We start from the raw sequence: 72,089 nt of genomic DNA on the forward strand, positions 1-72,089 counted from the left end.
AGTAAAATGCAATAATAATACTTCAGAGGTACCAGAGAATCATAAAAATCAGGGACATGTTCTATTACATGAAATTCCCTCTGAAGTTACCTCAAGAGTTTTGTCTGTTCAGGTTTTACATAACACTACCGTTTTAGCAGAGTACTACAACCAGTTGAAGGTCACTGTCATATTAGAGGAAGTTTTGTGCTGACATGGAGCTTTACACATACAATGAATTTCCTTTCTTGTGAAACTACCGTGGCACATTATGGGTAATCAATACTGAATTTAACATGTTCAGTAAAATATCCTGTATATCTCTTTCTTTGTGATGTCTTCTTTCTTTTTCATAATGCCACCTTTTGGTTTCTTTTTCACTGGAGAGAAAAATATTCAACCTTTCTTTCAGCTCCAGAGTTTTCCATTTATCCAGAACAGATCTATGCAAATACCCTTGCAGAATCTATGCAAAAATGATATTGACATTTACCGTGTGAGGCCTGCTCATTAAGCTATGAAAGAAGTGCAACAGGTGATATATTCTCTGGCATATAATTTTCTGCTGAAACACACTTGTACCTTCGGATAGGTCAAGCTATTAACAGTCACTGCTACTCAAACTGTGAAGTAGTAAGATTGGAAAGACAACGAGTAAGGATAGTAACCTACAAGATGCTGTTGGTAGAAGGAGTTTGTAGGGACCTAGTCATTGCATTACCTTGTCTGCCAGATTTGGTTCATCTTCTGGCAAGCTGAACAATTAAAACATACAGACTTTTCCTGTGAAGAGAAATGTAAATATACAATTACAATGGAAGGCATGTTATTTCTTTAAAAGTGTTGCTAGCCATCAATAAATAATGAAATGTGACATTGTACATACCTTCTCAAATAATTTCCTGATTATCGTAAGGGCACTCTACTGGATGAACCTTGGCAAGCTTCTAAGTTATGTATCGGGCACTGTCATACAAATTAGCCTTTGCATGCTTCTTGCTTTTGGGGGGCTGGAGAGATCACAGAAAACTTTGTTAGATTTAAGATGGTATATTATACTGCAGTTCACTCTAGGAGTACTTCTAACAGAGACAGTTCTAAGTAGCTGTAAAGATATATTTCAGCGCAGGATATAATGCTTATTAGCAAGAATTTCAAATGCCACTGTCAGCTGTTGCTACTAAATTTCCCGTTAGAAGGAAGAGATCATAAAAAGCCCTCTGGTGCTTTTCACTTTAGTGGAATTCAAAAGTCTAATGCTTATCTAGGCATTTCATCTTCCAAAACAAGTGCTTATCTTTCAATAGACCAGTTACTTAGTAAATATCCATACAGTTCTGTTCTTCACGACTTTATCACATTGTATAGTGTCCGCATTGACTTCAGTGATGTCCCCTGAAGAGTTCAGTAATATTCACCATGAGTGACAAATGTCAGTCTTAATCAGCTGTTTATTTGGGAAGTAATTATTATGCAATGGTTACCAGTGCATGCTACTAGGAATACCTTAAAGGAGAATCAGTCCACAGATGCCTATTTACTCCTTTTTTGATTGAATATGGCAGCTACATTAGGATCAATAAATCCTGTAATCTGAAGTATTCTTGGCATTCATGCCTCTAGGTAGATAGAAAGCGGCTGAGAATAATACTCACTGTATACATTTTCTACATGGATATCAGCTCAGATATTTATATAGCGTATTTTGCACATGAAAACCTGTGCCAGTGAATTACAACTTTAAACACATTCTAAACAGAAGTGTATGAATACGTGGCAAAGATCTATCAGCAACTTTATTGTAAGAAAAAAATTAAAGGTCAGTGCAAGGTCTCCTCCAGTGCCGGTACCCTGGTCAAAGGCTGTGAGGAGCTGTCGACTGGGCACTTGGATAAGTTGGGTTGTGAAGAGCTGCCACGCCAAGCCAGCATCGGCACAGCCTGCAGCCAGTTAATATGGTGTGGCCACCAGCTCTGTGTGAAGCTAATCACACTGGCCCTAGGACTTGTCAGGCTTTGCGTGGACTTTGCCTTGCCTGCCTGCAGCTTTGTTTTATTTCCTTCAGCTGTTGCAGAAATTATCTAACAATCAGGTGCCTACTATCTGAATTGTTTTAGCTTTTGCTTAACTTTGTACAACTGTGTCATGTAATGTTTAGTGTTTTATGTATTCTTGTGCGATGTAATGCTTATTGTTGTATATCCTTGATCACAAAAAAATCTGTGGCACAGGCCCAGGTGAATACCCTGAGGTATGCCTGTGAGGGGCCGGGAGGGGAATGATGACTGCATTTACTGCACACACAGACCAGGAAAGCTTAAGAGGAAGGTGCAGCCCCTTGTCTAGGTCAAATGTGGGCCGAGAGGTAGTAGGGAGTTAGTGGAGGAAAGTGATGGATATCAGGAAAAAAGAGCATGACCGCCTTGTACTTACACAATCATTTATGCTCCTGGAGTGAAAGCAATGCAGAAGTTTAGCAGGCCATTGTACATGGTCACTTCTGTTGCAAGGCAGTGGCAAATTAACTCTGAGATGGTGCTATTTGACCTTCATCTCTACTACTGCCTTGATTTCCATTCCTCAGTCCCGAGCACTTGGTGTTTTGCTATAAGCTTCTTATAGCACACTCAGGCCATTTCACTCAAGCCACTGTTGCAACAAAAAAGGTGCTCCTTTAGTGAAGTTTAACCCAGCAAAGGGACGTCACACAAAATCCTCTATAGCATACAGGACTTAAATAAAGTCCTATATCTGTTCAAAAAGAAATTATATGGATATGTTTAAAGTATCCAACTTATTTTAAAGCCTCAGAAGTTATATCACTTATCTATCTGCAGGTTAAACAAAATCATTAGTTACAAAATAGCAGCCTTCTTCAAGTATAATTTGAAGCGTTTACTATGGACAAACCTGCAAAATATATCTTATTAAGAGGGATTGTAACTCACCTTCAGGCTCTTCACAGAATTAGCATGTACCACCCAAAATCTGTATATTTAACTGCATTCTTTTTTGGCCACAGAAATGCAGTTGATCTTTACATCTTTTAAAAAAATGTATACAAAACACTTTTGACAGATACAGTTCTAAAATATTTGTGGTGAACTTTATTTTACTGCTATGTAAAGCCACTCAGTCTCCTCAGTTTTCCTTCATTCCACAAAAATAGTAGGAACTCTTATATAAGCCCAAGACAACTTCACTGATTTTCCAGTTCACCTGTTCAAAACCAGCAAACATACAATACTCAAACCATTTTAAAAAGGAAGGAGGAAGAAAAGACTTGACGCCAGGAGAGGAAATGACTGTCAAGAACTGTTGAAAAGTTAAGCTCTATGAATGAGAAGATATACAATGAAAACACTCAAATATTTGCTGAGTGAATTACTGCTGTGAGCACTTAAAATTATATAAATTTGATGCTACTTTTGTGGAAGCAGAAGCATTTTACCTTAAAAAGAGCTATGTTCTCATCTATAAAACTCTTCCGATGTAACTGCTCAGCACTGTGGAGCAATAAGACAGCAGTCCTTGATTTCTTGCAGAAGAGAGAAGACGATGTAAAAGGGGAGCTGCAAGGGGCTGGGAGTAACTTTTGCTCCTGATAATAAGGTAGAGGTGGTCTTCTCCACACCAGCTGATCTTGCAGCAACACCTTTTGCTTTGTTTAGGGCTGCTTGGAGAAGATGTTCTTTGGGAGGAAGAATTCAAGCACAGCCAAGAAATACAGCCTAAAATGTGAATCAGCTCTTGCAGTAGGCAGTTTCATTCAAGGCTGAATGCTTGCATGTGTTATGAGTATGGCGTGATCACCCTTTTTTTCACTCAATTATCGTACATAAGCTTCTACCAAGCACAGGTGTTTTCATCTTTCTCTGCAGTACTGAGTATTACTGTCCAGACTGTAAGCAGACCTGAGATACATAAACTCAGCTGAAAGATGTTGAGAAAACGTGGGACATGGCAAATCCTCCAAACCCTGCCCAAACCATGCCCAAGTGCAATCACACCATGATACTGGGGACACCTTCTAAAACCCACATACCTCAGGCAGAGTAGAAAGATCAAGGGAGACACTGATCATTGCACACCATGATACAAAGATCTTCATGTCAATGCTAAAAGAGTTCATGTGAGTATCAGAAGCAGTCCTGTTCTCAACCTACTATCAAAGCCTCATCATTCTCGCAGCCTACCTCTGGTGTCTCTGATCTACTGCTCAGTGGTGCTCTCCTTGATGAAGTCTTGCTTTCCCGAATAGTAGAAGATCTGAAACACTCCCAGAGTCAAGCATTAAGATTACCTGCCAATGCTTATTTCTAAGAAAAACATGTGTAGGTTGCTGGTTTTTTGCAAGACAGAAAATTTATGAAGATTTCAGCATCTTCTTCCAAAGTCGTCAAACAATTTGGGCAAGCACAAATGGAACAGCTGCTCCCACTGGACCAATGTGACTTCTCCTAAGGCAGATTATTACAAATAGAAATTAACTAACAAACTGCACCCTGGAAAGTTTAAGGAATACTCAGAGTCACTCACAATACTTATAAAAGGCCCTAATGACTGCTCAGGAACTCACGTCAAGGTTAAGTTTAGTAATGAACACCTGACTTGCCTATTTTCAGGTATTGTTCTAAAGTATGTAAAATGCCTTTGCGACAGATGACTGACTTATAATTAATGACTGTTAAAACACCAGTTTGGCTAGAAGTCACGAATGTAGTAAAAGCTAAGGAAAAAAAATGCATATATATATATATTTATTGTACTTTAAGTTGCTATAGTTTTTATTTTAGTTATAAACCGTAACTATGCTATCATCAGAGATTTGGTTGTCATGATCAAGAATTCAATGACTGATGTCATGAGAAGCAAAGCCAAAGTACATATACTAGACTTCGGCATTAGGTGGATATTTTTATACTTATGGAGACATAATAGACCAAAGGGTAAGGAAGGTTAGCAGGAGATTTGAGTGTATACACCACTGCATATCCACTTGAGCGAAAATAAAGTAGGGAAAAATGCAGCGGAATATTGTTTTGAAAGTGGTATCCACTGGGTTCCCAAAGAGCTACAGCTGATTATCCTCCTGAAAAAAATAGGCATGTACAATATTTTTACAAATAGATTGAAGACCCAGGTATTGGCTCTAAGACTTAGCAAACCTGTAATCCAGGAGCTCTTTCCTTGTGACTTTAAAAAAAGAATTCAAAGCAGTCACAGAATAACTATATTGTCAAATATCTCTAATTCTTCAAGATGGGTATATATTTTTTATTTATGTTTATACGTATTTATGTATCCATAGGTAGACATACCTACACCTAGTACCTGAGACGAACAGCTGAGGATAATTTTTATATGGGATTGATATAATTTATAGTCATTTACACAGCCTACTTTCTTAATGGGAAGATCAAGAAAAATAAATAAAGGAAATAAGAAGGCATATTTTATGACGGATAAAAATACTGAGCTTTGAAGCGTATATACATATGTCACAGAAATAAGTAATAATGCATCAACACATGAGATGTTAAATTTCTGGCTTTAGGCTCTTTCCTCCCCAGAACATCCTGTAGCTTTAGATACCCACAAGGGGTGTAGTGTGAGTATGTATATATGCACATATGCTGCCCATCCCTTACTGCATCATATAAATGAATTATGTGGCTCTTACGTTATGCAAGAGCTTGTTCTGCCAAGAGCTCTATATGCATATTTTGTATGTGCAATGAATTACACAGACTATTTTGCCATTGTTGAACTGCTGAGGGGGAAAAATGATGAATGCTAATGAAAAATTCAATAACAGACACTACTGAACTCAATGGGAATTCTGTCATACTCTTCACTGGGACCAGGATTTCAGCTCTGCTCTTTATCATGAGCAGAGATGTTTCATTATTCCCTAATATACCCCAATTCTTCTTTTCCTTCTATACTGTAGGTATACTGGTACCAAGACTTTAAAGAAACTAATGCTTATAACTTGCAAATACTTCCCTCCTACTGAACTCGACTGCAAAGCTCTGAGCTGAGTTGAAAAAAAAAAAAACAAAACACTAGGAAAGTGACCCAACTGAGAAATAGATTACAAGAAGAAAGGGGAGGCATTTTCTCATAAAAAGGACAGTATGTGCATTAGAGCGCACATCACATTATTTTCTTTGTGTACATCCTGTGTTTTAATAAGTTGAGGAGTGGTTATTCCCAGAGGAACTGTAGAATGATATATTAGTTCCTCGAAGGAATTTAGAGTAGCTGTGCATCTCTTAAGCTGCCTTCTTTTTAAACTGCATACATCTAGCTCTTTCAGGTTCCACGCATACCTTTATCCTTTAATCCTTTCATCATTCTTGTTGTCTGTCTTTAGAGCTTTCAAGAGCAGTGAAAAACAGCATGCAAAATTCTGGTTTTGCCAGAGATTGGTAAAGTCCTTGGTTGTTTCCCTAGCTTTACATAAAACCTCCTGATCCAGTTAAGACCTGATCCAAAGCTGTTCAATTCGGTTTGGATCAGGCCTGTTTGGTACCATGGGTTACACACCAAACTCTCCATGGAGACATCAGAATGCAGATTATACTGGATTTCTTTTTTTCCTCTGACAGTATCTAACTGCAGCCTCCCCTCTGAAAGCCACATGCCTGACATTCCTAAAATAAATACCTCATTTATTGACTGGTACTAATTCCTTAGTTTGTTACCTTTGGCAACCAATTACACTGCTTAAATTTAAAGTCTTTATCCTCTGCTTAGAGTGTTGACATACTGGAAAGAGTTCAGAAAAAAAGTCACAAGTATTATCTAAGATCTGGAACACTCATTTTAGACTGAGTGATTATTTCGGTTAACACAGAGAAGGGTACCAGATGAATTGCTCCTGATCTACAGGAACCTAAATGGGGATAACGTTTTTAATAGTAGCATGCTCCATAGTATAAGAAAATCTAATGACTGGAAAACACTTGGGTGTTTTTACCAAAAGAGGCAAGAAACCCTCAGAATTATTTGCTTAAGAGAGTGCACATTCTTAATTTAGAAAAGCTTAAATCAAAAGATAGCCCATAGCCTGTGCAGAGCTGTTGTCCTGTTGCAGGACTGATTTGATGAAATTCTGTGACCTATATAAGAAGGAAATCCAACTAGGTTTCCTTGCCCTTATTTTTTTTTTAAGCGTGTCAAACTGTGTAACCTATCTGCACCTTTTCCTACAATTTTCATGCATAAATATGTCAAAATCAGTAAACATTTTATTTAGGTTTCACTTTTATCAATTTTGCACTTTAATAACAGACCGTGTATGTGAAGTCTTTCTCTATTCGGGAAATCAGCTTAGGATCAGTCCCAAATCTTGGGCAGAAAGTGCATCCTCTTATGTGAGACACAGAAATTGAGTCAGTTTTATGACTGGTCAATAACAGCGTTATTCACAGTGTGACCTCTTTTTTGAAACATAATATAGAGAAAGCAATTTGTTACATGTCCCCTCTTAACTAAATAGGTTATAGAGACCACTATTATTGATTTATTCCAGATTGATATTAATTTCTTGCTGCACATTTACTCACTCTAGGATCCTCCTAATATGTAATATTTAATACCTATGCCGAATTGCCATGCTTCGTATGTGCATGAATCTGTTTAGTTGTGGTAGATATGCTTGCATGACTCTTACTCACAGCTAAGGGAACATTCAATCTACAGTGTAAAATGGCAGACTATAAACAAATTTTGCTTTAAACGTTTGAATTTATTATGGATACATGCAAATCGATATAAATAAAAAATAAAAGCAAAACTGTAGCAAAAAATCTTTGACTAGTCCTCCTTTCTCCCACATTTCCCATGCAGAGTGTAGATGACACTGTGGCATGAATTGGAGCTCTTTAGCCCATCGGCCTTTGAGGGGACACAAACAGCTGCTCCTGCAATCAAGAGAAAGCAAAAACTGAGCAAATCCTACATGATACTATCTTATACCGTCACCTTTGGAAGTCCCTGTAGATCTGGACTTGGAGTCCAAGAAATGGTCAAAAGATCTCCCAAGCATTTTTTACTTTGTGGCTGACCAATAAACCCCAACAACAGAAGGTGGCTCAGAGGAGATGGGCAAGGGCGTTGTGCCTGGGAAGATCTGGGAACAATGCTGGGTGTGACTGATCACAGCAGGGCAAAGAAAACTGATTTAATCTCAATACAAAGGGGAGCAGAAGGTGGTCTTTATTTTAGGTAAACAGCTATCAGTGATGGAGTGGATCAGAGTTCATCAAGAGTGTGAATTCCTCCCGGAGTTAGCCAGACCAGCCTGGGAGGAGTGTTTAGGTGCCTCAGTCCCACTCGGGCTATAAATCTGAACACTTTAACACTAGAATTTCCAAAGAGAGCAATGGGCTTGAGCTGCTTCAACCCATGTCTTCCTTCCTGGTGACTGGGGACACCCAGCACTGTGACAGTGAGCACGTTGTAGAGACCAGTAACGGGGACCAATTTGGTATTGCAATTGAACTGTCTATTGCAATTACTGTGTTTTGCTAAGTGTAACTTACATTTGTATTGTGATTTCAGTATGTTCTGTATCATTCTGACAAATCAGAAATCCCATGTAATACCAAACGTCTTCAAACAAGTAAATCTGATACTAAAAGTTACACTCCATGTGTGGAATATTTTAAAGAACCCAGTCAGAGAGTATTGGACTCTAGCAGACTTACAGGAATAGCATACATACATCTGTCTACCCATCTGTGTCTGCTTGCGCATGCACTTGTAGGAGTAGTAGTAAATTTTTTTCCTAAACTTGTGCAAAGAGAGATCTCATCTCATAATATTTTAAAGCTCCTCAACCAACTGAAGAAGCAAGGAGACTACAAAAACAGAGCCAAAGGAATCTTATTCTACAGATTTTTGTATTGTTTTCTTTAACTGAGCAGTGTCATTTTAACCAATGCTGAGTAGAGTCAGCTTCATTGTTCTTTATATTCATTTACTTACTCAATAGCCTCAGACACATACTAACACAACAGCAGAGTTTTATACTGACTCAGGTTTTTATTTCATGAGAAAGCACATGGATTTTCTTTTCCCATTACAAACCTAACTGAAAACCCAAAATGTACAAATCTTCCATGAAATTATATTAGAAGAATACTGTTTCAGGTCAATCAAACATTCTTTTTAGATAAAACTGAAACATTTTGTTTGAAATTTCAGTTTTGTACACTTTTTACTTGGATTTGAATTATTTTCATTTTCAGAAGTAATTATAAAATGAAAAATCCCATTGATCCAAAAATACCAAAAAGGAGTGTTGCCATGCTGTCAAAACACTTTGTATTTTAGGCAGATTTTACATTCTTCATTATGTGTGTCTGTTAGAATCTTTTACTAAAAAAGTTTCAATGGGAAATGCCATTACTCTCTAACTGGATATCCCCAGGGTAGGTCATTCAGCTCCGCATAATACACTTAGAGTTTCCCCCTGTAACATCATTTTTGTTCCATCCAGATAAACTCCAATCAATACACAAGACCTCATGAAGCATTTTTTTTTTTTTTTTAAAAGGTGGGGAGCAGATTCTACAGAACCAAAAGTATCAGAGTGAAGATGTATGCATCCACATCACTGTTGTAAGGTATTCTTTTGCAATATATTTACTCTTTTAAATAAAAATCCTTTTAAAGTATATTCTGAGTAGGATCTAAAGGAACGCATGGCCTGTGCCTCATTTGTCTCTCATTAATATCCTCAAGCATGCCCTCCATGTCTTTTTTGACAGTGCTTGAGTGTTAGTATGCACCGTGAAAGACATCATGCACTATAACAGTGGTCTTCTGTTTCAAACACAATGGATTTGAACTAAGGGAAAACAAATTATTTTCCATCAATACTAATTTCAGATAACGTTTTTCATATCTCCGTAGAAGAATGCTTTAGTGAGAGGTTCAGTAGGATGCTCTCAGAGCAGCATGCTTGCATTACATTTTGTAACTCCACTTGTCATTCTTATACTATGTGGCACTTCCTTTTTTCCATTTTGTTGAGTAGCCGGGGGGCTACTTGCAATATAAGCATTATTCAGCGTGAGAAAGAATGCAGAAAATAGGGCCCTTGTGGCAAGTTTAGCACAACTCTGGCCCATTGCTTATAATATTCTCCACTTTCATCTTTTTCCTTTATATTGAAAACTAAGGAAAAGTAGTTTTGAACATTTTTCATCCATCTTGGAGTCCCTTTGTTACTTTTCAGTGGTCTCTTTCTATTCTCTCTGGATATTTCTAGAACCCTTTTGTATTTCTTTTACTCACCTAGGTAGCATTGTTACATTTGATTTTGCTTTCTTTGCTTCCCTTGCTTTACCTCTGCTTTGTTTGCCAGCTAGATTCCATTCCATCCTTTCAATCTATTCATGTGTTGGTTTGGAGGGGTTTGGTGTGGTTTTTTTTTTCCTTTTTCCCCAGGGTGAAATGAATAATGCAAATTACTGCTACCTAACAAAAAGAACTATGTAGCTTTAGGTTTAGTTCTTTATTGCTTTACTTGCCTCCCTGCAGCGAGTAGTGTCTTTTGATTGACTTTCATCAGTCTTTGCTTTAGCTCAACAGCTGAATTTAATTGATTGCAGTATTTTATTAAAAGATATCTTGATTTCATAGCTTAAACAACACAAATAGAAAACTACAGTTTCTAGTTTCTGTTTTCTCAAGCAAATGACTTATTTATTTTAGAGTAAGAAAAGGAATTGCTTGTTAATGCAGACATAGATAAAAGCTATTCAAATTCTTATATAGTCTGTACTTCCATTTTCATTCAAATACCAGAGCTTTAGCTAAGGAAACATATACAAAAACAGAGACAACGTTATAAATAAGGTACAGTAAATGCTAAATTGCTGTACATCCATTATACAGCACATCTGGCATGAATGCCAGATCTGTAAGTGATACTTCTTGTGATTAAAACATCTTGATACATTACTAACATTCTACCCCACAACAGTGTCTTTCAACGGAAAAAAAACACCTCGAAGTGCTTTATGAATAGAAAGTAGAACCTGGCTCCAAATATTATTGCCACTTAGCACTTAATTAACTGATGTAGTAGATGGTGAAGCACCTTACTCAAGACAAGGCACCCACCCAAATGTATTTTTCTCTTATGTGGATTCTACCTCTCTGCCTTTGCCAAAACCTATGTCACAGTTTGAAATTCATTCTTGGGAACTCAAATTTGGATCATGTCATTTACAGTGCATTCACAAACTCTTCCCTCTGTCCCTCACCCATTAGATCTGACAGCGTTCCCATCGCCAATCTCTCAACATACTGAAAAATATTAAAATACCCCAGCCTAAACTTTCCAGTACTGGTGCTTCATTCTGGGATTTCTGAATGGATGTAAAATCCCCTATGTAAATGTTTACATATGGATTGAAGCAATGCCTTAAGAAAACTCTAGTCAAGCTACAATAAGGAAATCCTTATTAAAGGGCAAGAGAGAACTGTATCATTCCTGAATTTGAAGAATAAATAATGGCTCTCTAAAATTACCGGTAGGTGAATATATTGTTAAGATATTTGGGCCAATGTTTTGCAATGCAATTTGTTCAGGAATTTCTGTTTGGTTAGGGTTCTGTTTGCTTGTTTTTCATGAAGACAGCTAGCCCCTGCTTTGTAACATTTTATTTCTGTTTCGAAATGATTCACAGCCAGCTTTGGGTTTTTGTACTACAAACAAGAATGCATGCAGGTTTATTCCTTTAACAGATCTGTAGTCCTGCAGCATACAATCGAGACATATTTGTGAGCACACAGCATGTATCGACTTGAACATTAATATCAGAACGAGATCATTTGCAAGTAATGGGGATTTTGGTTCTGAACTGTGATCACCTTCTTGGTTAAGAGAATCCTTCATAGGCTTGACTCTTTGTGTTTGCTCTCATACTTAGGAGCGAATGCAAAATACATCATCTGCCCGTACAAGCTCATGCATTGCAGGAATCAATATTTGATTATTAACATAGCTGAATTTTAAATTTTTACCTAAAAAGGGTAGCATAATTGAGATGTTGTGCTTGAGTAAAGTAATTGAGATGTCATATGTATACAGGTAGGATGTCAGTAAAAGACAAATAAGCTAACAGGGAATGAAACAGACATCTTACAGACAGATATATCAGCCAAGTCAAAAGCTCCTTGGTTCAGTGAAAGCTCCTGGCAACACCATTTAAGACAAATTTTAAAAACATTATAGAAAAATCTCTTAATGTGCTTTGTAGAAGCTGCTGGTTAGTGATGTATTAGATCTTATTTGATTGATTTTTGTTCGGATTAGAAGCATACTGGGTTGCAAAAGGACAACTGGAATACATACTAAAATAATTTATACAGGCTGTATATTGAGAGCAGGTTTATTCATTGTAGAAATAAATCTACTCCTCTGAAACTATCAATTAAAATGGTAGCCATTATTCATGAAAATAAATATATAGTGTGTTATTCACGACAGGAGAATGTATCATGTATAAGTGGTCAATAAATCATTTTAGGGGAAAAGCGATATGGAAAATGGTAGCACTTAAGCTTTCAGTTTTCATTAAAATTGTAACTGCAGCAAGCTGTTCACCAGAGATTCAGTCTCTGCCACACAAACCCATGTGAGTACTCCTTGTTGTTCAGAAGTTTGCAAAAACTTCTACCCCTTTGTCTGGTGCCTGACTCTGCTGAATTCCAAAACCTTCCACAGACCCTGCAAAGGGGCAATGCAGGACCATGCTCTCATATACAACCTCCTGCTTAGTTTTGAAACCCATATGGCTTTGAGTGTGAAACCACAACATGCACCAAGTTTGCCGAGAGTAGCATGTAAAGATTTGCTGATGGAGTCCGTGCTATTAGTAAAATTGTACAATAGGAAAAAATCCATTTTACAGTTTATTTTACTACATTTTCTTATTTTCTTTATCTATTTTTCTTCTTGCTTTATGAAAATACGCCCTTAATCCACCATCAGTACCTAACTGTGCTCCTGTTTAAATCAATAGGCCAGCTACTTTTAGTGATCACACTCTCATTTTCAAAACACTTAATTCCAAGTGCTTTACTTTGACAACATTTCCAACAGAGGTTAAATTTAGTGACAGGGAACATACTGGTGACTCAGATCCTGCTAAGCCACCATCTCAGGCATATGCTATATTTCATATACTATATTATATGTAATACCATGAAAAGATATTATGCCTATAAAACTAGCCCGATGCCTAGGAAACCTAGTTATAGAAAATGTTGCAAATAGGATTAACACTGTAATGTAGTTACATACCAATTGATCTTCTTGCTCCTCCTCCAAACACATCCCATGGCAGACAGTCCTTTTCTTTCCCTGGAGCAGAGAGGTGGAGAAAGGGGCAGAGCCAGAAAACCATGGGTTTCCCCCCGCCCCCCCCTCCCCGGTCGTCAGGTCCCATCTTACTGACAGTGCAGAAGCTCAAAGGCTGCATTACACGGTATCAGCTGCAGAGCTCTCTCCTTCCAGCTTCACTTTGGGAGGCACAGGTGAGCTGCTTCGTCTCCATTTCCTCTGCTGTTAAATACTGCAGAAAGCATTCCTCAACAGGACTTAAAAATCAGCCATATAGATTAAAAGAAAGAAAAGGAGAGGGAGGCAGAAAGCAAGGGTACTAACCACCTTCTAGATTTCAGGCTGAAATGAAAGACCTGATTTAGCCAGTGAGAGTTTTCAAAAGAGCTGGGCCCCAAATTAATGGTTTATGGCAGTAAGGGCCATATGGTAGTTCTTTTTTTGTCTAGTTAGCAAGACTTAATAAATTTTCAAGTCCAGCTTAATTTTATTTGTTGGGTTTTTTTTATTTGGGTTTTTTTTGTTTGTTTTTTTAGCTTTAAATATTTGATTTGACAATCTTTTCTTAGATTTTAATTTTCAGAGGTTGTGGGTGGTTTTGGTTTGTTTTTTAGTCTGTGGGTTTTACCTCTTCGGTATCAAACTGCTGCTGCTAAGTAGAACAGTGTCAGGTTTTACATGCTGTACCGGCAATAGAGCATCACGCAATCCTCCACTGCAGTTTACCTATCTTGAAATCTATCAGCTTTTATTTACAACATGCTCATAGTGCACCGTCATAAACTTGTTCCGCACTGACCTTCTGGCTCAATGAAACTGGTTTGTTGGAAGAAATCAGACTACCAGTTATGTAGCACAAGTTCAGTCTCTGAGATATTTGTTCAGTTGCTACAGAGGCAAATAAAACTCCAAGTGAATTTCATTTGTGCAGGCTCTGTATTACCATCTAACTGACAGACAGCGTAGCTCTTCTCTAGAACAACTCAAATGATCCATCACGTGTTTTAAAAATACTGCAGCAGGTTAGCCCTTCCTACAAAGAAAGCAAAGCTTCAGGAAAAAAGTTTTTCCTTGTCAGTTTGCAAAAGATACACCATCAATGGTTCACATGTCCACACAAATGTAAGTGCTCATACTTCAATATTCTGCATATCCCAAAAGCTTCACATCTATAAATAAACATATGTATTATTTTCTCCTGTTTGATAGTATCGAGAGTGTGCAATCTTAAGTTTGTTTTCCTCCTCCAGTGTGGTAAGATGAACACATATAGTATTATAATGGTATACTGGTTATCTTTAAAACCTAAAACTCCTGCAATTAAAAATCACTGCAAGTAGTAATATGCTAATTAATCAAGGCAAAAGTTACTCCAACTTACTCCAGGTCTCACTATTTCCCAGAAATTCCCTGCATTCCCTTCAACATGAGTCCTTGCAATTTCAGGTTTCATGTTATGAAAGGCCCTATTTTGAAATATTGATTCATTTTTAAGGGATCTCATTATTTTTTTTTCTGGAATCTGAGTTACATGTGTGAAAACACGGTACTCGGCATACGCAGCTGTTGCAAAAGAACAGTGTATTGTGGGCTAAAGCAAATGTGGCATATAAGGGGTTACTGGACAGGTAGCAGTGTTTTTGGTGGTGGTGTGAAAGGACTGAGAAGGTTGGTACAAAAGAAAATCTCATAAGATGAGGTTGCGTGCTATCTTCTCCCAGCTGGCTGAGGCTGGAAGGGCCTCGGGTGATTATTACCGAGCAGTTTGAGTTGATTTGTTCTGGTTTAGAGTTTGTGGTTTTGGAAATAAAGCAAGCCCCAAGGAAGGGGATGCAAAGAGAAGATGTATGGTTAGGGACTTTATTTTTCCTTGTACGGCTGGTGAGCCTGCACAGTGACTTACAATTAGCAATAAAGTCCAGACAGTCTTCGAGCTAGGTGAATCCTTTACCATCAGAAGAACTGAATGCCTTTAAAGTAAAAAAAAAAAGCTTTCAATGAATACCTGCTGAAATTTAAATCTTAATTCATTCCAGCTACGCTTGGGTCTCTTTTAGATTCTCCTTGTGTGAACATTCAAGCAAGCAATCATTGCTTGTAGAAACCAAAATTTAACTACACAGGTTCCATATTCATATCAGATAAGGTTCATTTTTCTATGGAACGGGAAACTAATTGAAACAGCAAGGGGTGGAAGGGGAAATGTTCCAGAAAAAATGTATTGGAGCCCTGCAACAGGAACAACCAAGCACCCACCAAAAGAAATATAACTCATATAAAAAGAAGCATATGTGGAGGCATCCTATGTGACATCAAGGAAACCAAAATACATATACTTTATATATGCAAATGTCCTATATATTATAAATGTTTATTCCTATATATAAATCTATATACATGACATATACAGTCCGCAGCTCTGCCTGTTGTTTTAAAGGTGATTTACAAACATTTGGTGGTTTAGTTTCTGGAGGTTTTTTCTCCTTAAAAAGAGTATTTCAAAAAGATTGTGGATTCTGAAAAATCTGCTGCAAATAAAAGCAAATATTTAACAACCAATTGTACATGCACATGAGCAAGACTGTCAAGGTGATTATAGAGGCCTGTAAAGAAGAATTTTTAAATAGTTCCATATGCAATGTACATGTTGAATTAGTATACCCAAAGGCAACTTCACAAACCAGCAAACCAAGTGGTGACTCACTGGAATGTAGAAAATATCAGAGAAGACACTATGGCTCAAGCCTCATTATTCAAAGATAGATAAGTCACGTAACTGCTTGCTACAACATTATGCCTGTTTCCTTTAGATATTTATCAGACACTAGTTCTAATTCTCGAAAAATTCGGGAAAAAATAACAAAAAAAAAAAGGAAAAGATACCCTGAGAGATCTACTCCAATATAACAAAACAAAACAAAACAAAAAAAAAAAAAAAAAGAAAAAGAGTGGAATATAATAATAAAGCAGCACACCTTTCTTTGATTCCTCTTCTTCCTAATACAGTATGAAGTACACAATCCAGGTGTCCTATAGGTTGTGTGAGTACTTACTCTGTGGACTACACAGTGCCTTCCTCTCTTTTCCTCCTGTCTAGTAATGCAGGCATCTCTGAAGGTGCCAGCAATGATGAGCTTGTATTCAACAATGGCATAAGGAATAGTCTCGTGCTTTCCACCCTTTTGTCACAAGGTATTTCTGCTGAAGAAGCTCAGGGACAGTGCGCTGGGTGGGTACTCTATTCTCGTCTGATAATATAATTCTAAAAGGAAGACATCCTTACTTCATACATGCACGTGTGCACATCATGCTGGAATGATCGGGGGGGGGGAGACCCATTTCCTTCTCACTGCTTCCATACTGGAGATGCCACGCAGCTGAAAATAGCAGCAATGTTTCAACATAACAGATGGCACATTGATTCTCCTGTTACTTTTCCTCAGACTTCTTGGTACCCAGTAAAGAACAGGGATTGTGCTGGCACTGGAAACACTTTCTGAAGTAAAAAGAGTTGCAGCTGGGTCCTCCATTATCATGCAGAGAGAAGCAAGAGAGGGCTATGATTTGACATACACATTGTGGGGCTTGAGTCTGTGCATTTATAAGCACTTTCACAGCCTGCTAATTCCAGTGGAGGTAGCCAATGCCTCTCACTCCACAGGAAGTTGAGCCCTTATTTACACTAATATCAGCTTTTATGGTTTAACATAACATTTATGCCTGTGCAATCACAGATGAGATTTTCAAACCTGAAATTTTTTCACTGCAGATGAATTACTGTAATTATATCTCACTAAAGCAATGACAAAATACTTTCTTAGCTAGGAAGAAAAAGGCTATAAAGAGAAAAGGTTTTTCCATACCTGAAAATGAATCATACTTGTGAATGCATTCCCTGGACGCAGTCAAATTCTGAAACATCATGCGTGGGCAGTATTCATGACTAGGAAGAAGACAATAAACAGTGTAGATACCCAGCCAACCCTTCCTTTAACCAAGTAAATTGCTAGTCTGGGAACTTAATTCTCTTAACAGAGATGACCTGACGAACACAGTCATTAAGACTCCAGAAAATGCCAGGCATGCTGCATCTCCTTAGTGTATTGGCTCTTTTATTCAAACAGTAAAACTGAAATCACTTGCAAACTTTAATAGCAGCTAAAAGAAATACCTACAGGGTAAAGGTGCTAAGAAAAATCATTCTTCTTATTTATTGGATTTTCATATGGGGAAAAAAACACTACAGGATTTGAAAGCGTATTTGTTGGGGAAAAGAATTTGCTAAAGATAGAAAACATGGTGGGGCTTTTCTCCAAATTCCCTTGCTGATAAATGAACAGTAATGCTTAAGCCCTTCTAATGAAGACAAGTTTACCATGGAATAAAGTCGTCAATGATGAGCAGAAAATAGAGCATTTGTAAATACAATGTAACACAGAATGATAAAGCACATCCAATTTATGCAAAGATGTGCTTGCAGCAGTACGATAAATAATATCCGCATAATCAATTACTGGAAGAAAGACAAACTGAATAAATTGTTTTCTGGCAATTTATGGAAAACAAGCCTAGCACAAAAAGGACAATATGACTTTAGTCTTTTAACAAGATTGTCTGACGAGCACTAAAACAAAACTTACTAATGATTCAAAGGACACAATATTTATAACCACCTATTTTAATTACCAATAGAAAATTAAAAGTAGGGCATGAACAAAATGCCATTTATTTATTTTTTTTTAGTTAGAAAGCAGGATATACAATGTAATAATAGAAATATATACATTTATTTGCTTTTCCCTGTTCCTGAGATTCTTTGGTTTAAAAACACATGCAAATTGGAAGGGGTGGGAGAGAAAGCTAGAGAAAAATATATTTGAGGCTTGAGGTTCATCAATAACTAATAGTATATGTATTTGAACTCACTGGTCTCAGTGGCAAACTTTTTCTTGAGCTGGGTGAACAAGCCTTTAAAGAAATTCTGGGAGTACTTTAAAACTGAATTGGGAAAGTCGAAAATTTTATCACCATTCATTTTCAGAGCCATTTACTTTATGATGCTAAATATCCCTATGATGCATGTAGTGGTTCTAGAAAGCTTCAGTAACTGTTTAGTATACCAAGAATATTAGAATGAGTGAAAAGCCATTTAATATCCAGATATTAGCTGTGGAAGACAATGTTACTGAACAGAAACAATTCTCCAACCCCCCACCCCCCAATCAAAATAAAACAAAAAATAAAAAGAAAATATTTAGGAGATGACAGCACCTATAATGTACCTGCCTATAAGGATATTCAGATGTTTGTTATAATCTGCACAAAACAACTAGATTACCAACTTAGAAAACATTTAGCAGTTTATGACCTTCAGTCTGTGCAGGACATTAAAATTCATATAACCTCCATATTCGCTTTCCTTAAAAAGCATTCAATGATGCCTGTAGCACTACTTGCTCTTTTAGTAAATAAAACACTGCTTTTGTTTCAGTGCCATTCCAGCCTTATCAAAACCTGTCTCTTCATTTGTCCATGGAAAACATACCGCCAGGTTCCACCAGGCTTAAGTTTGTCATTTGTCCTGTTTATGTGACACAGGCCTAATTTCATCAGCTAAGCAGATGAAAAAAGAAAATCAATAGTCAGCAGATATGACGCCGAGAGTGATGTTTGATTGCGACTGCGAAGAGAGAGTGTGAAATCTGTCTCCTTAAAATTTGCTGCTGACTTCGGGATTCAGCTGGGCATTTAAACCTACACACATGACAATATCCTTCTTTTGGGGACTCCACATCAAACTTTCATCTATTGCTGTACAATTTCTGTGCATCAAGGTAATCATGCCTCAATAAGCTGTGGTCTGATTCATAGAAAGACTTGGTTGTTCACAGATCTAACATCTCCCCAGAGATTTCACTTTAGCCCATAAGTCTTCAGGAACTGGTCAGGCTTCGCTGCCTAAGTGCATACAGAGCGACTCCCTGATGTCTTTACACCTAATTCAGGACATTAAGACTTCACTGTACAAAGATTTGTGTGCTGAAATGTGGACCTCACAGAAAGACTTATGTACTTAAAACCTGAAAAGAAGTTGCTGCTCTCTCTTGCTGACCCAGGCAGCGATGACACACAAAGGCTACAAAGTGTGTGCTGAGGTGCTTGCACACACAGTCTCCACATTGGAGAATTTATACCTTACACAAAGCATGTGTGTGAGAAGGTTAAAGACTTCCTACAGCTGGGAAATGGGGGACTTCAATTTACCAGGTGTCCACTGGAAATACAGCACAGTGGAGAGGAAACAGCCCAGGAGGTTCCTGGAGTGTGTGGAAGATACTGGCACAGCTGGTCAGGGAGCCAGCACGGGGAGATGCCCCACTGGGCCGAATGGTTACAGACAGGGAAGGGCTGGGGGGCGATGTGGTGGGCACAGGACAACTTGGGCACAGCCACCATGAGACGCTAGAACTTTCTGTTCTCAGAGAAGTGAGGAGGGGGGTCAGCAGAACCGCTGCCTTGGGCTGCCGGAGGGGCTGAGGTTGGCCTGTTTAGGAGACCGGCCGGCGGCGTCCCTTGGGAGCCAGTCCCGAGGGGCCGAGGGCTCCCGGCAGGCTGCACCTTCTTCAGGAAGGAAACGTGGAAGGTGCGGGAGCAGCCCGTCCCCGTGTGCCCACAGACCAGCCAGCGGGGGAGACCGGCCTGGCTGAGCAGAGAGCTGGGCTGGGGCTGGGGGAGGGAAGGAGAGGTCACCGCCTCTGGAGGAAGGGCAGGCAGCTCTGGAGGGCTGTGAGGGTGTCGCGGGGCTGTGCAGGGGTTAGAGAGGCGAAAGCCCAGCTGGAGCTCAGGCTGGGCACTGCTGTAAAAGATAACGAAACCTGGTTTTACAAGTACATGAGAAACAAGAGGAGGGCCAGGGAGAATCTGCGCCCTTTACTGGGTGCGGCAGGGAACACTGACACAAAGGGTGAGGGAAAGGCTGAGGTACTCGATGCCTCCTTTGCCTCCAGCTTCAACAGCAAGACCAGCTCCCTCAGGGCACTCAGCCCCCCGAGCTGGAAGAGAGGGACGAGGAGCAGAACAAAGTCCCCACAGCCCAGGAGGACACGGCCAGTGACCTGCTGCTCCGCTTAGACACGCACAAGTCTGTGGGGCCGGCTGGGATCCACCCGAGGGCACTGAGGGAGCTGGCGCAGGAGCTCGCTGAGCCGCTCTCCATCATTTACCGACAGGCCCGCCAAACCAGGGAGGCCCCAGCAGGCTGGAGGTCAGCCGGCGCGATGCCCATCTACAGGGAGGGCGGGAAGGAGGATCCGGGGAACTGCAGGCCTGTCAGCCTGACCTCGGTGCCGGGGAAGGTTACGGAGCAGATCATCCTGAGCACCATCACGGGGCACGTGCAGGGCAACCGGGGATCAGGCCCAGCCAGCACGGGGTTATGAGAGGCAGGTCCTGCTTCACTAACCTGGTCTCCTACAACAAGACAACCTGCCTAGTGGAGGAGGGAAAGGCTGTGGATGGTGTCTACCTGGGCCTTAGTAAAGCCTTTGACACCATCTCCCACAGCATTCTCCTGGAGAAACTGGCTGCTCATGGCTTGGATGTGTGCACTCTACGCTGGGTTAAAACCTGGCTGGGTGGCCGAGCCTGAAGAGTGGTTTTTGGGCACCTCACTTCAAAAGGTTCTGGATCATGTCCAGAGAAAGGGAATGAAGCTGGTGAAGGGTCTGGAGCACAAGTCTTATGAGAAGCAGCTGAGGGAACTGGGGTTGTTTAGTCTGGAGAGGAAGACACTCAAGGGGGACCTTATTGCTCTCTACAAGTACCTGGAAGGAGGTTGTAGGCAGGTGGAGGTAGGTCTCTTTTCCCAGATAACTAGTGACAGGACAAGAGGAAACAGCCTGAAGGTACACCAGGGGAGGTTTAGATTGGATGTTAGGAAAAAATTACGACCTGAAAGAGTGGTCAAGCATTGGAACAGGCTGCCCAGGGAGGTGGTGGAATCACGGTCCCTGGAGATATTTGAAAACCACATAAATGTGGTGCTTAGGGACATGGTTTAGTGGTGGACTCGGAAGTCCTGGGTTAACAGTTGGACCTAATGATCTCAAGGGTCTTTTCAATTTTTCTGTATTTCTATGTTCATGTTTCTATTTTTTTATGGCTGTGAAGATGATGATGTGTATACACCTTGCACTACATATACAGCAGATCTCTGAAAAGATAGAGCTTCAGCCATTGCTGAGAAAAATATGCAACTAAAAGCCATTAGCAATAAACTAAAAAATCACATTCTGTATATAATAGACTGAAGTATAAAACCATATATGTTACTTTCTGAAACAAAACAGCAATGGATAGTTCATTGCTTTGCAATACTGCTTCATTATTTAGGATTTGGCTCTATGATATTGGTAGGAAAAACAGTTCCAGCTTCAATGGAAGCCTTGCAGGACTCTCCCAAATGCTGCACTTTTTGTGCAGATTGATATGGCATCAATGCTAGGAACATCAAATGGCTTATGCAGAACAGAAGGGTAAAGACCTCAATGAAGCACCGGTAAAATTTCCAGTGAAAATTCCTGTTCTCAGCATTGCAAACACTGAGTATTCGGAGATATAGCCTACCACACTGCAGTGAACCCGTCCTTCAAGTAGAACAGAAAGGCACATGGATATTTCTGGATGGAAAAATACCTACATAAAATATGTTTTTTTACAAGAAAAACATAAATTAACATTTTACCTGCTCCACAGAGTTGCTTCCTTAGAGAATCCTGTTTTTAAATGTAGCAGAGTGCCCCGTTTTTCTGATTATCCTCAGGATAAATTCTGCAACCCATTTTCCCTTCCAGTCAGTTGTACAGTGTAAATGGAAGACTTTCTGTCTTAAAAGCCGCAGGAAAGTATGCATTTTCAGATATTTTCAAGAATAGATATTGACAACAGACAATGTTATACTTTTGGCAAATCCTTTATCACCGTGTTCCTTACAGTAAAGGAACAAAACGAGTAAACAGAAAATAACTGATTAATAGTTTCACATTGGCATGCCAGAAGAGTGTTAAACATCTTTGGGAAGGCAAATCCTTCACTTAAGTTTCAAGCTGAAGTAAACTATGAACAATGCATCCCTGCTGAACAGAGAAACTTCTTACACAAGGACCCTGCCTAACATGGAAGCGTGAAGCAGCCATTTCTAATGCACCCTTCTGTAAGTGTGGATCTACAGGGACATCTTCTGTGGGGTCAAGAACCTCTGTGTGGAAAGGGGTGAGAGTCTGCCTGGGTTAAGCAGAGGTGAGAGTGATGTGGCATCCTAGCAGTACTACTCAAAATTTCCCCAGAAGTGAATAATAACAATAATAACAAGAGCAATAAGCTCTGTTGCTACCCTAACTTCTGAGTTACTTTAGTGCTACAGAGCTTCCTTCGCAAGGGGCACACACTCACGCTCCTCCCAGAGAAAAGCCTGAGCTTAGTCCACCTAAATCATGCTTGTGGGTGTTAGTAAAAAGCATCATCAAATCCTGAGGGGCGACAAGTTAGGGACACTTTCCATGATGGATTTGCAAAATCCAAACAGGTTTCAAACACCTTAACGTCAGGTGTTTGGTTCATGCAAGAGCTAGGATCAGAACCTCCTACTTCATTGGAGAAAATGCAACAATAAAACCTGCAAATTTCCAGCTCTCTGGCCCCATCCACTTTACCCCCAACAGAGCTACCTGAGCAAAACGTTAAAAGAAATAGTCCAGTTTGAGGGATTAACAGAGCCATTCGCTATCCTGGATTTTGAAACAAAAAGATGAGAAACAAGTTGTCATTTAGCAACTAAATACACTTCCAGCATCAGTAGGTGGTTGTGTTTCTTCGGGTTTTTTTTTGTCTAGATAAGGTGTATTGTAAAAATGCTAATAACTTCAAGCTGACAGCAGAGTGCACTAAGACTACAACACGTGAGGAATGAAAATTATTCTCGCTCTAGTACATTCACCTGTGAAATACCGTGTGTACACATTTTGCTAGTTACCTATGAGCCTACTTTTGAACAAATCAATGACACAATTACTCAGGAGGAGGAAAAGAGGGGAAAAAAAGGGGGTGGGAGTCATGTAAGGAATATATTTTGTGATGTACATAAGACAGCGTTAGTGTTCTAATAAACATTTTTTAAAGCTAATACCAAAACCTAACAAAGGCATATTAAACATGAGACATGTGAGGAAATAAATGAAAATAAGTGGAGAAGCTAAACATTGATTTCCTTTTATATAATTCTGGTGATGAGCATTATTTCATTACGTGTTTCACCTCTAAAAAGATGCGTGACCCAATCATTCACAGCCCTATGCTGCCATAAAGATGATCTGAGGCTGACTTCACCTATGAAAACTCATGCAAGGAAATTTTAGAGGCAGCATTAAAAAAAATAAAATTACTCTGTAACATGAAGTACTCAAAACAGCATGGCTGTTGATTAATTTTGCTTGCTAATTTCTTGAGATCATGGATATCTCCTAGAAGTAATCTGTGAAGTTACTCCCACATTATAAACAAAGAGATCTGATCATCCTAAAATAGAGGCAGCAAGAAGTCATGAAGTCTACCACCCATATTTCAGCTGCAATGACTGTAACTGCAATTGGCCATGGCCATATTTTAGAGTAGTTTTCTAGGTTCCTTGTCCTGTACGGAGAAGAAGTTTGGTAAGAAATCCTGAAAGACATCCTCAAATACCCTTCACCTTAGGTACCTTGTGTGTTCCTTACTAGCAGCCAAGGACCCGGGCCATTAAGTTCAAAGGATATGACCTACTCAAAGTTTAACATTCTATTTAATGTTAATTTATAATTGAAATCCTACGGAACTACAAAAGCTTTACTATCTTTATTAAAACCGAGTACATTTATTACAATCTAAGACTTCAGCAGGGAGATTCTGGGTTGAATATTTCATTAATGTAATTTTTCTTTTTTATTTTAAAAGAAAAATCTTGGGGAAATTTAGTGAAGGCAAGGTCTTTATGCCCTGCTTCAAGAAAGTACCCAAATACTACAAATATAAAATTATTACTTTAATGAGACATTGAATGTACAGGTTCCTTACTAGGTTCCACAGGAGCCTAAACTTGAGAGACATCTTTCAGTTTGAAAGATGCTGTAAAAATATCCCTCTACATACCTTGTCATACATTCCACTGTAGCATATTCTAGCATCCTTGTTCTCTTTTTGCATTGACCTGCTTACACAAGGGATAACGATGTGATTAGCTACATTTTCATTTACTTCTCATGTCTTAGGAGGTGATAGGTCTGCTCCATTAGCACAAGGTTCTTCTCTCTGCTGCAATTTGCATATAGTTAAAAAAAAAAAAAGGTTTAATGTTAATATTGCAGCTAACAAGGTATGACAATTTTAAAAACAATCATGAAAAAATAAAATCTGCAAGACTTTAAAGCAGGAGTGTTTTTCACAACACAAAAATCCATAATTCATACAGAAAACTGAAGGGACACTGAGGATGTGGTGCCTGAAAGATTTTGAAGCATTGCTACAGACTGTGGGAACATCCAAGTGTTGTTTGACACGGGACCAGTATTATCAGCCACGCAGTTTTTCATCACCTCTTGGGGCAATTTTTCTTACTTCATAATTCAGACAAGCAAATCAGATATATAATTTGATCATCCTGCAGGGAGCTGTGTTTTTTATAAAAGACAGAGTCCAGAGCTCCAGAAATTTCACTTAGTACTTACAGACTTACCCTTTAACATACTGGAAAAAACCCAAGGTCTGGAATGTTTTGGGTGTTCGTAAGGCAGAGCAGCATATATTTTCTGGAAAATGAAAATGGAAAGGAAATTTTCTCTCACTTTCAGCAATGGAGAGAACAAAATAAGGTATTTACAGAAGCACAAGCCCGAAAAGCTATGAACAAAACCCAGTTGTTTTCAAAAGCATCATCTGATACTAGATAGAAGGAAGAAATTTTTAGATTTTTTTATGATGAGGGTAGTGAGACATTGGAACAGGTTGCCCAGAGTGGTGGTAGATGTCTCATACATGGAAATATTGAAGGCCAGGTTGGACGGGGCTCTGACCAACCTGATGTAGTTGAAGATGTTCCTGCTCATTACGGGGTGGCAACTGGACTACATGACTTTTAAAGGTCCCTTCCAACGCAAACCATTCTATGATGGGGACAAACTTGCATGAGTTAGCTTAAGAATTCATAGTCCACAGCTATTCTAAAGAATATTGTATATAGCCATATACTGCATGGCCTTACTAAAGGAATCAGCCCATTTCTACATATAAAATCTCAAAGCAAGAGAGAATTTCTTAAATGTAAAACTGAGCTCTTTCTAAACAAATGGAGGGATTGAAGAGCTTTCTTTTCCCTCTAAACTGCTTTTGAAGCTGTTTCCTACAGAACTTCTGCAGAGTGTGAGAACTTCTGCACGGAGCACACCTGAAGTGAGGCAGAGACACGACTGAGATTAATTATTTTAAAGAAGGAAACAACCATTTGCAGAAAACCTAGCACAGTGCTCATGCAATCTAGTTACCTACATACAAAAGACAGTGCCACTTCTCATTGCATTGAAAGAGTTTTCTGTTCTTTGTACACGGTGCTCCAGCCCAGTGGGGCCTGGTAATAAGTGGCTCCTAGGAACAATTGCAACATAAATAACAACAAAAGCACATGCCTTATTGTAACTGTAAGAACACTAACCACATCCAGACCTTCTCTTTAACTGGCATAGCTTTGCTGCTTTTACTGAAGTTACAGCAATTTAAACCAGCTGAGAATCTGACCCAGTATCCCTAGTCCTTCCATTGTGTGAGTAAAGTAACTTCTAAAAATTATAATATCAGAAAATTTGATGGTCTGAAAGTATATCGGTTTTTAATATAATGCTTCTAAAGCAATTAGAAAGGACTTCAGTTTTTGAGAAAAACTCTATAATGGTCATTTTCTCACTTTATATATTGAATTAATAACACTTCCAGAAAGTTAAAACCATTTTTTCTCACAGCTGCCTTCCTCAAGTTTCTGCTTGGTATAAGTGATACAGTATATGGCAATGGCAGTTTTGAAAAAGTAATAGTTTGAAAATAGGTAAAACAGACTGAAAAGGGACAGCCTGAACACAAAACTTGAGATCATATTTATGAGGCTAGATCCCTACACAAATCCCTTTTTAATATGCTTGTTGAGCAAGAAGCATTTGTAGGGTTAGGATCAGAATGGGTGGTTATACTTACAAATTTGCCACAGCTCCCTCTCTCTGGCAGTTGTGTTTTGCCATTGTTTGGGGGCTTCTTGTTTATGTAGCTTCCGATCCTTTTCCCTGTCTCCTAATAACCACAACGGGTATTGTTGATATTACATTCTAGCTCCTATCTCAGCTGTCTTTAGGCTCTGAAACTTTTGATTTCTCATAATGTCACAAGTAAAAACTGAACTTGCCCCATGAATTTCAATGGTTGCTTAAAATGTGGGGATTTTTTTTTCTTTTACGGCTAGGGCTTCCAGGATTTTTGCTGTTTGATGTCAAGAAGTATGGACATGTAAAGAAAAGATCAAAGTACACTCCTGGTTAATACAACTCAGAAAAAGTTACTGCACAAAATGCTGGTAAAATTAGACTTCATCAAAGAATCATGGATAGCTAAGGATCAAGGGGAAACATTAAAAATCCGAGTAGAAATATTTTTTTAAAAGCAGAAGAAGGAAGAAAAATTTGGTTTTAGAAGGTATTAGGGAAAAATGTTACACATCATTATCTAATTTCATCATATTTTCATTTTCACACTGGTTTGCAGCTAAAGTGCTGGAAGGTATATTAGAATGTCCGAGGGTTAATAATTTTGGTAGTGGCCAATGAGCATATAATCTGAATGAAGACAAAATATTTATATTTGATATCATAATACTTCACAGTTAGAAAAAATTATAAAATATGGAAAAAAATATAGTCTTGTTTTCAACAATAATAGCAGCAAGAACTTTACAAAAGATGACCATTAGGTATAAACATTTATTTTAAATGTCTTATTTTTTGTTTAGAAAAAAGGAAGGAACTACTTTAAAGTATCCCATGTCTTCCTTTGTAAGGAGTTCATTAGACAGGCTATGTATAAGAAAGCAACTCTATGTCCCATATTACACTGCTGCTACTTTTAACCTCCTCTCTACCATTGTCCATACCATCTGTTTCAAGCAGCAAACATTCCTGTAACAGAGAAATTATTGAAAAATTGAGAATACCTAATCAAGAGATAATTCATTCCATAGGAAAATTATGTGTCTAACCCTCACAGCTAAGATCGTATGCCCTATATGATCAATCTGAAATCACAGTTCTAATAGTATCAGTTACTGTCAGTTACCTTGTTATTGCTATAAATGACCAAACTTTCCCAAGAATACTGTTAATATTTTCTGGTAATGAGTTTCACACATTAACTATGTTGTGTAAGTTGTTGCTCTTCTTACAGGTTTAAAATGCTGCTTTTAATCTGAATGCGTTCTTGCATCAAAAACACATGAGTTACTCTTCCCATGCTTTCCTTTACACCAGCAAATCCAGTCCTCTAAACATAACTAAATATTTTTGTCTGTCTCTCTGCAGCAATACAGAATGCTGCAAATTAATTTTTGCCACTCTTTTGCAATCCATCTGGGTAATCCAAATAGGACAGGGAGTTCAAGGTGAAAACACTGCTGATTTTATAAAATTGTTCTATTCCACTATTGACCAACTGTGCTTCCTCCAGTTCTTCATGCAAACTGAACTCTACTGGCTTGGCTGTTGCTGGGCGCTGAACAGCTGTTTCATTACACTTGTCTCAAAAAATGGTAATTTTTTCTCTAGATAAGTAAGACACTGACAAGTGGAATAGATTTAATCCGACAGGTGGGAACTTTATTAAACAAACCCCAAAGGAAAAGTAGAGAGATGTGAAACAGTGTGGTCCTCCTCTGTAATGATCACAAAGTGCTATTTAAAGAGTCCAGTCCAGTAAGACTACAGGACTTGCACACAACCGTAGGGTGCTGACACTGAGCTTTCTCTGCAGAGTCCCAGAGCAAGGATTCAGTGGTGTTAATAGCCCAGGGCTGTCTGGATGAGAAGAGAGAAAGCAAGCCAGTGGCATTCACTTAGAGTGAAAGAAATTTAAAGCCATGCACAGTCCCGACCTTGCCTCTCAAACTGACTATGCACCTCAGCCACTGCGCAGGAGTTGAAAAGAAGAATGTGTCTTTGTCCAGTGAGAAGCCCATTTCTTTCTGACCCTGGAAAACCCAACCGTTCAGAGTCTAAAACATGCCAGAAGACTAGTCTTTCCCTAAGAAAAAGAGAACTATAAGAACAAAGGAGAACAAGGTAATGCCACTAGGTAGAGAAAAACTGGCTTCCCATTCTTCTGGGGAGCTACGAAAAAGCCAGTTGTCTACATGTCTTGAAGATGAAGCAGTTACTGCTTCAAACTGTGAGCATGGCTCTCCTCTCCCACGTTGATTGTTCAGTGCACAGAAGATAAAATGAAGGAAAACTTGTGGCAGCCACACAGACATAAAAAGCTGTGGGCATTTCCTTGCAAACCCCTTGCCCACAGAATTCATATTCCTACAGTCTGTCCATCCTGCATTAGTCAAACAAAAGCTGCTATTTTGCCATGTAAGAAGGAGTAAATGTTTCCCAGATTGAGACAGTTAATTTAAATGGCAGCTGCAGAGATGACTATTCTTACCCTTTCATTGCATTTTGAACATTGATTTCAATTGCTATCACCCAATGAAACTCAGAGTGATAGGATGAGGATGTTCTTACTTTGATCTTTCTTCAAACAGATTATGCAAAGGACTCATCCAATGTTCATGTGTGAATTTGTTATTTTTGATGATTAACATTTAACTAATGAAAAAAAAAAAAAAGAAAAGGTGAGTTAAGTCCCTAAAAATTCAGAAAGCACCAACCCTCTTTCTGGGAGACACCACTGAGATGAGGTCATCTTTCACTTTCAGTATCACTGTTGCAGATTTAAAGTATTTTTCGTAGTTTGCAGAACTTCTTGGGATTTGACTCCCCAGTTATAAGCTATGAAAAAAAATTGCTTCAAATTCAAGCAATTGAATAACTTCCAATATCAGGTTCTGTGAGTAGAAATAAAAAAAAAAAAAAAAAAAAGAGCTTTGTACCCATTTCTGCTGATTCCTGGGAAATAATCTTATTCAGTGGACATTTGGTAATTTGGATTCCAATCTCCTTTTCTTTCTGGTTTGCAGTCATAGCAAAAGCAGAGTATTTTTACCAAGGTATGCATTAGAAATATTTTAGAAACTGTGGGTTTGAATCTGATACATTTTCAAGTAGCTAACTCGATGGTATTTAAAGTCTTCAAGTAGCTAACTCGATGGTATTTAAAGTCCTTCCATACATGACCAAGTATTTTGTCACAAACTCTTGAGTTTTTCCTTTCCTCATAATTTAATTTTCTTCTTTTTTCTTTTTTTTTTTCTGTGTTCCATTTTGCTTCCTTCTTTTCAGTTTTTTAATATGCAGTGCATTTCACATTTTCTTCCATTTCTTCCATCTCTTTCCTTCCTTTTTTCTGTTATTTTACTCCTTTTTCCTTCACTGTTTCTCTTGCTTTCTTTGATACTCCACTTCTTTCACTCCATCAATCTATTGATTGACAAGTTGATGTATTGCTTTGAAAAGGTTCTCCAAAATAATTTCAGTACCACAAGAACATTCAGATGCACACAAGGCATGTTCATTTTCAATCCATTAAATTGTCATTGGAATACTGAAATTGCTGAAGTGCAGTGACAATACTCCATTTTGCTTCTTCAGAGACTGTAAGTTTGCCAAATAGGCACAAATCATGTATACCAGAGTCATACCCATCAAAATTGCAGCCTGTATTCTGCACTGCTCAAATTAGAGTCTGCTGCCAGATTGTTTGAAAGAATATACAGGAAAGTACACAGCTGTGGCAGTCTCTAACTAAATGAATAATGCAATATCAACATCTGTAGGATTTTTGAAATGCTAAATGTTCAGATATGAAGCCTCTGCTGAGGACACAGATGGTAATGATGTTGTTCTTGCAGTGGTTCCCACCAGAAACGGACAGAGTTCCATAATCAGACTGGACTGTTAATGCCTGAAACAATACTTTCCTTTAGCAGTGCTAGCTCTCAATGCATCGCAGAATGACAAATGCTTGCTTTGTGGGTTGCATTTAATTCCAAGCTTTGTTAAGCTAAAGAAATCCGGTAATGAATATGGACATCTTCAAGCGCGAATACAGATGCCAACACCAGTTGATAGCACTCAGCAGGTGAATTTAAACTGACAATTCAAGTTAAGGTAGAATAATTAAAATAAATTTTCCGTTCAGAGCAAAAAGCATAACGAAGTCCTGTGTTTACCTCAGAAAAACACAAACTAAGCAAAGTTTTCCTATATGCATGACAGTATTATTCCATGGCATTATATGTATTTTTTCTGCTAATTAAAACGCATCAGTATGCATTGTGTACTGAAAGAATGAAAAGAAATAAAACTGATCTCTGAATACAAGCAAACATATCTGTTTATCATCCAGTGTTTTAGGGCACCAATGAAAGAAAGCACAACGTCTTATAATTTATTCTTTGTCCATTACTTTTTTCCATCAATAAAAATTGTGTTCCAAAGGCATTGAGCAAATACAAAAAAGTACTTTTGCTCAAATTAGATGATGTCCCTGGAGTCAGAAAAAAGCTAAAAGAACTAACTGAAAAGTCAACATAAAGTTAAGCAGTGCTGAGAGGCAGAGGAATTATAAGAAGCTAATAAGGAAAGCAATAACTATACAAAACAACCCTTAGAGAAGGCATGATGTCACCGATCAACTCATCTGGCCAGTCATAGCCTGAACACCTGATCCCAGGCACAACATATCTTCTTAGCTGGGATAGAAAGATTGAGGATTATTTCCTTTGTGCACTGACACAGCTGAGACAACTATGTTGGAAAGTTTAAAAACTGTACCCAAACTGAAGAAGAATATTTGAAAAGCTTAAAAGACAAGAGAAAAGGTCAGGATGCTAAACTAGAAGTTCCAGGAAGCCTGTCCAGGCAAAGAAGAAAAAGGATTGCATCATTTTCAACAAAGGTTCTTGATCAACCCTATACCTAACTTCATAAATTTCAATAACCCCCTCTTACTTGTTTGCTTTAATTTTTAGGAAAAAATCAGAGCTTCAGCCACAAGAAACCTGACATAAACAGCAGTTACCTTTCCCATTTAAATGGAACCATGAAAGGAAAGGAAAGGCAATCTTCAGCGACAACTACCCACCTCTGCGAGACTTGGGGTTGATAACCAGTGTGCTCTTTAAGCAAGCAGCATCATTTCTCTGGGAAGGGATGAAACATGCTTATTCCTGAGAATACTCTGCAGCAAAATCTGAAAGGGACAAGGTCCTGTATCACCCACATTTCTGTCCTCAGGATCTGCTTGGCAGCTTTGTTGTTCTCATGCTTTTATCATGCCCAAACTACTTACCTTGTCCTTCACGTCCTGTGAAGATAGGGAGCCACATGCTTCTGCTACTTGCTGGCAGAGCGGTCAGGAAAAGTGGATTCCTATTTCCCTTTTGGTACTTAGACTTTGGCTCCTTCAAATGTCTGAGCTGCTGTCTGGCAGAAGGCTGGCTTGGCTCTGGCGCTGGTGATGCCAGCTAAGCAAAGCCTGCAGACAACTGTGCCTTTATCCCTTCAGCAGAGAAAGAATTTTCCTCTTTCTAAAGTCACATTTTGAAAAAGAATAATTGCTATTAGAAACACTTGGCAGGGGGAGGTGCGGGGAAGGCAAGACAGAAAGAAAGGTAAGAGCAGCATAAGCACTTCCTAAAGTCAAGAAATCCTACAGTGCCCTGGAGTGGAAGACCCTGGGGGACCATCAAATGGGCAGTAGTTCAACAGTTTAATCACCTCATAATACCCCAAGGGATGCAAAACTGTGCACAAAAACTTCAGCTATAGTTTTAAGAGTAAGACAGTTGCTATAAAACAGCCTCTCAGGTCACACCATTCTTTTCCAGGGGAGGCAGGGGGAAGCGTGCTGTTCTTCCCATAGGAGAAAGAGTAGCATTCATAGCCAAAGAACAGAGGCAGACTGTGAACTTTGGGGTCACTGAAGCTGTTATACCCAAGATTAAAACCCAATAAGAGTTATCCTTAAGTAGAGAGGCTAAACTCAGGACCCCTGTGCTGTAAACTGAAGAACTCCTGCTACTAAAGCAGCAGATAAGGATGAAATGTCCAGATAGGGATTGAAAACACATGTGCAAAATGTGCATATAGCTCTGGGCAAAAGTAATAGAAAAAGAAAAAATTACGAACTTTGGCAGGGGTTGGGGGGGAAGGCAGCTCTAGGATTTATAAGTTTCTACATAGGAAAAAACCAAAAAAAAGATGAATGTACACCTTAATGCAGAGAACATTAACATTTTGCACATGCAGGAAGCTGAGCTTCAAACCAAGCCACAGAGGGCCTCGGTGACTTGCCCAAGGTCAAAATATAAAACCCATGTAAGGCTCTTTGATTGTGATTTGCTTTCTAATGTAGAGAAAGCTCACATGCTGAGGGAACTGAAACACTTTTCAGGCATACAAGAGCTCCATCTAACTAATTTACTATTCATATATACTTTAAAGGATCTGATCCCAGTAGATGTTTGTTCACATCACAAAGCTACCACATATTTTGAAATATGTGAAAAGACTCGGTAGAGGAAAGGCCCAGAAACCCAAAACTGAAATAGAAGACATATTACAAAGCAGGATCAAAGAGTACACTGACAGATGCGTTCAGGAAGCTGAGACGGTGTTTCTATGCTCTGTGAATATCTTGAATCCAGGTTATCTTGTGTTAATATTCATACGTAAAGCATTTATCAAAACCTTAATAATGGCATTAATATGATAATACAACTTCTGCTTTCTTGTGAAACTTTTACAATTGGTAAGACTTTGAATTTGTTTTTCCCCTTTTCTATTGCTCGGTTTATTAAATCAAAATCTGATATTTACTAAGGTACATTACTGTAACAGCTGTGCTATTTGCTACAATACACTCAGGCCTGTAAGGGCCTCACTTTTTAGTAACATGAGCTTCCTACAAAAAATCCGAGCCAAATCTAGAAAAGCCCTTAGACAGCCTTATTTTTAGCTATATAGTTCACTCCAGTTGAACAGTCACTGCACAAAGATTCAGAATTACACAGTTTGTGCAATACTTTGCTAATGGTCAGCAGCCTTGCTGCTGCACCAGTTTCTCTCTGTAATATGTGTCCTAAAACATGCATATGGTTCACACACGTTTTCTGTTTGCTAAGAACACAGAACCACAGAATCTTGTCTTTCTGATTTGACTGCAGGCTCTGCTTTCTGCTGCACATTTGCTACCCAAATAAACAAAATAATACTCTACAGAAGAGATTATAAGCATTTTTCCATGACACCCTCATGCTAAACAGTCTGATAACTGTGACATTCTGACCATTATGGAATGTCCTTACACCAATCTATGTAGCTAATTGTACTTCTATTGCCATAAACAAGCACCTCCCTAACTGAGGAAACTGATCTATAACAGGCACTGATCCTGCAGATTATGAATGAAAACCCAAAGAATAAATGAACTGCTTGGAAAAATGATGATTTCTAGATCTAAGATCTTAGGAGTGTTTCAGTATGTTGAAGAACCTCAGAGAGAACAAAATGTCTTAGGAAAACTTAAATTATGTAAAATACTGAGATGTATTATATGAGGCATTTTAAATAAGGGCAGAATAAAGGCTAAATACTTCTGAACTGTCTCAGAAAAATTAATCCTTCTTAATTCATGCACCATTACAAGACCGATATTAAAATGCCTCCTGCTTTTAGGCTGATGTGGTTATAATTATTCATTTGTTTTAATTCACATTTTATGTACTGTATGTATTTTTATGCAGCACCAATTGTGGTGGCATCCAACAATTAAAAACAAGCATAAATTAATTTCTCATTTACAGGCAACCATCTTCAATTAATGAACTAAAGGACCTTCTACAATTTTTAATTAAAGTTCTGAATAAGCCAATACATCTCATATAAATCTTATGAAATCTGAACTTTTCAAGAGGACCTTTTTAACACCATCTTGGAGGCCATTTTATCCCTATTGCAAAAATAAGAGCCTAAGCATTTTGTCTTTCTGCCTACCACTGGGTGCCCTAGGACTGGGTAAAATCCTCCCAGCACCACTTGAGCAGTAGTTAGTGTATTGATTCTAGCCTCAGAAAAGTTATGTTCAATTTTTTAGCACCGAGTCCCTAAACGACCCTGGGAAAGAAGGCTGGTATTTTATATACAATTTCTTTGTCTCACAGAAGTGCCGCAGCACAAAGTCAGAGAGTCAGTGACAACACGATGTAGAAAACATAAAGTCTTCTCTATAAATATTACAATCACTAGACAGCGCTTTCCTTGACAGGGTTCATCTTCAAACACAGCCCCTAAACTTGGACCCAAAGGTGCTATTTTGGGTGTAGATCCACAGAACAAAAAATAATTTGGGGCAAACCTCCCAGGCTTCTCTCTGGGATGCAATGTCTATAACGGCACCCTTCGTATTAATTAGGCTTTTGCAGCTCCTGAATAAGAAACAGCATGCAGTGACTATTGTCTGGGAACTGATAGTGTCACTACATCCAGCAGCCCAGCAGGCTTTTGCTTCTAGCCACGTATGGCAACATGATGGCAACTGAACAGAGAATCTAGGATATATATACATCCCAAACAGTCACGCTCCCAGGCACAGCACAGGAGGCAAAGTTGCCAACTATTGCCTGAACAAGAACAGACAATGAATAAGCTGAAGTGGAAAACATAGAATTCAGAGCTCATGGCAAACATGCCCTCAAGAAGAGATAAAACATCGAGAAATACAGATACATTTCTAACAGGTGTAATTTACATAAAAATCTTTTTTTTAGATCTAATTTTGGACCATATCAGCCCCAAGTCAGACTTCTGATGAAAATCTAAGAGATTGCGGTAAAGATCCCGCTCCCAAGTAGCTGAGTCCTAAACTGACAGAGGTTGAAACAATAGAAATCAACATTAACTTAGCACTGACCACTGCTTTTCATGCCATAAGCAAGTTAACTGCTGTACAGATAGAGACATCATTCTATTAATAATTGATTGGTGAATATTAGTTTATCAGTATTGAATGTGAATACTTTTCATGAGTATGTTGCACTGCATAACCTATATTACAGACTGAAATCCTAGAACTTATTTAGAACTTAGCTACAGTGGGAGTCAGTGATGATAATAAGATAATATGTAATATTACATGGGTATTAAGGTTCAAATATACGGTACAAAAGTAGAAGTATATAGTACCAATATTTTGAAAAAAATAGCAGTAAAACATTATATTGTTTTTAAAGGTCCTTATGGACTTTTCTTTCCAAAGATGCTCTCTGCCTTCAGATGTAGAATGATATTTCTATCGTTACCTTTTGTAGGTTAGGAATATTCGTGTTTAAAAGAATGAGAACACTACTCATCAATATTTGAAAGACATGCGAGGAGGATATCTATATCAAACTCCCTCTCAAATGATATAGGAGCACATCAAAATTTTAGAAATAGAGCTACTATTTGCAAACCTAAATATAGATTTATCCGATATATCACGAAACATGTAGTCCCTTTTCTAAATTATTAGTAGAAATCTTAGTCAATTATTTACAGTCTTTCTTGGGATAGCCAGTTAGAATATTTTGGGTGATTAATTTGTACAATGCTTTTTGTTTACCTCATGCACAAATGCATATATGTGTATGTTCTATAAAAATGATAGTTTTCATACACAAAGGACAAGTGCATTCTTTTAATCTGAATGGTCCTGTAACTTAGAGGCAAATATAAATTGCTCAATAAGGAGCTATGTATGTCTGTCTCCAGTGAATGTCTGTATCTCTCTGCCTCATCAAACAGCAACCACCATGTGTAGGCAGAAGACTCCTGGAAATTAAATAAATAGTGCCATGCAGAGGAAATAAAACCAAGCAGTTCCATAGCACGACATAGTGAAACGATGATAAAGCCAGATTTTACAGTGCTTCCAATCTGCCATCCTGAATTATATGATACTCTGTAAATCTGCTTTTCACTTTAAAAGTTACAGAAAGAGCCTATGCTACAGCAGATTTGAATTTGAAGGGACATATGCATATATACTCATACATCCAGTGCTAAAAGAAAAAAATTATATTGCAAACTTCAACATTGTAACATTGATAAATATCAGAAATATTTCCATTTAGATTTCCTGACTACATAGCAGTGTTTAATTCCATTTTCACCTACTTTATTTTCTAGAACCTCTTAAAGCCTGACTCCCTGTTATCTTAGCTCATTGTCCCGATAAACTGAGTTCCCTAGGTCCCAGACCTGGTTTATCTTATCTAAGGTACCCTGCCCGGTTAATTCTCATTTATTTTGCAGCAGGATTTATTAGCTGAAGCTTGACAACACACTGAATGCAATGCCTGGACAACTTAGAAGTCAGGCACACAGACCTGATGTCACTCCAAAAAATTGTATTGGCACAAGCTTCATTTTCCCCATTCTTGTCACAATATCCTCTACCTTGGGTTCTCACCTGCCCGCTCTCTCACACTTCTCTCTTCTAAGGAGACCTACTTTCCCCCCTTCCATCTATGTCAGGCAGCTTTCCCCTCCTTTCCCCTTTCAGCCAGGAGCAGCCAACATCGTCATTGCAAAACCTGAAGCATGTGAAGGCTAGAAAAAGTCTTCAGGGAACAGCGATGCTGAAAAATAAAAAGTCTGTATTTAGCTGCATGAACCTGGGCAAACTGGACAATTTTCAATAAATGCAAAGCAACCCCTCTCTGCCAAACTTTTTTCACAGACATAGTTCATAATTATTTTAAATTCAGGCTAGCAAATATTTTTCTATGCTAATGAGTGAATACTTGTAGAGTTTTCCAAAATTGTTCAGCTCAAGTAGTCACATCTAGGCAAGATTTGAAGCATCTGAAAGTAAGTGTCAAGGAACACAAACAGGTATTTCTCCTTATCCCATCTCTGAAAAAGTTAACCTTGAAAACCTTCTTACACAGACAAAGGTAAGCCAAGCATGTTCTTCTTACATTCTGCAGCTTTTAATTTTTATATGAAGTGCACAGTCATTATCCAATGCTGAGGGCAAGTGTGCCAGGGGTGGGCATGCTGTGTAGATTTCTCATGGTACTATTTCACAAAGGCATTGAACATTTGCCCCAAAGAGAAGAAAGGCATTGAACAGTTGTCACAACTCTCTCAATGGAAGAACAGCAACATTACTGAAAATGTTAGTGATCTATAGTTCATCTTTATTTTACCCTCATGTGCTCAGACATGTGGACTTTATAAAAGAGGTCTCAAAGGTAAGGTCACACAGGGAGCAATAAAGCAAGTGTTCAAATACTGCTCTGTGCTTGTATTTCAGGCATTAGCTATTATTTCACAGGGACAAAAAGAGGACACCAGTTCCTTGCCTGTTCCTTCATGTCAGAGATAACACTTCAAGAAATGGTGTCAGTGCCAGCTGCGATGATAGATTTTGTAATAGGAAACTGTTTCACTGGGAGACAGACATAGGTCATCAACCTGTGACTCACACAAACATGCTCAGAGATGTTAATGCAGGAAGCAAAACCAAACAATTTTTGGAAGGTTTCTGTTATTTTTACAGATATTAGAGAAAGTTTCTACAAAAGGGAAATGCTGTCTTGAAATCTGTTAAATGTAACATCCAGATACAGCTAAGAAACTCCATCTTCTTCCCAGCACCAAAAAACCCCACACCAAACCCCCTTGCTGCTAGGAAATTGAATCGAGAGGTAACAAAGATACACCCTCATTTGAAAGCAGTGAAATTTGGTGGTGCGAACCAATGGGGGTTTTGTTTGTTTGCTTAAAAGTATGTAAGAGCCAAAAGACCGGGAATAGTTTTGTTTTCATGTCCTAAAACTTTTCCAAGCTTTTATTTTCTTGGCCTCTGAAAGAATGAAAAACTGAATTCTCAATATTGTTTTTCATGAAATTGTAATGTAAACTGAAATCAGAGTGACTGCAAGTGCTTCGGTTTAAATTCTCAGCTATTATCTTTATAGGGCCTGAAGGACCTGAAAATTTTATAAAATGCATCAAAGTTCAGAGGTAAATGTAGTCAACAGCTTTTTCACCTCTGGCACAATATATTTATGTGCTAATAGTAAAGTTTACTTTTACAAGAAAAGCAAATTACTTACACTTAGTATAAGATTGTGGAATTAACTACTACAGACACTAGCAACTATCTAGATAGCTGCTTGTTTCCATCCCACCTAGTAAATATTTTGGTCTCTGTCTCATAAAAATAAACCAAAATTTCCTATACACAATGGTGACATGAAGAACTTGAATATGAGCACATGGAACATAGCTGGAGTGAAACTCTTATGACAGTGTTGGATAGGCCACATTAAAAGCAAATGGTAATACTTACCAGTAGAAAATAATCACTTAAGACTGATGGCCATATTCAAGAAATACAAATAATTAAAGCTTTGCTTTTAAAATGTTAGTATTATTTTCTTCATCATCCATCCCTATAACAAGAAATGTGGCTCCTCTTGGCTCTCACTGAAAATTTGGATATTGGAGGATGTTACACATGACCATTTTAAGTACAAGGAAGTTGTGGGAGTAGTGGAGAGAAGCACATTTCCAGTACAAGAATACATTTGAAACGCCAATATCTTTCCTGGATTCTATCTTAATTTCATGCATAATGAGATGAACAGAAGGCTATCATTTCATTTCAGTGCACAAGCGATCAGACCCTAGATACCATTGCTGTAGTGAACTTCATACTGAATTTCAATGGAGGAAACTTTCACAGGCCGATGTTAGATATTGTTTGGAAAATTGGTTGGGGACAAGTTACTCACACAGCAATGTAGTAACATTTTCCCCATGGAAGAAAAAACCTACATTATCACTTCAATTATGAACTTGATATCTCCAGCAGCATAAGGCACAAGCAATCCAAGGTAACTCTTCCATCTTGGTCTCCTCTCTGCTAACGTTATCAAGATTTCTAGATGGTTCTTTTCCTTTAAGTGAAGTAGGTACAAGATGCAGTGCTCAGCCTTATACCTGTGACTTGATCTTGTAAAAAGCTGAAAGTCCTGAACAAACATAGACCCAAGGAGTTCAGAATGTATTCTTGTTGAAATTTTTTACATAGCAGATTTTAATGTCTCAAATAATTGATTTTTTTGTCATCGTTAATCAGGAGTTACTGTTCTAAAATTATGAAGGATGTCAAACAGAATTACACATATTTTTGCCAAGGCCTTTGATAAGGTGGTTTTCTTCATGGAAGTTATGGTCTAGAATTTGGCTGAATACGTTAGGTTTGTGAGACAGGGAGGGTCAGATGGGAAGCCTTATTAACAAGCCCTAGAGATATGGAGGCAAGTTTCTTACCTCTGTAATGTTGCATATCCTTTGTTCATCAAGTATTATGTGTTTTTTTCATTCTTTCATGAAAACTCAATAAGCAACATCTACATAAAAAACCAAAAACAAAAACACTTCATTGAAGCATAGGTTAAAGTTCCTCCTTTTCAACCACTGCTTATTCTCGTGTGAGTTGGTAAACATTATCTAGAGGCTAAAAATGCATACCTGGACCATCTATGAGATGTATATTTGAGTCCTAAATAAGCCCTAGGTGTTTTTGGAGGTATGTTCTGTGTGGTGATCAGGCAGTATTGACACTTTCACATACTGTTAAGCTTTCTACAGAGAAAGGAAAACTTAAGACCATGGTTTGAGCTCCACAGTACACCCATGATTTTAACATGAAAAACAGCAGATGTTTTTTTCCTATTATGACTTCCCAGTTGGCAGATTTTCTGCTCAGAGGGCCTACCACCTGGGCTTATGCCAACAGAAGTAGGAACAGTTGGATTTAGTCTGTGATTAACAGAATAAATTCCCTTTCCTACAGACAAAAACTCTAGATTTTTATCAGAAGGGATGTGTTAGAGAAAAGTGATGGCAAAGCCAAGTTGTCACACTTAGATGTACTGAGGAGGTGACCCTTTTGGAGAAAGAGTCTGCCCTGCTGAGTGCAGAGGGTGCAGAGTCCCCACCACCAGCATCCCCCAGCTCTCGGCCACCTGAGCAGTAAATGTCCTCAGCTCCAGGCTCCTTCCCCAATTCCTGCTGCTCTGGGCTCTCATCCTCATTAAGTCTAGTCTCTAAAAATATAACTGACCTAGACGTTCTCTTCACTCTTGTTGAGATACACCTGCAGTACGTTCCTCAGAAGAACTTCAGATATATGTACTGTATGACAATGGGATTGCACTGCCTATAAAAAAAAAAATCACATCTTACTCTTCTTAGGGTAAACCACAGCTACGCTTCCATTTTTCTGTCACAAATTTTGCTGTTCTGGTGATCACTGCTCATATTCAGCAACCATTTCTTTCCTGCACAAAGTAAAACCATTGTCCCCAAAATCAGAAAACATGAGTGGATACACTTACATAGTTTTCACTGCTTTGGTTCATGAGGATTGTCTGGCTGCTTCCACCTTATCTGAAGGATGAGAGCAAGTGTCCATTACAGTTCCTGGACAGAGTTCGTTCTTTGCAGGCAACATCTCATTTTCCTCTGAATGCAGGGGAGGAAATCGTATGTTACGCTCACCCAGCTGTTTCAAATGTTTACTTTGCATATCCAATTGGGATCTGTATCATCTGTAGGTGTATTCTGACCTCATTCCTTTCCTTTGGTTACTGTCATCACAAATTGCCTTATTTCGGGGAGGGAAGACACATTCAGAGGAGAGAAATCTACTTCTCCAGAAAACAATCTAGACCAGGAACCAGGTGCAGGCTATTAGTGAGCCTGGAAAACAATCATTTCCTTCCTCTAAGTACGTGGAAAGCCTGGAAAAGATGCACCACCTTTCACACGAGGTACCTTCATGCACACAGTGGCATTGCTGCTGCTTCCTTCCCTCTTCTGCTTGCCCCACTACGTAGGCCATAGACTTTAAAATTTAAGCAGAGTTGATTCGTACACTTCAGCTGGAGGCCCTGCTTCCATTTTTTATGAAAGATGAAAGGCAAACCTCTAGCATAAATGTCTGTTTTCTTACCTGCTTCAGCTTAGCTGTCTGTTGCTGTTCATAAATACCTACTCATTACTAGTGGTACAGTACTGTGTGTCTCATGGCCATGTCAAAATTGATCTGGACTATAAATCAACAATACTGTGAAACAGAGGAGTGTCGAACTCCTGTGAAAACCTCATCCATGTGATGTTCTACATTACATCCATGCATGCAGCTGCTGTCGTTGTCATCTGAAACTTTTCCCAAGATTTACATTAGGTGTTACCTTCCCCACACCGTTTAAAAAAACCCAAACAAATACAAAACCCCCACCCCCACACCATATTCAGGGCTTCCCTTTCAGGACAGAATCTGGGGTTTGGGCCAATGTTAGTCACAGGAAAACATTTCTCTAGCTACTGCTACAAGCGCTAAAGCTCGTTAAAGATCTGAGCCAGCTCCTGTGGAAGCCATTGGGAATCTTTCAGATGACTCCCCTGTGGTTCAAAAAAGGCCCTGAAACACCTATATTTACTTAAAATCACCATTCTTTCCAGTGAGGATCTTCTGCTGTTTCTATATGAAGTATTTATAAAAAAAATATTGAACTATATTTCACAGTGACTCAGTAAATAACTCATGTCATGCTCAGTGCTTTTGGGCAGTAATTAAAGATTTAAGGCATTCAACAAAAAATGTCATTGCTTAATTAAAACCAATAAAAATCTTTCCACATTAAAATATTTGCCTGTTGCCACTCAGACTTTGTTCTAGATGTACTAGAGGATTTTTCTAACTAATCTTACTTAAAGCAAGCAGTAAGCTATTTTTCCCTGGATGAAAGCTTTTAAAAAAGTCATATTGCCCTAATCTTTACACCGTTAAGAATGTTAATGTGTATTTATTCTTCAAACGTGTGGTCCCATATGCATTATTTAATTTCATTAGAGATAATGGGCAAATTGATACTCACTTTCATACCGCTTGTGTTTCTGCTTGTGTTTCTTTGTTGGAATTGTGGAGCTATAATCTGGTTATTATCAGACAGAGCATTATATACTGTGTCAGCCTCTACAAGGGGCTCCCAGGTCCCTCTCCAGCAGTCCCTTGGTCTATAAAACACACACATACTCTTAGTACCTCTGAAACAGAAAAAAATCTGAACTTTCTCCTCCCTGCCTGCCCAATGCCATTGCTTTGATGAGTAACACCAATCGTTTCATTGTTCTTGCAGAAGGCTCATTTTCATCACATCCCGAGAAACCACATAGCCATCGAAGCAAAAGAGACAGAATGCCACAAAGGAAGGAGAAACCTGGAACCCACATGTATCGTCCCAGTGAGAAACACAAAGTAGCATCCTGTCATGACCCAAGTTCTAAGGAACTAGCTGGTGTCTTCAAGACCCTCAAATGGTGTATTCTGGGCACTTGGAAAAGACAAATGTTTGGAAGCCTGGTCTACAAAACCTAATGGGGAAAAGGTCACGTCAACCTTTATCTATAAGCCTGAAAGTCTATCCCTTTACTTTCTAATTCCTGGTTTTGGAGCTGTGGACACAAGGTTAGAAAGAAAATTTGTGTTTAAAAACACCTTCTTAGGTAAGTATTTGTGTATCTTTCTTTTTTCCTGGTTGAACAGTACTTAGGCCTATTCTGAAGTAAGAAGTAGGAAGGGAAAATGACAATTCCACAAAATAAAATTTTGCAAAATCACCTCAGTGAACCAATATGTTTTCACAGAACAGATGGTTCATAATGCAGGTTTTTCACCGATATGGTTACATCATAAACTATTCTTCTAGCATAGATATTTGAGCTAGTTCTGTCTGGGCTAGCTTCAGCACTGGCATCAATTTAACTATTCCAGTAAAATACTTCATTCAACTCTGCTGAATTCAAGTCAGAGTCTTTCTCGATGTTTAAATATCCTGTCACTGATTTCTTTTTGTCCGTTACTTTTATTTTGATGTTCAAAGAAGTTTAAGTAATTAATAGGTTAGGCTTTTTCTTTTGCATAACTGTGATGGCAAATTCAATCATATCATGAATTTTCAGGTGTTATGCATTCTATATTTTAATTTCAGCTAATAAAAGATGAAAGGATTATTAGTAGCAAATATTTTGGCTGACCTTAGAATACTGTATTTCATTTTCCACTTTAAATGGTGGTATGTACATTTTCATTCATTTCTGTCTTTGCTTCTTAGCATCCTAATTTCCTCATAGGCTTCACACGGTTGATATCTTTAAGAAGCCTTTGATCTGTCTTGCACCTTAAAATATTTAATCTTTTTTGATTTGATGTAATCATTTTTGATGGGTTCTTTTGATGTCTCCATTGTATTTATTGCTTTGCTATATCTCTTCACTTTTACTTTCAAAAAGCCCTCTTTGTTAAGAGGTAGACATTACTTTCCCAATGTCACTTTCCTGGCATGTTCATGTATAAGAAATTTGCATCCTTTGTTTTTAATTTGAGGGGCTTTTGGACTATGCTAGTTCTTAATACTTACCCTCTTTCTATGACATCTACGACTGCTAAACACAATGAAAATGTGTCCTCTTGTATTTGGTGGCTGTACTACTGCTGCATCTCAAGATCACTCCTACATTAACAAAGGATAAATAAAGAATAGCCTCTTCTTAGAATAGTAGAACAAGAACTGCCTGAAATGTTAATAAAATGTCTCTCTGCTTTTTTGCACTGTGCTGTTGACTGGTTGATATATAGCCAGTTGAAGTCTTTTATGTTTTGGCCATTTTTTCTGCCTCTTAAAAGCTAACTCGGAACTACGGAGTGTGCTTCAGTTCTAAGAATCTGAACGAAAATACAGTGCTGAGTACTGATGGCAGCAAACTGGCCACCCAACATGTCTGCATACTGCAAATTGCATACTCTGACCAAAAAATTCAGTGGCGTGGTACTTTTCTATAAGAATTTTAATTATGGATGGTTGTACATAACCTTTCAGGAACAGTACACTTCCCTGATTCACCTGGTCTTCTGTAGTTCATAACATTTCTGATAGCTCCTGAGATTTTCTCTAGGAAATGAAAGGTGGGGGTTTGATTTGTTTTTTGTTTGATTGGTTGGTTTGGCTTGTTAGAGGGTTTTGTTACCGTTTTCATAGTACATCAAAAGCATCATTCAGTCTAAAGCCAGATAACATGGATAATTCAGAGAGCCCAGAAGTTGTCTCTGCCATAAAGTTTATTGCAGAGCAGACTGTGGTCATTTAAATGCAGGCCTTGCTCTAAGGCATTGGTATATAGCATCAATGATGCTCTTATTAGATACATAGGTGACATTCTTTTATGACACTGGGATTTATTTAGAGGAAAGAAATCCCCAGCTGATTTATTCATATAGCATTAAGGTTTCTTCTTATGAGCTGCTCAGAAAGGATTTAGGACAACACAGGGTCTATACTCATTTACAGTTCATAATACACTGGAACTATTTTCCTTCTCAGTGAAAGTCCTGTAACAGAGGCAACCATATCAATTCTTGGGACTTGATTATCAAGCATCTCCCTATAGCTGGTCTGAGCTCCTAGAATCAAGTGACTGGATGAGAATTTCAGCTTTTCTGTTAAGGAAATTGTAGATTTTCTTCCCTCATGACTGTCAACAACAGCTAGAAAATAGAAACCCCTAACCTCACAAATGGAAATTAAACTAAGACCTAAAATGGATTAATAATTTTAAATGTGTACATTTTCAAGACAATTGCACAGGAGACAATGAAGAAATTATCTATGGCAATAAAATCTGCCAGAATACAAAAAAAAAATGCACTTTAACCTCACCTTTTGAAGTGGTGCTGCAAGTCAATGTCGATGAACCTTCTTCATGTTCGACATTGTAGAAATATATCTTCTAGCATCTGTTACCCATAATTTGCCAGAGGTCAGTGGCCCAGCACAGACACCTTCCTTTCCACAAGCAAAGCCAGAATTTGCAGAAGGGTGGTCACACTCAGATTTTATCCCCACGAAAGAGAAAAGAGATTTCTTTTGTGGCATTTTTGGTAATAATTAATACATTAATTATAAATACATAAAAAATTGAGTGTTATTTTGAATAAAGTATTTGTGTACCTTTCAGGGTGGCAGATTCACATAACCCCTCTACCACATCTTGTTGAATATTAGTTTTATCACAAAAGAAATAATAAAAATTACATTAGAACTCTGTACCTTGCTAGAAGTAAGATAAATTGGTACAAATGCATCAACAATACCTGTATGTGCCTTCTTTCCATGTAAAAAGAATCTTCACATTATATATGTCAGTCAGCCAACCCTCATCTGTAATTTCAAGGTCTTTATTTCTATTTTAAAGGGAAGATCTGTGAAATAAAGAATACAGTTGAAGTTGTGATGAACTTTAGCAACAGTGGGTAAAATAGAGGGTTTCAAGCTTTTATTATTTGTATGACTGTATCTCAGTATTAATAACACCGAGAAAGGTTAACTACCATATTAGCGCTGATTTTTAGAAAAACGTCATTTTGGGGAAGCTAAATAGAGGGGAGTAACATCAAGATGAAATTAACAACAAAGAAATCATTCTTTCACTGAAGTAAGCCCCACAGACATTGTAATGCAATTTCTCGTTAATGAATGCATTAATAGAACTTTACCACAGAAGAATCCACTGAATTTTAAACTATCATAGATCTTTGTTCAAACTGCGTATGACAAAAACATTTTATATCAATTATATATTTCATTTGCACAGTTGGATGAAGTAATGATAGATACTGAGTTTATTTCCCAGTAACTCTGAAACAGTAATTAAAATAATTAAAATTCTTTCCACAGCATAAAAAATTGACAATGCAATGTCATTTGCAGATCCATCAGGAGGCTCACCGATATGGTGGGGGTTTTACATGTACATGGCTGCTGAGATCCCAGGTTTGAGGGAGCGAGAATTTATACAGCGAGTATCTGAACCACAGAATGTTCTTTCCCTCCCTTCTTGCCTGTGTACCAAAGAGTTTAGCGTGGAAGATGAACAAAAGTGGTTTCTATTAGTCCTCCTCTATTGCTTTTAAGCAAAGAGCAACCCAGGCTCACGCCGCAAGGCAGCCCCTAGCCCCATGCACCAATTCCAGCATTAGCAAGAGGCTTACCTTCTACGGACCTGAAGGTTATACAGGTTACTTACCAAGAGCCCAAGGGCCACATCCAATTTGCATATAAACTGTAGACATGTATTATAAGTGCATATAACCATATTTGGTATGCAGATGGAAAATAATGTATAGTGGTTCAAGTTCATTAGCAACGCCAGCCTGCAGTTCTGCTCTTTTGTCCCCATCCTTCAGTTACAGGAAGAGGGCAGCTGGAGCCCACATTATATGACTCAGCAGGTCTCATCTGGCCCTTGGGCTGCACATTACATGCCCCCGCTCCACTGTTTGATGTGCTGAACAATCTCCGATTTCTAACGGGGGATGTAAACTGATAATGAGATTGCTTTAGTGCTCTAAACCTCAGTGGCATTATCACAAAGGCCATTTTCTGGCTTTTGCAGTTGCCTGAAAGGGAAATAAACAGTAGAGGTGAAAACAGAACTGTTGTGTAAGTTACAAGACAAACATGGAGCTGCTGATTCAGGAGAAAGCATAAAATGGTTGCAGTCAAGTAGCAATTTTGTTTTCTTCTGATACATGTCACATTGAGTATTTATTGAACATGCCGTTCACATGAGCAGTCTCAAAGGAAGTTGCGTCATATTTCCACCAGAGTCTTAGGAACAACAGATAAGCCCTGCAAATACCTAACAAACATTACAATAGCATATTGTACCACGTGATCGTTTTGTGTACGATCACAGCATGCCAAGAGACGCGCTTTACATCAGCAACAAAACCAATGATCTGTTAAATGCAACATTAAACAATCTACTAGCACTTCTGTTTCCAGGTGTTATGACAGTCCATAATTACTTCTCTAGTTCTCACTTAACATTTGGGCTATAGCATAGTTTCTAGTTGTCAGGCATCATGTAATTCTATTTTAAAATTTGCTAAAGAAGTATAATCTTGAGAAACCACAAACAGCAGGGGCCAAATTTTAATAAATATCTCTGTTAATGTCACTTCAGTAACATGATTCCCACTATTTTAATCACAGGGGGTCTTTAACATGCCTTCAGGGACACAGTTAAAGCCAAGAAAAATGTCATGATTATTAACTGACTACAAAGAAAGAAAAGTAAGGAAGCTGTTTAAAGCATTGCTAGAAAATTACTCTCTTAATTAGAGCATTAGAACATTGTTATACTTCTCTTTTCAGTAGTGAGTGGCAATGACGTATATATTTATACCAGGGTAAACATAGAAGACACTGACCTTTACTAAAATCAGCTGGTAATGATTTTCTTGTAACATCCCTGAATTCCTGAAATTTATCTGTGCTGTCCGTGCCCCCTCTGTCCGCTTCTCCCTGTCCTGTCCCAGGTGGAGGGCATGTCACCAACCTCCTCCTTAAGCTACGTGTGCCCCCATCCGTGAACATCCAGCAAAGCACTGGCAGGGGACTGAGCTTCTCTGCACCCAGGGGTGTGCTGGATGCAGGCAGGCGGCACGATACACAGCTGTGCTAAATGAATACACTGGGACGCCTCCAGGATGATTCGATGGGGGGCTTGAAAAGTACGTGCCACAAAACCTAAACTCTTCTGTGTGTTTGCAGCTCAGTCAGGGCCTTATGTAATGACTGAGGAATAAATATAGGAAAAAGAAACTCACGCCTTAAATCTCTCCTGTCCCAACAGCCAGGACAACAAGTTTTGCATCCTCAACTTCTTGTGAGACTGGCTCTTTGGCTTTTCACCTGCTGGGATGGTGCACAGCTGCAGTAATAGGGCACAAATTGCAGAGAACTACATATTTTTAGACACCACCATTAGATCCTCATGTTCCACATATCTCAACAGTCCTTGGATGACACTGTGAAGAGGAAGAAAAAATATGCAACAGTACCATACTGAGAAAATGCCTTTCAAACACTTCCAAAATATACCAAGTGTCAGAACACCAGCCTGGCGCAGGTGTATGGTATTACACTAACTACTGCATGCTGCAAGTGAAGCCTGCTATGTCAAGTACTAGAGACAAAAAGTGTACATAGCTGAGAGAAAATACAGATTGGTCAGCAATAACCACATACTTCCATGCTTCATCCTTATCTAATCCTCGTGCCAGACCTTAACTGCTATTAACTTCAAGATGTCCTTCTAGCCTCTGCTGAAGTCTCTCTTCTCTTTTGTTTTAATACCCAGAAAATTCCTGCAGGTACCTCAATACTTGCCCTTACCCTTTCCGCATACTCTGTCCTGAGCTGGTTAAAGCTGTGGTTTATTAGTGCCAAAGACATCCAGCTAAGTTTGACCATCTTATTACAAACACGTGTCACTCTTCCACCAGGCTTTCACTGGCAGTAACAAGGGTAATCTTCAGTTTCCAGCATCCACTAATGCTGTAATGAGCCAGAAACCAAAAATCCAGGAAAATTAAATGAAACTGCTTGTGAGCTTGGTGGGTGCAGCTGTATCACCGATTTAGTTTGATGCAGGGGTTCTTTCAAGAGACAGGTCACTCCAATCCCTTGCTCTCCTGGTGGAAACAAGAAAGGTGGAGAAGCCAGCTCTCCCAGCATGCCCAGTGAAACTCAGAAAGGAAACCAGTGTCAAATTCATGCTGATAAAACACAGTGTGGACACAGGTTTAGGGACAGGACAGATGCAATCCATTCTAACCCCACATCAGTTAGTAAAGCAGACAGACCGAGTGAGCTCCACTTCTCCCTACTCAAAGAATGAATGAATTGACTTGACAAAACTGTATTGAAGGGCGAGAACCAAGTATAGGAAGATAAACAGAGTAATATATTCTTTCTCATTTTTGTTAATAGTTCCATAAAGAACAAAACTGACGGTCATGTCAGAAAATGAGGAACAGTCTGTAGCTCAGTGACAATACAGTTCACCTGAGCAAACCAGCGAAATGTGCCTTGGATTGAGCAGCTACCCTAATCCAATGCAAAAGCTTGCAGCCCTTTGGGGGGGAAATACTGAAAAACAGAGCTCTCTGAGCACCAGTACAATTTAATTTTCACTGATCTCTGAATGGTGTCTAAACCTAATATTTATTACTTTACTCTAGGAATTTAATTTGATCTCTGTTACTAGTAATCAAATCAATCCATTATTCTCTACGCAAAGTATTTAAAGTCTTTCCACTGTTTTCTTGGTGAAGCAACTGTTAAGAGCACTTGCTGCCTTCCAGCCTCCCCCTGTAATACCAACCTGCAACCTGTGATTTTTCAAATCATAGGGCTCTATTGCCTACCCAACTAGGTAGCAAGGCTATCCAGTATTATGCCCATCATCTGCTTCAGTGAGCCACTTCTTGCTTCGCTAGCTACTCCATTAGCCTTTCCAGTCTTTCCCGTCTGTAGCAGGGCTAAAGACAGTGTCCATATTGTTGAGGCAATTTCTTAAAGAAATTTTTCCTGTACTTTTCAAATCTAGGATTTTGACTCCACAAAGGCTGCAAAATCTTGCACTGGAGGAAAGAGGGGGTCATCGCTTAGCCCCAGGCGTACTTATTTTGCCTAAGCTGCATACTTTATTAATAATATGACAGCCTCTGTTTTATGATATCAGAGTTGGGTTGGTTTTTTTTTTGGTTACAGAAATGTTCCAAATATGATCGAACTTAAAATGAAAGCTGAACACATTTCAGACTGCCCCCCTGACCCTCCTTACTTGCCCTTCTCTGCACGGATGCTGACAGTGTACTCCTCCCCTCCGAGCTGCTGTCAGTCTGGAGCACTCTGGGAAGAGCCAGTCCTTTCTTTTAACCTTCCTGTCACACCTAGGAGTGCCACCGTGGGCAGAATGGCATTTACATGGAAGGGGATGCAAGGTTCAGTAAGCTAAAGAGACCTCAAGGGGGAAGTCACTGTGTAAACCTGCATTTTGGAAAATTTCCTGGGAGTCATGATCTGCGGATTAGAGCCTTCAAACATAAGTCTGTGGATTCCCAAGAGTGTTTGCTAATCTCTGGGCACATTATCAAAACTAATCCTTCTTTTGGTCTCTGCTGAAATAAAAAGTGAATGCACGTTAAATTCTTTCAAAAAATGGATGAAAATTTCTGGCTCTATGATATCCAGGCTTTGGATCCCAGCTGGATGGAGTCACCTTCCAGCAGTCGAAAGGGTAGCCTGAAGAAGGGTGGGGTTTGAGCTGTATCAGGGATTACTGCTGCTATCAGCTGCCTGTACGTGTGTCTGCTCAGCTTATTCTGAACTGATATTCTGAGCTCTCTCTCACATCTCATGATACCACATTGAAGGCACTGGAACCCAGAGCAGGATGTGTAAGATATTCCAGAGTTTATCTGTGAGTAACCTAGACCCTTCTTCAGCCTGGCTTTTTGCTTGTTACCGGCAAGTGCTGCCCATTTTCAGACGCTTGTTGCTCGTCTTTGGACCAAATCCTTACAAATCTTAGACTCAGTAATTTGGACTTTATTTTCAATGTGCAAATAAAGACTTCTATGAAATTTTGTGTGATTATACATATCAGGATTTCCAAAGCCTACCACATATGAAAATAATCTAGAAAATAAGAGAAAAATTAAGTTCACAGCTGCTATCTTTATGTAAATACATGTGGGATTTTACAGCAACATAATTTTTCGTATCTTAGGCTCCTTCTTTTGTGTCAGAAAGTGGAAAAAAATTAAGGACCTAGGATATCTCTTTTATTAACAAAAGCCACAGCTGTTAAATTTTCTAAATTTTATAAATATTAAAACAGTTATGACTACCTCTAAATGTTGGTAGAAGATGAGGCAAGTTTTAACTTTACATTATAATGAAAATATCACCATAATGAGAAAATATAATAAACAATTATTTATGTCTACACAGTACAGAAATATCTTACTTGCAGGAATTCAGAAAAACATATACAGTGGGAGTAGTCTCTTAAATCATTAGTCATTTATCTGCTACTACTTTTGATCAACTGCTTTGAAACTTTCAGGCAATGAAGTTTATCCTTTGGAAGACTGTCCTAGACTAAACAGATCTTGCAAAGCAAGGATTCAGAAGAAAGGAAGGTATAGATCTGAACACACTGTTCAGTGGAATTGAAGTAACGAGGAATGTTACCTTGGGAGCATGTAGAGAGGAAATGGAGTCCATGTGAATTTCCCTGCAAGGAAGGTCTCAAGATAATTACACTGACTTAGAAGTTACAGTAATGTACTGTAAAATCATACAAGAGAATAAACTGTCTGCAGCTCCTGAAGAAGAGTTACTATTGTTAAATAAAACACAAGAGAAGAGGAATTTCTGAACAATCTATTTTGTTTTGTGAAAGGACAAGATTTATCCCTGGCCTCTGTGAGCACTGGCTACCTGAATGATGTGGATCCACGATGCTTCTTCATTGCCTAAACCAGTATGATAAATTGGATAACATGCTTCCATCAGCCAGTTAGGCTTAGTTTTGCAGAAACTTCCTGTGCACCCCTACTCTGGATGGACTGTTGGGCAGATTCAGTAATGCTAATCTGCTTATTCCTTATGAACCGTATACAATAATTGCACCGTTTGTGATCCAAAATACAGGTATGCCATTCTTTTACTCTAGTCAGTCAGCATGATCTCTGATAAGTAAATCAAACACTCTCTGCAAAGATTTTATAAGGAATTTATTCCCATTTTGGTTGCCTTCTTTTGAGAAGGATGTTACCAGCCAGAACACAGTTAAGAGACTAAACTGAGAAGAGTTTTAGACCAGTAGGATTGTACATGATTTGAGGATGTACCAACAAAATCCTTTGTTGAACTAAACACATCCTCTAATTTTACTTGTGGTTTGTGATTGGCTTTGGATTTAGGGTTATTTTGGGGTTTTTGTTGTTGTTTTTTTTCCAGTCTCACAGCTCATGAGTTAGCTGTGGGCCAGGAGGTTTGGGAGAGGGGGAGTATTTTTGGTCCATTTTGCAATGAGTGAGAAAGAGGACAGTGACCTGGCGTTTATTTGAATTCCTTACATTACAGATCATATACACAAATATAATTCATAAATGTCATTCTACCAAAGGCAAGGCATCTTAGCAGAAAATGCTATGTTATCTGATTACAGTACTAGTTGTTTAATTAATGTAATGAGTAGACAGGACAGTATCAGGCTAAGTAAGCAAGCTGCTAATCTTAATGGGACTCTGTTTGAAAGTGACGTATACTTCTGATCTGCTGATGGCTTTCATTATGCTAAGACCAATGATGGCATATTTAAAAATATTCTACGTGCAATTTTGCTTTGCTTTCTTTATGTAATTTTCCTTACAAGATCATCTAAATTATTGTTTAAGTATTTATAGGGTGCTCACCTTCGTGGAAGAGAGTAGCTTACATTCTAAGGCTGCATACCATCAAATTAGATCTCAACTGCATACATAATCCAGGAAATTTCAGCATCTCCTTCAGCTTTGTGCAACACATTTATTCAGGTGGAATTTAATTAAACTGAACAAATTAAAGCTGACTACTGACTCATTTTAAAGCACTGGAGCAGAGAAGTAGACAGTGACACTGGGACAATTTGCAACCATCTAGGACATTTTCATCTCTCAGTAGCCCTCAATTAGCCATTAATAATTTTGAATTTTAAATTTGATTTGCACTGTGTAACAACTAATTTGAGAAGAACAGAGACCTGTTAAGCTATGCCTTTCAACAAGTCTCTCAAAAGGTGAAAACACCAAAGTACACACTTTTTGACCCCTACAAGCAACTTTATTGACCAATACAACCAACTGTATTGACTAATATATATATATATATCACCTCATCATCTTTGCTTTATTAGCTTTTCCTTCATCTACTCAGATCACGACAGAACATAAACTGTGCTGTCTATACCCAGATTATAGAAACTGAGGCTACAGCTAAATGAGCCCTTTGTACACACATGTATGTACTTATCAAATTATAACTACAGAAACTGCAGAAATAAAACGGGTATTCAGAAAATCCTTTGCCTCTCCCAAACAAAAAAGATTTGTTTCATTGTCTTTACCAGTCAGATGTAACTCAAACCGAAATCTGTAGCAAGCAGTTGTAAAAGGCCAGTACAAAGACCATATGTTTGCTCATTCCATGTGCTCAGACTGGCATACATGCCGCCAGGTTCAGTGTCTGAGCAGTATTTTCCCCAATCAATTGATCTACTTCTACTCTTGCTTGTAGAGGACCACGGCACAACCCTATGGCATTAACAACTCTATGAAAACCACACCTGACAATGTTTAACATAACCTGTTCTGAAAAGCCTCCGGTGAGGAAAGTCCCACAACCTCCACGAGTAACCCATTCTAGTGCTTAATTCTCCTTGCACTAGGAAAGGCTTTCTGACTGTCTAAACTGATCTTCCTTGGTGCAATTTCAGGCCATTATTTCCTTGTGTGCCAGTGGATATGAAAAATAGCTCTTTCCTTGAAACAATCTACATATTTGAAAACTGTTACTGTACCTCTCTTCTATCCTCCTTTAGAGAAAAAAAAAACCCCAACCACTAGTTCTGAGTCTTTTCGCCTAGATGGTGCTCTCAAGCCCTCTGAGCATTCCGGCAATGCTCTCTTACAGAATAACTCCTCCTTGTGTTCCCTCTGGAGCTGCATGGCTCTGCACTGGACCTCATTTTAGAAGCTGTGCAATTTCCAAGACAGCCCACAAAAGGTAAAAGAATTGACTTACAAGACTGGATGCCCAGAAACCTCGCTTCATAAAAATGAAAGTTAAACCAGCTTGAGCTCTGACGCATGGCAGGGTCTCTAGATACCACCAAAATGCAGGAACTGTAGTAACTGAAGAGCAGCAACAGGTTAAAGATTCCACATTTCCCCAGAAAACTGGAGTGTACAAAATAGCCCTGGTATATGTTCCCATAAGTTTAACCATATTCAAAATAAAATCTGTCTCTGAAATAAGCATTTGGAAAGCAGAAGGAAAACATAAATCATCATGATTGCTAAAACAAGTTAAAAATAATGGATGAAACTAAAAATGAGCATCAAATAGCACAGAACATTTCAACAGAGTAAAATAGTGCTCAGAAAATGTTCACAACATTTGAACAGCTGAGAATGATTTTCCCTTTACTGAAAAAGACCTGTATGGAAACAACTGCAGGAAGAAAAACTGGTAAGGAAATTTACAATCAAAATCACAGGGGAAGAAAAGAATCAGAGTTGGCAGTATCAAAAAATATAGGAAAAAGGAAATGTTCTGATCTACTGTTAAAGATCAGGAGCACTTAACTGACAAGGCAGATAATACACAAATGATTTCCAATGTTAAAATTTTCCTACATACTAACAGAGCCATCTTCAGTGTGGTTTTATAATCTCATGTGCAAAACCACAGAAGCTGTCCATAAACAGTACATGAGAGAAGCACAAAGCTCCTGTGTTTGACATGGTGGAGGTCTGTGGAACTGCTCTATACGCTGAGAGTTGGGGTTGTCCAGCCTGGAGAAGAGAAGGCTCCAGGGACACCTTTCCGTGGCCTTTCAATACTTAAAGGGGGCTTATAAGAAAGATGGGGAAAATGTTTTAGCAGAGCCTGTGCAATAGGACAAAGCATAATGGTTTTAAACTAAAAGAGGGTAGATTTAGACTAGATATAAGGAAGAAACTGTTCATTTATGAGGGTGTTGAAACACTGGAACAGGTTGCCTAGAGAGGTGGTAGATGCCCCATCACTGGAAACATTCATGGTGAAGTTGGACGGGGCTTTGAGCAATCTGGTCGAGTTGAAGATGTCCCTGCTTATTGCAGGGGGGCTGGAGTAGATGGCCTTTAAAGGTCCCTTCCAACCCAAACCTTTCTACGGTTCTGTGATTGTATGTGTAGTCCTATACTTCATGAAGCCAAGAAATACTCATTACATGGCTAAAAGCCTAGGGCTACCCAGAAAAACTGTAAATCAGTTGTTTAATTTCAGTTGTAATTTAACTACGCAGAAGCCAATCAGGACAGACTTGAAAGCAGGGCCGTCTGCAGAACTTCCCGGTGTACTTTGATGACTGGAATTTAATAGAGCTATCGCTCTCTTTTGCATGAGTAACATTTGTTACCAACCTAGTTCTATTAGATTTGTAAATTGTTCATAAGCAAAGTCTCATTGTCTTTAATACATTTGCTGTGCGTAAGATCTCCTGGAACAGTTTAGAAAACTAATTGTCAGGCTATTTTGGCGAAATGTTTGGTTTATGTGTTCTCAGATTTGGGATGACGGGTGGTTGCTGCAGTGTTTCAACTTTCATATTGGCTGAAAATCTTCTTGCAAATATAACAAATCCTCATCCCCACCCCCTTTGTCATGGCATGTCCAGGAGGAATTCTTAGATGCATAATTGATCCATCTCAAAGAATTAAAACATCTGAGACTCGTGAACATTTGTACAATTGTTCAGTAGAAGATGCTAGAAGGCTCATGACTGAAAATTAGTAGCCTGCTATGGAGCATAACTATTCAAAATTTGACACGTGCTCAGAAACATACTTGTATTTATTAATCTGATTTAAAACCTCTGTTTATTTTTGAACCAGCTGTGGACACTAGCTCGGAAACTATTTTTACTACTACATTAAAGTACAAAAAATAGACAGTGCAGATGCTATGGGCACGATGTTTGGCTAGGATAAATCAACAGATTTTATACAAAGCTGTACTCCCTTTGACAACTGCAGAGATTTGGCCAAAGATATTGAACAGACTGTTAATAGATCTTTTTGAAGCTATTAAGAATTAGACAGGGTCTCCACCTCTTTACTTTTGATATTAATGACATAAAGGCATATAAAAGTGATGTTCCAACTTCTTCAAATTATCATTGAGCAGAAAAGGGCAGAATGATACCTATGAATAGACACAGAAGGAGTTAATACACTAATCACTTGATTTGATGACTGTGTCAGAGTTCAGTGCACATAAACAGTTCATGAATGAAGCATACAAATGGAATTATTTACTAATAGAAGAGAGCACTAATGTAATCAATAAACATAGAAGACATTTAAGAGTAAAATATTGGCCCAAATGTTCATCTCTAAAGACTGCAGAGATTATGAAAACACAGTCTGTGCAATAACTATGAAGCTAAATGATTAAGCCCCTTCCTAAATTCTAGAAATGTCACTTTTCAACTGTGCTCTCTCTCACAAACCTATAATGTATCATATAATGGAAAGCATACTTATGTAATGTGAAATAATATGCAAATAGTAAATTCTGCATTTACCGTGTCATTAGGCAATATTTTGGTCTGGAATACTTAAAATTTAAAAGTTCTAGTCTGACAAACATTTCACAGATCTTGTTACCAGGTATCTTCCTAGCACAGTTAATTGGGCTACACAGAATAAATGATGCCTGGTTGTAAGTATTGCAGGATCATCCCTAAAAGAGGACAATATGACAGTTTGGAATTCAGTGTTAAATGCTACCTAATCAAACACTGAAGAAGTATCATAATAAATCATTCAAAGTAAAGGAGGACTAGATGATACTAATCAAGATAAATTATATTCGACATATAAAAATGAAATATAACTTGAGCCATTCAGCATGGTACAAATGACTGGGTATAAAAAATAACAATCAAGACAGTCACTCAGGATTCAAACCCAAAAGAATTTAAAGGCAATGGACATTATTCTGACAGAGATTGTATTGTTATTGGACTGTTCAAGGTGTCTAGCATTTCCCCAATAGTGCTGTGTCTACCATTTAGCACCCAGAAAGAATTTTTTGAGGTTTTTTTCTTTCCAATAATGTCTCCAGTTGTAATTTTTAAGGAAAAAGTGAAGACATGGATTTCTACCTGCCTACACTTTCCACAGTTCAGATTAGGAATTCTTTCCTTGCATTATACATATAATGTCCTTGGAAGATAACAGATTTGTTAAAGTATCCTTACAGGTGATACTGGTTAGTATTTAATCAGTTATTCCCAAAGTTTAAGTATGGGAAAAAGACATCCCAAAAGCAGCAATGCTCCATTTCTATGGCCATTGACAAATTTGTATTTGTCTACATATTTTCAAAATCTACTATCACTTACATAAGTATGTTTTGGAAGACAAAAATATTTTTCTTAGTAGATAATCCTAGAAAAATTTAAAAAGATACACCCAAACTGTTGTTTTCCTCATGTTATTAGATGTAACTCAACAGTGTTATACCCTTTGGAGATTAACAAGAAAATATGTCTCCATTTTTTTGTTTGTTAAAAAGGCAATTTACCTTTTTCTGCTGACAGACTATGCGTAGTTGTTTTCCTTGCTCAGCCCATGTATATAGGTTGGTTTTGTAGTTTTTCTGTGCTCTTCCCTGAATGGTAGAATGGGAAAAAAAAAAGGAAAGTGTAATTCTAAGTCCACAGAAATTAGCTGCAAACTCTTTAGTAGGTAAGATGCTCTAAACGTTCTAAGAATGACCAGATTCAAGTTCATGGGTTGTCCTTAATGCTTGTAAAAGCTATTAACTCTGACAGCCTGCAAAACTGAAATCTTTTTTCGTTACCTCTCTTTGTAGAACAAATGCGGCTGTAGTACAAGGTTTCCCACTTCTCACCCAACACCTTTTTCAAAGATCATTTATACAGGAGTGAAACAGTAATAAATTCTTGTGGCATCATTCCCTAGGATGCCACCATCAGCGACAGTGGCTAGTGGCATACCCTTGGCTAGCTGGAGAGCCATCATGTTGGTCTTGAGAGAAGAGCGTATGTCTTGAGAGTGGCAGGAGCTGGAAAATGGTTAAAGACATTGTATAGATTATTCAGCTTGAACTATATCTACTTTAGACCTTATTTTCCAACTCTTTTGCAGGCTCAGTGGAAAAAACACCTGGTGAAGAAGAAAATTGAGCATTTTGAAATGTTCAACACTGAGCAGCTATTCCTAGCTGCTGAGCACTCCAGGAAGTTGATGTAATCCCGTGCAAGAGGGAGGAATAAATTGGCAGCTCCTCACCAGCTGGCAGCAAAACGTCCACCCTTCCACATCTGTATCTTGGAGGTGAAAGAGTGACTGACAGTCCCGTGAAAGATATTAGCTTATAAATGATCATAAAAGTCCCTGTTTTGGCAATACTTTTTTGCTTCTGCTGTCAACAGCTACGAGGATGGCAAGCTTCTTTTGTCTATATATTTTATTGATGGATAAGATAACCACAAATAATACACTTTCATTTTCAATAGGATCAAATACCACTTTAATGTTGCTTTAGCACTGATTTAAGTTGTTTTATTTTTAGAGTTTCTAGTAAGGAGAAAAATCTCTAACTAGCTATAGATTCTGAGTCCTTAATGTACATGGCTACCATTTTAAGAGCAAATCTAGAGCGGGAAACATGCTGATTTTTCTTTTTTTCCTCATATCACAGGACAGTATCAGGTTAAATATATACATATATAAAAGACTGAATAACATCTATGTAAAAGTGAAGATGCTAAGCATTAATTTCATTGACATCTCCATCACTGATTCTTTTTGTGACCTTAGACAATTAATTTACTCTCTGCTTATACTTTGTTTATTGTAAAAGAAGTTCTTCACAACGTTCATGTTTGGTTGTTGTAGGACTTTGTGAAAAGGGGGGATGGAAACTGTTTGTGTTCATCAGATAAACTAGAAAGGCTTGCATTTTTATACATTTAATTGCCCTGTGCTCTTTACAAAGAACCAAGGGGAGAAAAGGCCTTCTGATAATCAGTCCTTTCAAAAGCATATTCTGCAATGTCCACAATTATATTTAATTGAATAAATCACTGATTGGGAGTATCCATAAAAAGCACATACTTCCAATAGAAATCTTTCATTGGGTATTTTGCCATTTTTCAGTTAAATGCCTGAATTTGTTCACTCCTCAATAACTGAAACACCTCTGTTTATCTGGTCCTTTATATCTTGAGCCTCAAGCCTCATCAGTTGACCATACAAGCTGTGATAAGGTACCAGGTTTGTTTGTTTCAATTTTATGGCATACAAAGAAAAATTTCACAGGCCCTGCTACTAACATTTGGAAAAAAGGAAGAGAGGGACATGAAAGAGCATTTCTTTTAAAAAAAACTTGCAATCTGCTATCTTTGGTTATACTGGCTTGAGACTGTCTACAGTGTGGGTTAGACCTGCAGCTGCACTCCATGATCATACAAACACCATCCGTCTCTGTTCCAGGTTTGTACTCCTGGTTTGCTTCCATTTGTACTCCTGGTTTGCTTCCAAAGGAATGTATAGTATGAAACAGGAATAAGAGTCTAAAATGTGTCTTGTCTAGACAAAGATATAGGCTGGGCATGCATTTATTGCTTGGAGTTAGCTAGTATTCATAGCTCACAGACAGGTATATGTAACAGTAAATAGAACTATCTAGTTTCATATTTTAACATTTTCGGGCTCTCAGATCCAACAGCATATGAAAACTTACTAATATAATAAATGTGATTTAATTAAATGTTCACGGATCTGTGCTCCATTGTCCCCCTGAAGGGTTACTAGCAGTGTGAGTCAGATCCTTGAAAATCGTGAGCAACCTGTTCCTTTTCCGGCAGTAGCTAACCTAGGTGATACCACTGAAGCAGAATATTCAAACAAGGGAGAAGCACACAGTCCAAAGAGGTCTGTTAGTTAGGTTTATGCTTCCTTTGCCCAGTGTACCTACAAAAGAAAGCACTAGTAAGTGCAGGGAGGAGAGCCACTGCAAAACCAAGTTCTTTCTCTGATATTCACATCTTTCAGATATGACAGTGAAATGCTTCAAGGGATACAACTAAGCAAGAGCGAGCCATGGTAAAGACACAAGGCAGGCCCCAACCTGTGATTACAAACACAGTTTAACAAGCAGGCAGAAATCTCATCAAGTTCTTTTCTGAGCAGACAGCATCTCCGTCCCTATAGGTGGAACTGAAATAGGACTGTAAAATTCCCAAAGAGGAATATATCTCATAGACTGCAAACAGACTGACAGTGATGTTGTCATACTCTGTGCTGTCCAGAAAGTAGATTATCAAGCACAAGTTTCAGAAAGAACACCTGCAGCAAGTTCAATGGGTGTAAAATCTGATAGTGACTCTGTGACACATAAGCAACATTAAAATCAACAGGAGTTTCAACACCATTTGGGATTACAGCCTTAAGTCAAACAGCTGAGGTCCCTCATATTGTCACAAACCTGCAGCTAAATCATACTACCAATTTATCTACAATAATTTGTGTTCATTATGCCATGGTTTCTTTCACATTTTCCTAATGGCAATATTCATGCTGTTATCCAATACCTTATATACAATCAGAACAAAGTGACTATACTTTCTTTTTATGCAAGGCATGCCCTTTAGAATTCATTTGTCATAAAGGTAGAGTAACATTAGATATCTACAACAAATGCTAAATTTACCTTGTATTCACTGTATCTCCGCTTCCAAATTCACCATGTCTTCCATACTGCCAGGTCCTGTAGAGTAAAGGCATTGCAGGCTTGATTCTGAAATTTCTCAATAAATATATTAATTTTGATCTCTTCATTCTCTGGCATTCTGTCAGCAAGGCATGGCAACATAAATAATAAAAATAGAATATAATTACTGTGGAACTATTTTGATGACTATGACCTCACATTTTTAAAAAGCAGTGGCTTGATCAACAGGTTAATGCCAGTTGTGATTTTTAAAATGAAAAAGTTCCATTTCATTAAGAAATAATACAAAGAAAGTAACCCGCATCTTTTACAGAATAGAAAAGAGTAACTTTCAAGTATCTGTTATGCATGCATTTATCTGGATGTTCACATTATCCCATATAATACAATCATTATAACAAAAAAAGCTATAATCCAAGTTCTTAAGTTCTACAGAGAGAGAAGATGGAGAACATAGGAAAGACAAATTAACCTTTCCTTTTCCTTCCTCCTCCTGCCAGTCTGGAGCCACACACTGGGTCTAATGCTCAGCACCTCCCAGGCTGCTGCTCAAGCCCGGAATATGGAGTAATGTATTCAAATTTTTTCTGTGATAAGTCAACATGAACCCGTATCCCCTGTATATTGCTGGCCTACAGTCAAAATTACGTTTTCCACTGGTCTGCGTAGGTGTGGATATTATTGTCATAGTTCTCAGCAGTTGTACAGATAAACCCTTACTTTACATCCCATGCTTCTGAAAGACATTCAGCCTTGTCTGTGTTTGTATTTTTTAAGAAAATTGTCTACATTCTGGAAACACAAATACACAAGACATCAAGGTTTGCATTCACACTGGTTCTAGCACCCCTGCTCTACAGCGTGTTCAAACAGTAAAGCAAGAAGTTTCTTTGAGAAATCTTTGCTGAATTCTCCTTTCTCTTCCTCCTAGAAGCTCATGAAAGAAATATAATAATGAATGGAGAGTACTAAACCAAAGAAAAATCTTATTTCAGAATAATCGGAGGACAGGAAAGATAGCACGGTGCTTTTTGGAATAAAGTAGACATTCCAAAGCCCCTTGTGCTGTGAGGCAAAATCATGTCAATGCTTGCTTCACAAATACATCTGGTGATGAGGACAGACATATCCACCACAGACATGTAGCTTTTGGGGCTGGTTCCTGCATCTCTTGTCTCTTAAGCCTCTCCAATACAGGTCATGCAGGGAAAGAAGTGGATATCAGAGAGGAGTTTCATTTACATCTGCTTGTACCCAGCAGAGATTCCAACAGAGACAATATGTCACCAGCTCAGGTCTGAGGAACTATTTGGCTGTTCCATTTCTGCCTGCAAGTGATTTGGACTATTATACAGAGTTAGGAAGCTGTAACTCAGTTTTCATTAGCTGTAGGGTAAAATGTTACTTTGGCATGGTGATTTACATTGAGATTAATCACAATCATGGTCATGGCAAACTGTGATCCTGTTTTGTTCTAGTGATTTGATTGTCCTGCACGTACTAAGTCAAAAGACAACTGAGTTTGTATTCTTGGTATTGCTTGAAGGTAACCACACTGCTGCTATTACACATTGGCTGCCTGAGTTAACTGATTATATGGTTATTTAATGTAGCTAGGTGGTAACCCTTATGTCATTATAATGATTCAATTGTTACAGTCCTAAATAAAAGTGGACAATTTGGACCAGGAGCCTGAACATCTGACAAGCTGTGTGGCGTCTAGATCCAATGTTGTGGTTCAGCACACTATACATATGTGAGCAGCTGCACCATTTAGCTGTGGATCCAGGCTCGGGCTGGAACACCCCAGGCTGGTTTGAACACTTCCTTCCAAATTCTGGCGGGTTTCAGCATGATGGTTTTCAGCGAGGCCCATTTTTAACAAAAGCAAATGAGAAACTACCCAGAAATAGCACTGCATATCAATTTTCTGCATCAATGTATAATGCAATGGAAACAGATGGTACATTCAGGCAGTGTCACCATTTGGGTTTTGGTGACTACTCCTTTTTTATGTTTGATGGTATATTTATTCTGTCTATTTCCATTGCTGAGTTGTTTCAACACCTGTATAAAATAGGATACCACTGTAAAGTGAGTGCTATGTAAACTAATCTGGGTAACATATGCAGCTTTCTCAGTCTTGAAGTGATTTTCTGACCAATGGTAAAGCATGCCACTTTTTGGGGGTGATCAACACTGTTCACTTGGTTTCTAATTCCAGAAAGAGGGGCTAATTTATCAGGGATCGTGAAAAGCCATTTCCAAAGCCATGAAAGGTTCCTCCTATTTTTAGGAGGCATGTTTTGTGTTAAAGATAAGTCAACAGATCATTTATTTTGATATTGTATTCCACACAGTATTTGTATTCTACATTTTCTACAGTATTTACAAAAAAGGCCAGTATGGTGATCTAAATTCAGGGCACACAGCTCAGAGAAGATTAATTCAGATAAGGCTTGGGGCAACACATAGCTTATGCAATTTACTGCCACCATTTCCACTGAGTCTATGCTGATTAATTCAGCTGCAGCAAAAAAGTGACCATTGTTTTTTTAAGGGAGGAGCATGGTCAAGGTTGCTGGGTTGTATACTGATATTGTATAGTACTGAAGCAACCCCCTCTAGTGTCTATAGGCACTCAGAAATTTGCCAGTTAAACGCGTTCATCAGAAAACATCCATTCATTAAGAGATTCAGTTGCTAAAATGCGTTAAATATCTCACGCCCAGAATAAAATTGATGGTCATGATGAACAAAAGCAATGAAGAAGGCCCAGCTGTCTATTGTTAACGCACAAAGCAGTAGATTTAATTTCGAGGGCCAAACCCCCTTTTCCATTCTCCAGGGTCCCCTGCTCACTGTTCTCTCTCACACCCTTCAAGTCTTACTCTACCTTGCATTTGGTAATTACTTCCTGGAGCAAATATTTGAATCTCAGCAAAATAATAAAATTGCCAAGCTAGAAAGTATTTCACCTGCTCAGTCTTCTTTTTCTAACCCCAAGCCCACTGTATTGAATCTTTAAGTTCAGACATAACGATTTTCCTTCAAGTAAAGTTTCTCTTTGGGTAATACAGGCGAATAAATATGCACCCTCTTGAACTGTTGAGTGAGCACCTAACACCAACTCTAACACTATAAGATTCTGAGTATCCTCTCTGCTGTACAGCAAACTTCTACACTGGATAAACGGATACAAGCCATTTATCATAAAATAGTTTCCCTGTACCCATCAAAGATAAATTACGACTAATGTGAAGTATTGCAACAATTCTCGCACCAGCTCAGACACATAACAGCTTTGGTAACTCGAGAAGGGGTCATTGGGTTGTGAATGACATCCCGAAAGGTAAACCTTGACAACTACAGGGAAAAAAAGGGGGAAAAAAGAGGAAAAAATGGAAGAGCTTATGTACTGTGCTATCTAAAGAAGGGAAGGAAAATGACTGATAGTTCCATGTAGTGCATGAAAAGGGGGAAAGATCTGAACTGACTGAAACAGTGTAGTTAAGAAAATAATCAAGAAATGGTCTTCTGTATGACGTAAAACAAATTATTCAAAATTTATATGACTTGGGTTTGTCATTTTGTAAAATGTGGGTATATGTTCTTGTTTTCTGTATTTATAATATGAAGTCTCCACAGCAGAGTCTATGGAACCCAGCACAGTTGGACCAGATCGCAGCTGCAGTCTTTATATTCTACAGTATTCATCAATTAATCTTATTTGTTATGTACTTATGATAGCATGGTCTTCTGTATTAGTGAGGTTGGTAATACTGCCGAATTTACTAACAATACATTTCAATCAGGTTGCTGTTGAGAGTCAGTATAGAGAGCTCCTCAGCAGCAGCACGAAGACAAGAAAATTCCCTAGATGTGCCAGCCACAGAACCAGCACATGACCTTGCCTTGCACAACCACTGTCTGAGACAGACAGAGAAAACTACACGGTATTTACTTCCTGGTGAAGGACATGATTAAAGTTAGATTTACATTGAGAAGCAAATTAGCACATTATGTTATTCCCGTATATCAGAAAAAGGAATGACTGTAAAATATCTTTGTTTACATACTGTAATCTATTTACCTGATATTTACAGATAAATAAAAGAGACACAGATCAGGCATAAATCAATGCAAATCATATGTTTATGTTCATCAATTGAACCTTATTTTTTGTGACTTGTTGATAACCTATTATTTCAGTAATGAAAACCAAGTAAAAACTTCCCCCAAAAGAGCAAATTCTTTTTCTATTTACTATGCAAATAGAAGCAAACCGCACTTTCTGTTTCTAATTACATCTCTACCTGTTCCTCAATCAGGTAAATTGCTATTAGCTTCTTGCTAAGTTATTTTTGGGACTATTTTGAACAGAATTATTCTGGTTGCTGTAATTAAGACTTCTAAAATTAATATTTAAATTTTATAAATGCTGGACTATGGCATCCTGAGAAATAATAATTACCTGTCTGATTGCAGAGTTGAAGTGAGCTGTTATGTGCATTTGACTCTCTTTAATCTTGCAGCCTGTATCCCTGTTCACTTGAAAAATGTTATTAAGTTCTGAAGCTGATTATATGGGTTGGTTTGTGAGTCAGACAGCCAACCCTTCAGGCATCTAAAAATAATGTTCTGTTTCTTTTGTTAAGGGGGCAAAAAAATAAAATAAATGCCTGTACCACTTTAAGCAACCTGAGCTAGACCTTAGAGTGAAAGCCCAGCCTGGTCCAAACAATTCAAAAACCTCACATCAAACCTAAAGTTCTTTTTCGGTGCTAAAGGCAGGGAACAGAAAATTCTTGATCTCCCCAGCTGAACATCGAGCTGAGACGGATGTCAGTATCTTGTCAAGTCTGTCTGCAGTTCCTCTCTTGAGGTCTGAGACTCTCTAGGCTTTGATAACAGCAGGGAATTTGAAGCAGGGAATACAAGAAATGATTAATGTAATTGCTCAAAAATAGGAAATAACTCCATCACAGGTTATTATCTGCAGTGAGGTTATGTTTGTGAATGGGAGAGTTCAGTGTGCATATATAACCCAGAATCACGAGATTCCTAGAAAACAAGAACTACAAATTACTTTAAGGATGAAATACCCTGAGAGAGCTCAGTTCAAGACAGAGTAGGTGTCCATGTGTCCATTACCTTTCATGCCTCTGTTTAGAGGTCGTCACAACAAGAGTGGATTTCGTCAGATGCATTAAGGCACTGATGGTGCAATTTTGTTTCCTGTTGGTTCTATTTTTTTTTTTTTTTCCCTTGGAAATTTGTTCCTAGCCAAACGTTTTAATTTTTGTAAATTCACTGTACTGGGTTTGCATGGCAAGGTTTTGGTAGCGGGGGGGTACAGGGGTGGCTGCTGTGAGGAGCTGCCAGAAGCTTCCCCCATGTCCCGCAGAGCCAATGCCAGGCGGCTGCGAGAGGGACCCGCCGCTGGCCGCGGCCGAGCCCCGGGGCGAGGGTGGGCAGCGCCTCTGGGGCAGCGCCGTGTTTCAGAAGGGGGAAATGGACGACAATGGCAACTTTCAGCTGGGGGGAAGAGTGAGTGACTGTGAGAGCAGCAGCCCCGCAGTCCCCCCCGGGCGGGTGCAGGCTGGCACGAGGGGCTCTCAGGCCTCTGAGCAGATACCCGGCAGGCAGCCCCTGGTGCAGCCCCCGGAGGGGCAGGCTGTGCCATCAGCCCAGCGGGAACTGTCTTCCCGTGGGGCGGGCCGCGGCTGGGGTCGGGCAGGGGGCGAGGGGCGCCCACCGAATTCGCCCTGTCCCTGCCCTCAGCTGTGCCAGGGGGGAGGTGGGAGAGACATCCAGCTTAAGTTGAGCCGGGAATAAGGGAGGGTAGGGAATTTGAAATCTGATTCGAAAGGTCATAATTTCAACTAATTTCCCCAAGCGGAGTCCGTTCTGCCCGTGCGGTAACTGGTGGCGCTCTCCCTGCCTTACCCGACCCACGAGCGTTCCGCTCTGTGTCCCCCCTGCCGGCTGAGGAGGGCAGGGACAGGCGGCTCCGGTGGGCACCTGGTGTCCGGCCAGGGTCAACCATTGCATTCACCCAAACGTGAAGAGCAACTCAACTTAAAGAACAATAGAAAAGGCAGATGGGGGAAAGAACAAATTCCATTACGGCATGAAAAGGAAAAAATGAACCACTTAACGAGTCCAGTTTTCAAACTAAAGGTCTACCCTTACTGTTCCTAATGTGAAGCAACCTAACTAACATTTGTTAATAAAAAGCTGATTAAGACTCAGTGGAGAAAGACTGTTTTTTCTGTAGTGATTGAGTTAATGCAAGACTTGAATTGCCCTCTAGAAGCTTCTTTTTATTGATTATACAAGAACTTAGGACAACTACACTCTTAATTAGGATCCTCATAAGTACTTAAATTTGGTGGGATCAATGCACAACCGAAGCAATTTACCCTCACTTTTTTGTACAAATAGAGGGCTACATCACTCTTAACTGAAAACAATGGTTTTCAGGGACCTTTTGGGGAGCTAAATGGCCCTCTGCCATAGTGTTCTTTTTTGCCTTCCCTTCTGCTGAAGGATTTACCCCTACTCTGTGTTTTCCACTGTTCCTGTACAAAACCCAGCGATACAGAGTGCAAGGCTACAGGACTCAGCCCTTCAATATGACATTAACACACCTAGGCAAGCACCTTGGCGAAGAGCCCCAGCACGCCTGCTCATGTCCCCCTCTCACCTTCAGCCAAAGAACTGTAGTCTCCTCCCACATTTCTGGTGCTCTATGATTTCAGTTGTTCATTAGTATTCTTACCATAGCTTTCCTAGAAGATGGGGATAGGAACTTACAGTCATTAGGTTCCCTACCGCATATTTGTCAAATTTCTCAAATCTGAGTTTCATCTTGCTTCTGATTGCCCTTTTTATTTCCTATGCTTACACTATAAGCTTAAGAATATACCGTATACCAGCTATTTGCGTGTTGCCACAATCATTGCATAGTAATTCCATACATGACTAATTAAGCATCAAGCATCAATTTGAACTATAACTGATCAATTTTTTAGAGACGTTAAAAAGAAAAGACTTCAGCCAACTGTTCCTTGCTTTATGTGATTTGACTTGTCAATATGAGAGATTATGATATTTTAATCTTAATTATCATAATTTGAAAATTGCTTTTTCAAATCAGAGCAGTATTGCAGAATGGATTTAACGGTTTTAATAATTCCAAATCATGCACTACTACAATAATTAACAACTGTCTGTAATTATGGGTGCATAGGGGTTTCTCTGCTTAATGCAAAGTGCCCTGTTGAAAGTCAAGGTATTCAGTGGGGAAGGACATAAAATGTCACATGATATGCTGAACAGAAAGCTTTGCTCTTCTGATAGAAAGTAACACCATTTGCAATTAAAGTGTAACATTTTACTGTCTTTAAAGCTGCTGATCTATTTTAGGAACCATAAAAAAAACATATACAGATATCCATATGTAGCTGTGTACTCAGTAGAATGGATGTGGCAGGATAATTTTGCTGACAGTCTGTTACGTAGTCTGGTTATTACTGAGAAAACAATAACACTGGTCTGTGCATGGTGGTGGTGGTTCTCATAACCACATCCTATTATTTTCTGAATCAGCAACTAGAAGCACCCATAACATTTACACAAAATAAGACAAAGCACCTAGTGAACTAATGACATTTTCAACCTGAGGGAAAAAAAAAGACTACTCTGAAAGTGATCACAAAATTGCTTTTGTTTTTATGCCCAAATAGTATATCTTTCTTGCTCTAAATATAGCAGTGCTGGCAATCAGAATGGTCAATGAGTTTAAAGCATTTTCCTCAAACAAAATTTGAAAATCAGTCACCTAACATTCAATTTTCCTCTAAATTAGGAAATAATTGTAGTCAAAGTTATAAATTATTCATAAATGAATTATCTTCTGATTTGGAGTGTTCATGTTTTTAGTGTTCATCTTTGCCTCATGTCAAGAATTTAGACCTATATAGATTCATCTTTCCTAGCATTCATATGTAGATCTGTTCATCTTTCTTTCCAAAATAATAACTATGCAACAACAGTATATTTAGAAACGTTTTTTTCCTATAGAAAAAGATGTTTTTTCTCAACTGACAGCTTGAAGACTGCACACTTATGTGTTTGCACGAGCATGTGTGTTCACATGCATGTACATTATCAGCATACATATTTCTAACCCTAATAATAGAGTACAGATTCCTCTGTCTAAGCTTTTGTTCAATAAACAGAACGTCTTTTATAGTCAGGAATCAATGATCATTTGGAACTATTCAAGCCGTACTTTTTAATCCTGATTAGTGAGAATAACAACACTCCCAATGAACGAAATTGTGATTGTATTAAGTAGAACTGACAAAAGTCCCATTAGAAAACGATGCACTCTGCTATGTTTTCCTATAATGCCACTTTTTAAAACAAAAAGTCCCATATTTCTTTTGTCAATTGGCAGCCAGAAGCTGAAATTCATCCCAAATGTCTCTGTACTGGCTAAAAAAAGTATTTTATTATAAAGATGATACTGCCATCTATTGGGTGACATTACTATACTAAAGAATTATGTCCTTTCTCTCTGGATTCAGCAAGGACATATAAATTATATGATTCAACTGATTTTCTGTGGAGTTTTATTAGCAACTAGATTGTAACGACCTTTATTTAGTGTATAACGTGTGTCTTATACAAAGAGCTTGGTCCCCTCTTCATTACCATTACCAAATTAGATGGAGAGACATTTTAGCATAGTGATAAACTTGAATTTAATGATGTGTCACTGGAACAACAGAAAAATAAAAAGACAACAAAAACCACTCCAAACCCACCCCTTAATATTGCCTCACATCTCAGAAAGATCTCATAGAGATGTTTTCACGCACAGTGTCAGTGAGTGGAACTGCATTACTTGCTGTGTTGGAATAAAGGGTCTCATTTCCATGTAAGTGGCAATCTTTTGCAATACAAAGAGTTTCCTGTGATATACAGAGACTTCACAGATATTTTTTTAAAGTAACCTAGTGAAGCTTCAAAGAAATATTTTGCCCATCTAAGATTGATTTTATTTTCTTATAAAATTTTAATTGAAGTTCTGATTTCTTTTGTGACATGCCTGCAGTAGCTATCTATATCTTAGGCACATGAAAATTGCATTTTCATGAAGAATACAGGTGTCCAAAGAACAGGCACTGAAAACTTATATATGAGCTTTGATAGTTGTGTAGTTCAGCCCTGTACTTAGCAGGACTTCATGGGAGTAACTGCACACTTTAAATAAGTTGGAGAAGTGTCCCCCTGTGCTCTGTCAGTTCTAGCAGTGCAGAGGCCTTGAAAGCATTGTTCTGCTACAGCAAACAGGCAAACAAATAATAATGGCAACAGAGAACAATAGGAAAAGATTGTCAAATCCCCTTCTTTGACTCTGTCTGTTGCCATAAATTTATGACACTGATTAATCAGGGTTCTCTTGTTTCTCTTCTTTCTTAGCTTTCAAAAGAGCAAGAAGTCGTTTTACCTCTTGCAGCCCAGGAGAACATTAGCTGACTACAGTAACTATCACATACATAACGTCTGCTACTGCTGATGCATAGGCCACCAGTAACTAGCTTGATTTCCTATTTCTAAAGTGGACTTGGAAGGCCAGCAGTTGAAACCAGTAGAAAGAAAATTCCTCTCTACTTTCCAACAGAGTATTTGTGACTCAGAACACTGAAGCAACAGCAAGCTGGAACCTCACAATGCTAATCTGCAGAGAGCAGAATTTCTCTTTGCAACCTCTTTGATTTTTTTATTACTGAGGTTAAACCCAGACAGGTTTAGATAACTCTGTGCTAAGATCAAGAGCAGCCATCACAGAAAGTACAAGATTCTATTCTGCCATGCTTGGGAAAAAAACATTTCTTCAGGCTAATGTTCTCCTAGGTAAGTATAAATGCCTCCCATTACCATTAATGACATAGAAAGGATAGCTAATAAGTATTAGAATAGAACTCAGAAGATCTTGCATCTCATTATACTTCTGCTACAGCATTTCTACATGACCTTGGGCCAGACACAAAAAAATCTGTCTATGCTTCAGGCCACCACTGGTAAATGGGAGATAATGATATATTTGCCCCTTACAGCAGTGTTGTGAGGTTAAACTCAGGTTACTCTAATATTAGCATTTGTTTTCCAGTATTGAAATGATAAAAGCCATTAAAGGTCTATTGCAGTAAGATTAGAAAGGAGTTTGAATTTCTTTTTTGTATATGTACCTTTCCCCTAACACATTATTTAAAGAAAAAAGGGGATTCTTTTGGAAACAGTCGCTGCTAAACTGCAGCAGGAAGATTTGTGTGTGGCAAAGCATCTGTAGAAAAAGAAAGTGCATTAAAAGGGGAGGAAAGCTACACTCCTATTTTTTGGAAGATTGCAGAACCTACCTACAGAAGGGCTGATAATATGAACTCAGTGTATTTTAACTACCAGAATTTCACATTACCTAAAGGGGAAATCACTGTTGATGGCAGCTGTGTGAAATGACAATCTCTGCCAGCTCCAGTGGAAAAGAGGATACAGAAAAGTGTCATCAGTGTAATATCAAAGTTGTGTTTTGGGGTTTTTTTGACAGGCACCAGGTGAATTTACAGATAATGTAATTTAGACTTGCTTTAAAACTAATGTAAAGCCACAGTATGATTTGAGTTATATTGTACCCTGCTTCCAATGTTCCTACCACCTCAGCCAACTGTTCTTTTTATTTAAGTAGGCAGATGTTTTCCACAAGGGTTCTTGTCCCTTTCTGCAGTATCTATGGATTACTAATACCGTGCAGCTCCCTTGATGGGTACTGACCAAGCTCTTGCTTTAATAAGCCCTTGGCCTTTGGTCTCACAGAATCTTCACTTCTTTATCTTAATCCTAACTTGACCAAGTATCTGCTGGTTATATAGTAACTATACCAGCAGGATAAGTTAA

The 72,089-nt window shown here is 38.5% G+C and overlaps 2 long non-coding RNA genes across 2 annotated transcripts in view; both read right to left on the bottom strand.

The window, feature by feature from the left end:
* LOC119154704 overlaps window positions 1-985 on the bottom strand; it is an 18,558-nt gene extending 17,573 nt beyond the window's left edge. The window contains exons 1-2 of the long non-coding RNA XR_005106521.1: window positions 866-985; window positions 701-762 (exon numbers count right to left, since the gene is read on the bottom strand). This is a non-coding gene — a long non-coding RNA (uncharacterized LOC119154704). The remainder of the gene's footprint in view (window positions 1-700; window positions 763-865) is intronic.
* Window positions 986-24,539: 23,554 nt separating this feature from the next.
* On the bottom strand, window positions 24,540-41,277 carry LOC119148218. Its single transcript, XR_005104337.1, has 4 exons — window positions 40,751-41,277; window positions 39,955-40,034; window positions 25,113-25,185; window positions 24,540-24,691 (listed from the first exon to the last, which is right to left on the bottom strand). It is a non-coding gene; the product is annotated as an uncharacterized LOC119148218 (long non-coding RNA).
* Between the last annotated feature and the right edge of the window lie 30,812 nt (window positions 41,278-72,089).

This window comes from Falco rusticolus, chromosome 1, assembly GCF_015220075.1.
Source record: "Falco rusticolus isolate bFalRus1 chromosome 1, bFalRus1.pri, whole genome shotgun sequence".
Classification (NCBI taxonomy): Eukaryota; Metazoa; Chordata; class Aves; order Falconiformes; family Falconidae; genus Falco; species Falco rusticolus.